General features: G+C 36.9%; 1 protein-coding gene and 2 long non-coding RNA genes across 4 annotated transcripts; 2 read left to right on the top strand and 1 right to left on the bottom strand.

Annotated features, from left to right (window-relative positions):
* Nucleotides 1-18,463: 18,463 nt before the first annotated feature.
* LOC119871618 lies at nt 18,464-26,737 on the top strand. Of its 2 annotated transcripts, XR_005357568.1 has the most exons (4): nt 18,464-18,573; nt 20,647-20,798; nt 22,261-22,373; nt 26,297-26,737. It is a non-coding gene; the product is annotated as an uncharacterized LOC119871618 (long non-coding RNA). The 2 variants fall into 2 exon arrangements; XR_005357567.1 differs by having other exon boundaries at nt 20,647-22,373.
* Nucleotides 26,738-32,816: 6,079 nt separating this feature from the next.
* On the bottom strand, nt 32,817-52,021 carry LOC119876180 (TLC domain-containing protein 3A-like). Its single transcript, XM_038533769.1, is given in 4 exon segments — nt 32,817-32,931; nt 32,933-33,405; nt 48,311-48,453; nt 51,802-52,021. Coding segments are annotated over 4 exon segments (951 nt in total).
* Nucleotides 52,022-54,590: 2,569 nt separating this feature from the next.
* Nucleotides 54,591-64,678, top strand: LOC111095456. The gene is made up of 3 exons (XR_005357858.1): nt 54,591-56,675; nt 59,728-59,777; nt 64,641-64,678. It is a non-coding gene; the product is annotated as an uncharacterized LOC111095456 (long non-coding RNA).
* Nucleotides 64,679-72,089: the final 7,411 nt, after the last annotated feature.

Genomic DNA, 72,089 nt, shown 5'->3' with positions numbered 1-72,089 from the left:
AATTGAATAAAAATAAAGTATATGCACCTAATAAAATATTCCCAAAATACACAGAGAAAAAGTTGACAGAAATACAGTGAGAGGAAAAGTCAACAATTATAGGTGAAAGTTTTAACACAATTGTAACTAATATAATAAGTAGACTAAATAAAAAAACACTAATGTAATAGATACAAACCACATGATTAAAATGCTTGACCTCTCTAGAACTCTGTATTCAAAGACTACATTTTTTCAAAATAACATGTAACATTTACCAAAATTAACAGCACAGTGGGCCATAAAGCAAATCTTAACAAATTTCAAAATATTGATGTCACACAGAATACATTTCCCAACTACAGTGAAATAAAGCTAAAATTAATATCCAAAAGACAATAGAAAAATCCACAAATATGGTAAATAACCAATACACTTGCAAAAACACACAGATCAAACAATAAATGATAATGAAATAAAAACTATTTTGAACAAAATGGTACGAAATTATGGTATGTCAAAACTTGGGTGATGCAGCTATGGCTGCTTAGAGGAAAAACGATAGTCTTAAGAACAAATATTAAGAAAGAAAAGAGGCTGAAAGTCAGATCTGTAATTATTCACCTCAGAACTGACAAAAAGAAGAACAAACTAAAGCCAAATAAGTTTTTAAAAAGAAATAATACAGGGAACACAAGAGAGAACAAATGTAAAATGTAATGTAAAAAGATAAAAGTAAATTTATAGAATTATTCCATAAATAAACTGCGTATCCATAGTAGAGAGAAGTCACAAATTACCAGTACAGAAACAACAGAGGGCTTTTACCTTCAAATCCTACATGCCTTAAAAAGTTAAGAAGATACTATAAACAACATTATTCCAATGAATTTGAAAATTTAGATAAAATGTGCACATTTCTTGAAAAACACAAATTGCCAAATATGACCTAGAAGAGATAAGAAATCTGAATAGTCTTATATCTGTCAAAGAATTTTGTTCTGTAATTAGAAAACTTGCAAGCAAACACTGCACTCAGGTTTCCCTGTTGAATTTTTCCAATCATTTACAGCAGAAACAACACAAATCTTACACAAACCCTTCCAAAAAAAAAAAGAAAGAAAAAGAAAGAAAGAAGAAAGAAAGAAAGAAAGAAAGAAAGAAAGAAAGAAAGAAAGAAAGAAAATGTAAACTTAGAAATTCCTTTTATGAGGCTGTCATAACTTTGACACAAAACCTGACAAGGGCATGACAAGAAAAGAAAATCACTTTCCCTCAAGAATTTAGATGTGTCCTAAAATTATTAGCCACTAAATCAAAACTAAGTCTATGAGTATAAGGTTGGTTCAACATGGACCACTTAATCAATATAATTTACTACATTCAGAGAATAAGAGAAAAATCACATGATTAGCTCAAAAAATGCAGAGTGACTGATAAACAGATCAATATTCATTTATGACAATCTGGGAAGAGAAGGAAATTATCTTAATCTGTTAATAGAATCTCTAAAATACTTGCTGCAAGTACTGCATTAAATAGTCAACTGCTGAAGGATTTCTACCTGGGATGAGTGGATAATGGTACCCACTGTCACTATTTCTTGTAATCCTTATACAGGAGGTGCACTCTCTGATCCCTTTCTCTGCATACACTCTATATCAATCATCCCTATAAATTATGCATTTTACTTACTTATCCTTCTACAATGTAAGCTTTATAGGCAGGGATTTGTAACTTATTTGCTCATTGTTCTATCATGTCTATAACAGTGTCTGGCATGTGGCAAGCCCTTGATAAATATTAGTTGGATGAATTAAACAAATGAGTAAAGTTTAAGTTTAAAGATGATTTTACAGAAAAAACCATTATAATACTTCAATCATTTTTTATTTTATTTTCATATTCTTGTTTGGTATTTTTCTCATTGGAGTCCACATTTCGATTTTCAGGGGCCCACAGAGGCCACATGTCACAGCCTGACTGGAATGTTCCATGACTCGCACAGTGAGAACGAAAGGCACATAATTCTGCTGTGAGAGTAGAGCATTTTAATGCTGGCTTCAATATTTTTTAGTACATTCATAAAATGTTTAATGAAAGTGTGATAAAAAAGAAGAGTGGTTTTATTAAAAGAAAAATAAAAAGTTCTGTGTTGTTCCAAGGGATCATCTTTTGGTTTGATACTCAAAATGAACTGAAGTGAGGGTACAAAAATATGCTTGAAAATAACGGATTCAGTGTGTTATTTATAATATATAATGGAACATGTTCCTGAGAAAGTAGGTTACTTCTTTATGCACATATAAATTTGAAATTAATACAATAAAAAGTTGAACATCTTTGGTTAAGGAGGACAGTAAGGTCAGATGTCAAATTCATAATAAAAACATTGCTGTAGCCAGACCAGAAAGTGACTCTCTGATCTTTTTAGGGTTTTTCAATAAGTTTTTCTGATGATTTTTTTCCTTCCTTCACCATTTTTATAGTCTCACTCTTAAAAGACTCATTTTCTTTCAAGAATAATCACTCCAGCAAGAAAGAAAATCTCTTCATTTCAACAATAGTTGGGTTTGTTAAATTTTCAGCTTTAAAAAGAAGATAAATAAGACAGTACTTTGGAGAAAAATGACTAATTTGGAGCTCTTTAACTATTTCTAGAATATCTATGAGTAATTTTGGCATACCACCTTGCAAAATTTTGTTAGGTCTTGAATTAATATTCACCTAAGAATAGCTATAACCTAAAAAAATTATATAAGACTGGTCAGCTCCTAGCAGCCAATGTTCTTTCACCTCTCTCCACCTGGAAAAGAGAGTCTTTAAATCAAGGAAAAGATACTATCCAGATTCCAACATTCTTTTAAGAATTTCCTTCATGGTGAAGTATCTTGAGAGTTGATATCAGAACATCTAAGGCTCTAAAAGAAAACTACCTCAGAGTGTAAAATGATGTAGGTAAACTTTTGATCCAACTCATACATAAGTAAATAAATTTCTCAGACATACTTTCCCTACTTCTCAGATTTCTCCCTGCCCGCCAACTCCATCCCAACTGCAATGTGACATTTTATTTTAGAAATAAAACAGATTCTGAAGTCAGTCAAATACACATTCAATTCCAAGCTCTACCACTTACTGTGTGAATTTGGGCTAACCATTAACCTCTCTGGACCTCAATTTGCTCCTCTGTAAAATGGGGCTGGTGATACTTCAGGAAGGGCATCTATAAGGACTAGATGAGATAATTTACAAGCATGAGTACTGTGTAGTAGGCACTTTGGGAAACAATAAAAAGTTCTTCATTTGATCAATGCTTCTTCACTTCCATTTTATGTAGAACTGTGCTATGTCCTTTTCATGCCCAATATATCTAAACCATTCTTCTTTAATCTCAGCCTTTGCACTCTGGTCTACCAGTTGTATAATCTTGAAAAAACGGTTCATACATTTAGAGCTCATTCTTTCATACCTTCTCTCTCTCTAGGAAATCCAATAATTAGAAATAATAACTACAAAATAAATAGTGCTTAATAGGTTCTAGCATTGTCCTAAGTAGTAGCTCATTTATTTTTCCCATCAATCCTATGAGAAATGTGCTCCTATTTGCATTCAACAGATATAGGGAATAGGGAAGAGAAAGTTGAAGTGACTGTAAGTGTCAGCAGAGACAAGAGTCAAACCCAGAGCCTCTACTTGAAATCATTATGTGCTAGGAATACCCAGCACTTTATTTTAATTTGACTCCAGAATTTAATCCAAGATGATGTCTCAAAACACTTATTATTTGAATTTATGATTGAAAAAGACAATATAAAAAGAAAGGAAGCTAAATGGTTCTCAGCATGAAGTGTGTCCCCAGGAATTGGGAGTGCCACTATTATATGATGAGATAGACTGTGATAGGATAGACTGTTCTCTTCCTGACTTCCCTTGAATAGAAAAAGGCGGGGTGGACCCAAACAGGAAAGCTGACATGAGAAATAAGATTGCTAGAAACAATGTCTTCTGAATAACTCCCAACATCTATTGTCTTATCATCAAAATGAATCAAAACTGTGTCTCTCGAAAGCCAAATAATAGATGACATTTATTGAATATCTACTTTGTGACATCCATCGTGCTAAGCTGGCCCTAGATAATTTCATCTAATCATTACAGGAACTCCACTCAGAAAAATACTATTATTTTGCCCACTGTAAATATGGAAACTCAAAAAAAAAAAAAAAAAAGGAAACTCATGTTGCAAAAGACTAATGAATTTGAGCATATGGTTGATAAATAGTAGGGATAGAGAAAGAACTAGCTCTATGGCTCTCATGGACTGAGTGAAGGCAGAAAACTTATATCATGGGATGTCATAGTTGAATTCCTTAGTTTAAGATTCTCTGGTTCATTCTACTCTGTATGAATTTTAAAACACACACACACACACACAAAGAAAGAAAGAAAAAAAAGAAAAGAAAAGAAAAAAAGAAAAAAACTGAGGCCAAGTCTAGTAAAGTGACTTGCCCAAGTTTCTCAGATCATTAATGGCAGTGTCAAACTTAGAACTCTATTCTCCTTTTTGCTTGCTCCTGTAATTTGCTGCCACACTCCCCTGCCTCTTGCTTGGGGTAGAAGAGTGACTATAGAATCCATAAACATAAATTTCAAAAAACCCCATGTTTGTTTTCTGCAGTAATTAGAAAGGATTGAAAGTGGGGGAGGAAGGTTAAAGAGGCTTTGGAGGTGGGCGAAAGAGAGTCAAATATGGAGAGAAAGGTCCTAAAAAGTGTCCTTAGCTGGCCCCTAGTGAACACTGGAGTGCTTTGTTCAAAAGAACTCATAACTAAAAATAAGCTGGGAAAAGTGCCCCTATAGGAAAAACAACATTTCGTGCAAAAGTATGATTTCAATAAGTCAACCGAGTCCAAGTTTAGACTGTGATTCATTTTACAAATGAAGTTACACCCCCAGATCATGTATGCATCCAATTTCAGCCTTTGGCCATATTCTTCATCACTCTTGTGGGACATGTGTTTATTAAATTATAGCCCATGCCCTGTTCTGTGGTGTGGACTGTTTATCTTGTAGATCTGAAGTAACATAATTATTTAAAGCAAGTTTGAATGGCATATTATTAAATTCCTTTTTTTCTTTTCTACCAACAGAAAGTGTTCTCATTTTCTAAATTTAAAATATTTATCTCTTTAAATTCTGATACAATATCTTTGATACATACACAATAACATTAAAAGTTGTGTGTGTAATTATACTGTCAAATGGTTCCATCTTCCCTCTTAATCTTCCTCCAGCGTATTCAGTTTCGAAGAACTGGTGCTGCCAGACTATAATAAATCATCCCTGCAGGCCTCGAATATTGTGCCATACAAGAGAAATTTGGGAAGGATAACATTTTTTTAAGTGAATACATATAGGCATTTTTTATTTGTACACATGACTACATATTGTTGGCACTTAAAGTTAATTGCCTGACTTTTGAATTAAAGAATAGATAGTTGATAGCAGGTCTATTCCACACAAGGCTGTCAAGGTGGTGCTCAATATCTATTGGTGGTTTTGACTATTTTATGCTGGATTAAGTCAATGAAAAATTGTGTAGACATAATAGCACCAATTATCAAGTGCTCATTATATGCTAGGCATATTATCATTAAAACTCACAGTGTTACTGCAAGGTAAATCGTACCAACACTTTTTATTAGATGAAAAAACTCTAGGGGCTCAGAGAGTTTAAACAGTTGAAGGAGGTCAAACAGTCAGTGGCAGAGATTGGGACCTAATTAACATGGGTTGGAAAACACTTTGGGAAAAGGTTGACCTAACTGATTTGTACAAAGCCAACCCAGAAATTCATCATCATAAAGAGCATGGGCTATAAAGGCACAACCTCTTTCCTTCATTCCATGCTACCTTCTTCATTTTAATAATATTTTTAAGGAAAAAAAAAACTAACACTTATTGAGCACTTACATTCTACCAGAGTCCATGCTGGCCCTTTGCATATGGTCTTCCATTTCAATTTTTCTAAACACATGGGAGCTCTCTGACTCTGCCCAGCTGCCTCCTATTGTGGCTGGAAGTCAAGACCACTTGGCAGGTAATCAGAAAATTGAATTCTAGTCATGAAAATAGGGTTGGTCACAAATCCTCTTCACACCCTCAGTTTCTTTATCTGTAAAATGGGATGATAATATAGTTCATACCTCACTTCTCAGTTGGAGGCAACATGTCAGATAATAAAATATTAGAGGAGAATACAATTATATCTATGTACAGAGTGGTCACCTATATGACAGAGTCACATTGTATGCTTTTAAAATATGACACATGTGTGGCCAGTAAAGGAGGGACAAAGGGGAAATGAGAGAGCGGGAATAAAAGAATTACAGAAAATAATCTGAACAGGGCCAGTCATTCCTCCTGTTATTCTACTTAATTGGAATAAACTTCCAGTAAAAGGGACTCAGTCCCTCCCAGTTCTTTTGTGCTTCTCCAAGTGTGAGCATCTCCCTGTGCTAGGTTTAGCTTCTAGGGATTAGATGCATAATTTTCTAATAAGATGGCCTATAAATGCAAGCCATCTGGCTCTCCAACAAACAGCCACTTGTTTTAATGCAGAACGAAAAACTGGCTGTGAGAGAAGACATATTCCTCGGAGCATTTTCAAGAATAATCTCGATTGTGCTTCTCAAACCATCTGTGGTGAAGCACTATTTTTTCCCAACACTTTTTAAACTAATACTTTTGTAAAATACAATAAAAATTAATTACTAGAAAATAACCACTTGCTTGGATGTCCAGCCATGCCATCTGGCTCATTCTCAATTTCAATACTTATCTTGTTGCTGACCAGAAACAAAAAATTCATTGATTTGCACTGGCTCAGGAACCATTTTGTGAGTAGCGCTGACCTTAAGGACAAGCACTAATGTCAATGCTAATTCTAAAACCCTAAACCTTCTTTAAAATAGGATTCCATTTCTACTCAAATGAGGACTTTTTATTGTTCTTAGATAATCCTTTTTTCTTCTCTTCTTGTTGCCCAGGAAGCCCAACACCCTTACGCTCTTCTTGTTTTCCTACACAAGCCTCTCCTCTACCTTCTCTATCCTTCATCTTCACTACAAAACTGTTATGTTTGGTAACTTCTGTCCCCAAACATCCCACATTTCTAATCTTTCCTTTCCTTCCTCAATTCCATAGAAATATACCCATTCTGTAGCCCATCCCCTTGGCGTCTTGTCTATAGTAACTGACAGGCTGCTTACATCAATCAATGAGTTTATGCTGAGACCTATAAAGTCATGGCTCACTCCATTCAATGGAATTCTATGTATAAACATCTGTCTATTTGAGCCTGCTGTATTTAAGGTATTCTGCTGGAAAGGATGCCATAAAAGGTACAATATCTGCTCTTAAGCAGTTCATCACCATGTCACTTGGATCATAATCCAAATTGACTCTCAGATCAATACTTTCACACCCTACTCTCATTGTCAGACCTCATTTCCCTCCACTCCGTAGCCTGGCTAGCTACTTCACTGTTACCTGAACACACCATATTTTTTTAGATTTCTGTACTCTTATTCGTGTCATTCAGTTGTATTCCAGAATCTTCCTTTCTGCTACTCATCTTTCCAGGCCTAGCTCAAGGAGGGTTTCATCTTCATCATGTGTCTTCTGGACAAAGGAGCACTACAGGGCCAAAGGATCTGCCCTTCCCATAACATTCAATGTAGCACCATGTCATGTGATTTTGAGTTGTTAGAATAGTACTTAGACTGTAGACCTCTCCTGAGCAGCATCTTCATTGTTTGGTATAATGACAACTGATGTTCATCCAACATCTTTATTCATTGCCTACTAAGAACAAGGCTGCTTCCTCAACTCTCTTGGAAATACAAACACAAAGACCTTTGAGTCCTAAGACTAAGCTCAGCTTTCCACTCCTATGTGTTTTGTGTAATATTTATCTTCCTTGTACTCCATGAAAAAATGTGTCATTGGCCAAACAAACCTCAAAATGTCTCCATATTCTATTTCCCTCTTTGAGAGGCCTATGAAAATTAGTCTTAAAATTTTTATTAAGTCTTACAGGTGAACAATTTAACTTTATTTAAACCAGAAGTTTCCTAAAATAATTTGACCATGAAACTCTTTGTCTAAAAACATCTTTGTGAATAGCTAATGGATGTTATGATTTTAATGTTACTCTTCAAAATTCAATTTGACATTGATGGGGTTATAATTTCAAGGTTAAAATGCTATAAACTAAAGAGTTAGTTTTAATTTTGTTAAGTATCATAAAGGGAAGTGATTTTTCTTTAAATCCTGTTGTTTAGAGACACATACTGAAGTATTTGTGGGTGAAATGATATGAAATCTGAGATTTTCTATAAAATACTCCCAGAGGGCAGCCCAGGGGCCTCAGCGGTTTAGCGCCGCCCTCAGCCCAGGTGTGGTCCTGGAGACCCGGGATCAAGTCCCGCGTCGGGCTCCCTGCATGGACCCTGCTTCTCCCTCTGCCTGTGTCTCTGCCTTTTTCTCTCTCTCTGTATCTCTCATGAATAAATAAATAAAATATTTTAAAAAATACTCCCAGAAAGGCAGAATATAAGACAGATAAAAGATTGGCAGAATGTTGATAATTGGTGAGCCTTCATGATTAATACACGGAAGTCCAGCATATAGTCTACTATTCTATATATGTTTGAAAAGCTCTATTATAAACAGTTTTGTTTTTAAATTCTAGGTTGCTTAAAATACCTAAATTCAGCCAAACTTCATTAATTTGGAATTCACCAATTTAAATTTTGTGATCATTAGAATAGTATATTAATTTGATTAAACTTAAATAAATCCTCAGGGGGCTCTGGAGGGACCTCAGCATCACTGCCAACACAGCAGGTCATCAGGTGGGTTCCCATCCTTTCTCCCAAATCTGAGCTACAAGCTGAAAAACTCCTACTTAAACTCTTTAGTGAAGTGCAGATCTGTATAAGACTTTATTTCCAGAAAGGGTCCCGCTGTTTGAAAATATAAAAGTGTGAAATCCACTGCTGTAGATCATGCTGCCTAACCCGGATGGAAGTGATCTACTAGACCTAATTTGGTGAAGCCCATCCTTGTTCCAAGTTAGCCTCATTTTAAAAATTGGTTCAGGATTCAGTTCAATCCCCAGATCCCCTTTCCGGTGCCTTCCCACAGAGGCCAGGGAAGGCTGCATTTTGGTGCTTTGCTGGGTTTGTGGTTTGTGGGTTGGCAGATTGCTTTCAGTCAGCCTTCTACATAGTCTGGTATGTATCACACCATGATTATTTCCGTTAGCTAGTGGCAGGTCTGCAGCCACCTGCATGTCTCCAGATGTGATTCCCCACCCCAAATAAGCACCTGGGGCAGCTCCACAAGACCCAGGCTTAGTTTCATGGAGGCTCTGTTCAAACAAATGGATTAACTTGTCCATTTCTCCAAAGGATATTTTAGGGATTAACTCTTGTCTTGGTCCCTATTGGTGGTATCTTGAAGAGCAAAAAATCCCATCAAGAGAGGACTTTATAGGGCTATCAAAGAAATCAGAAAATACCTCTAAGTGTTATCACATTACAAATTGGAGGTCAGTAAAGAACTCCTTCTAGTGTACCCATCATCCAGTTTCTTATTATGGGATGGAGTATAAGGCTTCAGAGCACCAGCTGTGGAGTCAGATAGTCTCAGGAGCGTCACAGCCCCTGGACCTTGGCTTTAGTACATCAGTTGCTAGCCTTGGTCTCCTCATTTCTCAGAAGGTTGAAAATAATATAGCCTACACCACAGAGCTGTCCCAAATGCTTTTAAATGCACTGTTTCTTCAGTATCATTGTAAAATAAGAGAAGGTGAGATCAGCACTTTGTATAAAGCTTGTGCTGGTACAAAGTAGAAACTTGACATATTTCTGCTTCTTCTGATGGTGGTAGTAGAGGAGGTTATAATAGTCCTGGTCCCCAATTACTCCCCCAGGGAAGCAGTCTGGACAAGCAGTTCTCCCTTTGTCGTTCTGTTTAGTTTCCTGGAAGATTCACTTAATGACCTTGGCCCTGGGCACACCTGAGAAATGAGAAAAGCAAGTTCCGACTGAGGTGGAGCTCACTCTGAGGGGCTTGCCAGTCTCACTGTGCCCTCTGCACTGTGACATTGTTCCTTCACTGTCAGGGAAGATCAGGAGAACCTATTGGTACCAGACAGGAGATCTGCATTTATTTAGCAATTAGCTTCCATAGTGATTCCATGCTTAGCATGAAAAATAAGATCAATCCAATATAATAGCTCAGGCACAGTTAAGTTAACCTAATTAGTCTGGCACCACTTTCCGAAAGCCATGGCCACTGGGGCAGATTTCCAAACATTGTAGATGGAGTGCCATCCACTGCCAGAAAATGGACAGCAGTCTTCCCAGGAACAAGACCTGATCTGCCAAACTGGTTATTGATTTCAGCTCTTGACTTTTCTGCTCTAGGTATTACTTCCTCCTCCCTCCCCCGCTTGATTTCTGATGCTTTGTAGGATAGGCAAGAGACACAGTCCCAACCAGAGTGATGTGTGTCCTCTGTTGGCAAATGAATTTGCTAAAATGGGTTCTCTCTTCTGCTAGGAGGCTTCAGTTTGGTTTCAGCACATGTGAGCCATGAGGCAACCTCAGGAGGCCACCTTTAAATACTTCAGAACGAAGCTTCTTAACAAAGACTCCAAAAGTACAGGAGAGCAAATCAAAGAAAAATGTCAAACTCCAAATGCCCTCCCAGTCCAGAAAAAATGTCAAAGGAGCTGCTAGGAAGGGAAGAATGGGCCTCCAAATAATGTACAGCCGGGCAGAGAGGAGAAAGAAAAGAGGCTCATATCTGATTTATAAATATTTATAAAACAATCATTAGGCTTGGCTAGAACATGCAGTTCTTCTCTCAGTTCACTGCTGGGAAACAATAATAAAAAGCAGGGAATTATTCAAATAGAGGCTAGAGGAGATTTAATTCTGTATTTTTAGAAATCTACCAGCGGCTCTCCACAAGGCCTAGTGAGGAAGGGGCAAGTGAAGGAGCACGAGGTAATCCTGTACTTGGACTGGGAGCGGGAAACCAGCTCAGCCTCTGATTGCAGAGCCACAAATGAGCCTCCTGTCCCATCCACTCAGACCCTGGCCAGCAGCACCTCATGTGAATTGGTCCTTGGCTGCTGTCCTGAAGCTCCTGTTCGGAGCTGGAACTGCCACTTTCACTCCTACGGCCATCCCAGTTAGGAAGCCTGTAGAGGCTGCACTGATTGGGGCCAAGGTGCTTCCTCTCTAAGAGGCCCAGCCTGGGTCTTCTTTTTTAGAATAGGACCATTTAGTAAAGTGCTTCTGAAAAGGATCTCTATTAGGAAAAATTCCTCTTACTCATATTTGTTCTGGGCCAGGCCTATACAGAAGTGGGGAAGAAATGTGTGGCAGCAGGGCCTCCCAACCACTGGGACATGGAATACTGTTGTACACCAAGTTTTAAGTCGACCAGGAGATATGAGGGGTTATAAATCTTCATCATACCCAAAATGTTCAACCTTTTTTAAAGCAACCATTCAGGGGGCACCTGGGTGCTGCAGTCAATTGAGCGTCTGACTCTTGGTTTTCGCTCAGGTCACAATCTCATGGGTTGTGAGAACCCCAGGTCAGACCTCGTGCTTGACACTTGAGTCTGCCTAAGTTTCTCTCCTTCTTCCTCCGCCCCTCACTTGCATTCATGTTCTCTTTCTCTCTCCCGCAAATATCTTAAATAACATAATAAATAAAGCAACCATTCAAAAGAGTTACAAAAATTAAGATTATCTTTAGACATGATTTGAATGCCTCACTCTATAGACTTTCTGAATTCAGAATTTTCTTTTTAAGATTTTATTTATTTACTTGAGAGAGAGAGTACAAGTGGGAAGAGTGGGAGAAGGAGAAGCAGACTCCTTGTTGGTCCGGGATCAGACGCACGGCTCAAATCCAAGATCCTGAGATCATGACCTGAGTCGAAGGCAGATGTTTAACTGACTGAGCCACCGAAGTGCCCCTGAATACAGAATTGTTATTTTGATACTCAAGGCCCTTAATCATCTCCGCTGGACCATTTGTCACCACCTGTATATGCAAAGATTTCTGTCAATGATGACAAATAAATTCAAGTTTCTTATTACATTTTTTTAAATTATTTCATTTGAAAGTTATATACAATTGTTTAAATTATGGTTTTTTTTGTTTTTTTTCTTGTAGTAACTATATAATACCAAAACTCACTTTTTCTCAACAAGCAAAACATCCCAAAATTGCTCCCCTCAATTTACTCTCATGTGCAGTTCCAGTAATATTTTCTATGTGCACCTTGATATGAAAATAATATCTAACAGTTAATTCCAACTCTGCATCCAGACCTGTTCTAAGTCCTTTATATGCATTTAACTCTTTGTAACATGTAGGCCAAACCCATTTTATACATGAGGGAATTTAAGCACAGAACTGCACAGGTAACATGTTGAGGAAGTAGGGAGCTGGGATTTTTTTTTTAATTCTTAAAATTTATTTATTCATGAGAGACACAGAGAGAGAGAGAGAGAGACAGAGACAGAGACATAGGCAGAGGGAGGAGCAGGCTCCATGCAGGGAGTCAGATGTGGGACTCGATCCTGGAACTCCAGGACCATGCTCTGAGCCAAAGGCAGATGCCACCCAGGTGCCCCAAGCTGGGATTTAACTTAGAGTGTATGTTCTTCACACTGGGCTATCCTGTTTCTCAAAATGTAGGGAGGCATGCATTCTCAACCATAGCCATACCACCCACGATGGAGCAAAAAATCAGTTCTTGGGAGTCTAAAAAAATCTCTTATTCTTCTTTGTATAAAGCACAGATTACATTAGCACATAAACAGATAATAGTATATCATGGGAAGGGGCAATTAAGAAAAAATTGTCCTTAGGGGAGCAATAATAAAAAGGGATAGAAAAACACTAGTCTATGAGGTATGTTAGGAGAATAATCTGGAAGCCTTTTTGGAGCAGCAATTTCCCCTCAGACCTGCAAACACATGCACACTCAAATGCTACCCCTCAGTTATACTAAAGTTATTTCTTGATCAGCCTGTCTTGGTGAGTGAACTTATCCATATCAGAGAATTACTCATTTTGATCATGGTAATACTGTCCATAGATGGCCATATAAATGCATATATTGCTGTGATAAATAGCGTATGAATCTCTTCATATCAGTTAGTGAAAGCAGGTGCAGAGCAAAAACAGAACAAGTCAGAGCTCAAACAGGTGCAGAGCGTCAGAATTCAGGACCAGGGAAAAAGAGATAGGTTAGGTCAGGAGCATGAAGTCTGTGGGGCCTGGGGGGGACCCCAGAGAGCAATATGAGGGGAAGCCTCAATAGAGTATGGATTTAGGAGAGCATCAAGACCCACAGGCCTGAGAAAACTGGGACGAAGAAGAGGAAAGACGAGCATCACCTGATTTACGATTTTTGCATCAGACAGAATTAAATCCACATCTTAGGTCTGCATCCTTTTGCAAGTGACTTTCCCCCCTCTGAGCCTCAAATCTCTTGTCACAGAGACAGTGGACCTTAGAGTATGCGTACATGACAGGTGCCTGGAATGGAGCAGGCGCTGCATATACACTAGCTTGTATATGTTGGTTAGTTCCATTTTTGTATTTTTCTATGGTATTTTTGTAATAATCATATTATCATCTCACGGCTTTATCTAGGGCTAGCTGTGTGCTTTAGAACAACTACACCCATTCCTCTTTGGATCTGGTAAGAAGTCAAGGAAAGAGAAGTACAACTTTTTCTCACTCACCTCCCACAGTAGCCAGTTTCAATGGCAGCTTCTCAGTGGCTTACTAATTGCATTAGTGTACACATACATCAAGGCAGCCACTGGATTTCCAGACAGCAAATTCACCTCTTCACTTGTTGCAAATATTTCCAAATGAAAATTGAACTAAAAGTGTAATTTCTCAGAAGCAGGCAAGTGATTGCCAAGAAGGAGTAAATAAAGGGCCTTTTTCACAGAAAAGAATCAGCAACAAGAGAACTGATAATTAATTCATCCTTTCATCTCCAAATTCACTGGGGTTTCGATTTTGCCAAATTTAGAGGTTTCCCTGATTTTGACCTATGTCTTCAGTTCCAGTTTGGGAAATAGGATGGTGAGTGTTAATCTCCTTAGAGAAACGTTGAAAAGCATAAATTTAGAAGCCGCACAGTCTTGTGTGGACTAGATTATTCCAGTTCTAGTTCTGTATGACAATCTTCAAATTTATTTTGAATTCCAGCATAGCCATATACATTCAAGGCCTGCTCCTAACAGACTAAGCTACATCCAGACCTGGAACCAGGAAGGTCTCATTTTCCCCTAGAAGGTAACATTCTTCCCTCATAATTGAAAGGGTTTGGAAAAATTCCTTCTCTCTCCCACATCTCCAAAAGGAAATATGCCATCCCTGTGACCACATGAGCATAAAAGTTCACTCAGCCTCTGAGCTCTCCCACTATGACCTGTTCTCATGCCTGCACTTGCACTCTTTTCATCTTCTTATATGCCTTTTCATTCCTTATTATAACCCTAATTACAATTTCCTTAAATTGAGTCAGATCTTTTTCACTGTTCTGACACCTACCTATCCCCTCATTGGGCCTGCCACTACCACATGAGAAGCCAAGAGGGAGAGGACAATTTAAGACCTTTTGGCCCCAGGGTGCCTGGATGGCTCAGTGGTTGAGCATCTGCCTTTGGCTCAGGTTGTGACCCCTGAGTCCTGGGATCGAGTCCCACATCGGGCTCCCCGCAGGAGCCTGCTTCTCCCTCTGCCTGTGTCTCTGCTTCTCTCTCTGCGTCTCTCATGAATAAATAAGTAAAATATTTTCTTAAAAGACCCTTTGGCTCCTTTTACCACTCACTTCTTGGGGAGGAGCATTGCCAGAGTAGGGCCAGAGTGGAACTCTGTGAAATTATTCTATCCAATACAATAGCCATTAGATACATATGGCCATTTAAATCTAAATTAGGTAAAATTAAGCAAACTTTAAAAGTCAGTCCTTCAGTCGTAATGAGGATATTTCAAATGTTCAATAGCCACATGTGGCTACTGGCTTCTGAAGTGCTATGCAACATTTCCATCACTGCAGAGAGCTCTGTTAGTGCTGCTCTGAGCAGAGCGCTCAGAACACCAGTTCCTCTTCACCATGACTAAGCAAGGAGGTATTACTCCGGAGAACCACTGTTGGCTGAAGCCTGGACATTCCTCCCAGTGAGACCCTTCTGATAATGACCTCCAAACAGCTCTGGGCTCAGGCCTTGCCTTGTGGAGCACTGTTTCCTATTTAGAAATTTGCCAATTTATTATTATTTTTTTAAAGGTTTATTTATTTGAGAAAGTATGTACTAGTTGGAGGAGGGGCAGAGGGAAAGAAGAGAATCTCAAGCAGACGCCCACAGAGCCTGACATAGGGCTTGATCTGAAAATCCAGAGATTGTGACCTGAGCCTAAATCAAGAGTTGGATGTTTAACCAACTGAACCAACCAGATGGTTGCCAGTTTAAACCTAGTTCTTCTCTGAGCAGAAAGTAAAAGATAATATTTTTGGGTGGATATAACTTTTAAATATTTTATTTGATTTGATGTCTTTTATTCTAGTAAAATATGCATAACATAAAATTTACCATCTTAAACATTTTTAAGGGTATAATTCATTGGCAATAAGTATAACCACAATGTTGTGCAATCTTCACCATTATCTATTTCCAGAACATTTTCATCACCCCAAACAGAACCCCTGTGCTCATTAAGCAATAACTTCCCATTCTCTCCTTTCTTCAGCCCCTGATTATCTTTAATCTCCTCTCTGTCTTTATGAATCTGCCTATTTTAGATATTTCACAAATAGAATCATACAATATTTGTACTTCTATGTCTGGTTTATTTCACTTAGCATAATGATTTTAAGGTTCATCATTACTGTAGTATGTATCAGAACTTCATCCATTTTTATGTCTGGATAATATTCATATATATATATAGGAATGTATATAAATATATATATACACACACACACACACATTTTGTTTAAAGGAAGAGACAATTTTTAAATAACTAAAAAAATGAGACACATTACTTTGACTGATTGAATTCTCAGCCACTCCACTTACCCTTCACTGACAAAGAAAAAGGAATTACTTTCCTACTTCCTACTCCACATCAGGAGTTAAATATCCTTATGAGACTGTAATCTTTGATAGGTGAAGTAAATGCATAGGGCCTGGCACAGAGCAAGCATGCTATATAATTGTTTGTTATTATCATTGTTATTATTATCATCATTATTATATCACTGTCATGAGTCTGCTGGATCAGCAGTACATCATAGATGACCTGAGCATGGATTTCTGAAAAGCATTCAGCATTATTCCTTAAACTGTTACATGGGCAAGATGCCCCAATTAGTGGGACTGGTGGGACAGCTGAGTTGACTGGTCTGATCGTTGAGCTACATTCTAGAGTTGATAGAAATCCCATCAAGTTTTGAAGACCAATCTTCCTGTTGGTGACTTCTGCGAGTTGTTCTAGCTCTGCTCTTAGAGTGATACATAGTCAGTCTTTCCATTCTTCAGATGACACTGATCTAGTATTTGAAAGTTACTCTGGACTCTGCTTTTGTTCTATCTTCACTTCTCCAAGGCAATGGCCTACTTTCTCCAAGGCTGTGCCTACTTTCTTCCACTGTGCATTCTACCGAGTAGTTTCCAGATATTTCTTTAGCCTACATTGCTTCTCTGGGCATTTTTTAATTTGTGTAGGACCCTTATAAAATGGCCTAGGGCTGTATACAATACTTCAGATGTGGCCTGCCCATGGGCCTATACTTAAAGGTCACTGATTACAGACAGATAAATAGATATTTACATCTATACATACTTATGCTTATCTGTGTATCTTTGTATATATAAGGACTTAACAGGTACACATACAGAGACAGACACTTTTTTAACAGTGACACTGCTGTTTTGATACATATGCTCTTAAGTCTTTAACAACTCTGAAGAACACAGTGTTCTATTAGGTCAGCCCCCAGAAAGGTCATAGTGGTGACATGATCTCTTACTCCGGCTGTAGGGCTGGACATGGACACCAGGGGTGGTGATGACCTATTGTATTTGGAGGCCTTCCAGAAGAACTAAGTCTGTTAGCCCAGGGAAGGGACATAAAGAACCTTACAAAGATAACCTTGAAAGGTTTCCCTTTTTTGAACATTTATGTGGCATTGAATACTTTGTTTGATATTCCACAGGTGTTAAGAGCTTTGTTTTCTCTTAGATTTCCAATAATTAAAAAAATAGACATAAATCCTTCAAACATTGTTTTTACCCATTCTTTATTTATAATGACCTCTCTCCTGCCTTCTCTCATTTTTCTCCTTCTAATCCCTCCAAAGCATACTACAGTATGCTTTATTCCAACAAGTGAAAGTCCTAAAAGAGAAATAGTTCACATACATATGTGAGGCCTGACAATGAGGGCTTAGAAGAAGTCTATAATCATTTAGGAGAGAACAGCTTTAGTAGCACAGGTTTGCCATAGCTTGCTCAGAGAAGCTGTTTGTTTATTTTGTAAAGAGGCAATAGAGAGAAGGAAACACTGAGCTTCAATAATAAAATGACCTTTCTTCTGAATAGATGAGCTTCATAAGTTAAAATGATTCAGGGCTCTGTCTAATATCTGGGGAATAGAGTCCTCTGTTTCTGAAGACAGATGTGATTATGACACACAGTCAACAATGTTTTCTTCATGATTGTTTGGCTTGACTTTGGGGTTTTCTGGGAGGGAAAGGGAGAGAAAGGGTTGAGGACTTGGACAATAATAGGAATTAAATGGGAATGTATTTGTGGTTCAATGTCTCTATTACAGAGTTTTATTGTTGGCTTAGGTAAAATATCATTTGGAATTTATCATAAGAAAGTCTCCTAGGCCTTTGGTAGACCATTCTCAAATTAAAGGATACAATCTGAGTCTCGTGAGGTTGTTTTTCATTAACTTAACAGAAAAACCATACTCATAGAATGAGGAACTGAAGCCAGGATGTGGGTTTCTTAAGCTACCATAATAGTACAGTTTAGAATGTGGTACATATAGTACAGTTAGTTTATAGATAGTTCTTTTATGACATTCAAAATATGACTCTGTCTGTTCTAAAACAAGTTTTGGTTTAAGTACTTAGGTGATTCTAACAGCTCTGTGACAACAATACCAAACGTATATAGTCATGAGTAGGGAGGATGTCCCATGCCCATGCCTCTCAGATATAAGAAATAAGAAAGAGAGAAAGAAAGAAAGAAAGAAAGAAAGAAAGAAAGAAAGAAAGAAAGAAAGAAAGAAAGAAGAAAGAAAGACAGGAAGGGATATGGGGAGGGGAGAGAAAGACAAACGAAGAGAAAAGAAAAAGAAAAGAAGGGAAGAAAAGAAAAAAGGAAAAAAATTGGGAAAGAGAAATTAGTTGGGCAAAAGAAAAACTGGATGGCAGGCTGGCCTTCAACATGTACTGGTAAGTCATTCAATTTTTATGTGTCTCAAATGTTAAATATTTAAAATGGGAACAAATGTATCAAATCTACCACCTTACTAGGATTAAACTGAGAAAAATAAAGCATACAATACCGAAGAAATATTCTAGGGAAAGAAAAAACAAATTCACAAGGATATTTAGTCTGTATTAGCTGGAATATGTTGCTGTTCTCATGTGTCAGATGCTGTACTTGCTGTACTTAGTAATTTACTGATATTATCTAATTTAATCCTCATGATAGACTTAGGAGGTAAACATTGTTATAATGCCTACTTCATAGATAAGGAATGGAGGTATCAACAGGATCATAGGAAGTGAAGGAGCTTGGATTTGGATCTAGTTTGTCTAGCACCAGAACTAGCTCTTCAATGTATTATCTAGCCCCTGCTAGATTATAAAACATTCTTGGTTAATATGGGAAAAGGTCCTGATCTGTAATATTACAGAGTGGTTTCAAGGCTTAATACTCAATGGATAAGCCACTAATGTCATGGCTTATAGCTCTGAGGTGGCCTCCAATGATCTCCACTTCTTAATATTCATGCCCTTTTGTAATGTCCTCCCCTTAGGTGTGAGGGATTTCATGAGTCACTTCTAAATGAAATGCAACACAAATGAAAAGATGTCATTTCCAAGATTAGGTTATAAAATAACTATGGCTTCCATCTTTGGGCATTCTCTCTCACTCTCTCTTGGATCACTTCATTCCGGGGGAAAGCCATCTACCATGTTGTGAGGCAAGGCAGCCTCGTGGTGAGATAAGGTCTGCTAATGGTCACATGAATGATACAGATCTTCTGGGGTCTGCCGACAGCCATGTGAATGACTGTAGACGCAGATCTTGCCCTAGCTGAGCACTGGGGTAACAGTAGCCTTGGCCAAAATCCTGACTGCAGCCTTGTGAGAGACCCAAGAAACCTCTCCTGGATTCCTGACCCACAGGAACTGAGAGATAACAAATATGTGTCATTTTCAGCCAGTAAGTTTTGTAGTAATATTTTATGCAGCAATAAACAAAATATTTTATGCAGCAATAAAATAAAAATAAAATAATGGAGTAATATTTTATGCAGCAAAATAAGCAATAAATAAAATAAAATATTTTATGCAGCAATTAAATAAGCAATTTATTTAAATAAATAAATCTATGCAGTAATATTTTATGCAGCAAATGTTAATGAAGTGGCTGATTAAAGAAATGGAACTTTCCCAAGCATCCCTCCTTCAACTCCTTCAATAAATGCTCACTGAGTTCTTACATGCCAGGCATCAGATATGGTCCCTGCCTTCATACTGCTGAGCATCTGATAAGTTGTATACTGGAGGGAGACATTTTTTTAAATCATTAAAAATCAACTTCTTTCTGAAGAAAGGAGTAGAAATAGACAATATAGAGCCAGCCAGAAGGACTTCAATTCCAGTCTCCAGATACAAGATATGGGGCAAATAATTTCTCTGAGCTTTAGTTTCTTCATCTGAACAAGAGATGATACTATCTCTGAAAAGTTTGTGGGATTAAATAAAAGAAGGCATGAAAAACATCTGTCATGAATTAGGAGCTCAGCAAACAACAATTCTATTACTCTTATTGGCCTTTGAAAAGTAGAGAGTAATCATCCATATTTTGCAGGATTGTTCACTTTATAAAATATATGTATGGGTGTCTAGGTGGCTTGTTTGGTTAAGCATCTTTGGCTCAGGTCATGATCTCAGGGTTCTGGGATCAGGCTTAGCAGGGAGCCTCCTTCTCCCTCTCCTCCCTGCTCCTACTCTCTCATTATCTCTCTCGCTGTCTTTGTTTCTGTCTGCCAGATAAATAAATAAAATCTTTAAAAAAATAAAGATATATGTACATAAAATGTTTAGCACAGAGCAAAGTCTATTTTATATGCATCCAGAATAGTAATTACCCTTAGTTTCTATAGACCCTATAAGTCAGATCACGGCTATAGAATATGAAAATAATTTTATTAAAAAAAAACTTTTATGGGTTCTAATTTTAATTTAAAAATAATTTATCCATTTTATTTGTCCATTTTATTTCTTTTGCAGAGGTCCTCACTATGAGCCAATGGAAGAGATGAAAAACAAGAATAGGATGAGATATCTAAATTTACAACAAAGCAGGGTGAAAGCTGGTTAATGGAGATCAGAATTCTGGGGTTCTCTGCTAGCCTCAGTGACCACCAATGTCTACCACCAAAGTGAGCATCAAGTGGATTCAGTCTCATGAGTACTATGTAGCTTATAATTAATGGTCCCTTAATACAATTATTTTATAAGGAACATTTCTATCATATGACAACATAAAGGATTTAATGTTCCACGTGAATTTCCTAGAATTTAACCAATATGCATCAACATGGTAATGACTAGAGTAATATGTAAGAACAGAAAGACAGACACACACACACACGCACATACACACATACCTTGCCCAAATGAGAAGTGAAAAATCACTATTAGAGTATATTGGATTTTATTTCTAGAGGAACTAAATATGGCCACTAGATGGCACTGGAGTCTGATTTCGTCTTTCTAGTTCCAGAACCATCTCTGGGAAAAACAACTGTAAGACTATCATAAATTTTCTGAGTCAGTTACTTGCTTATCTGATATGATGCAAGGTATAAGACATTTTGATATTCTTTTTCAAGTTACTGGCAATCTTCTGTCAATAAATGAACATACTGCCAACTCAACTTGAAGCAAACTGATCTTGTCCAGACAAGTGAGTTTTGTGATTCCTTGAAGAGCTTCCTATAAGTAAATTTAAGTTTCCACAAATGAAATAGATTATAATTTCAAATGAAAAAAGCACGATATGCCTCTCCCAAAGTGCTGACTCTAGCTCTCCATTTCCTCTAGCACATCTAGGGTAATGCCTAGAAATCCATTCAACACACTTGTGCCAAGACAAGTGTTCCAGGGTCCACTTAGGTACTACGAGGCAGTTGGGCACCTCTTTGTGGAATTTACATTCTGGTGGAAAAGCCAGACAATAAGCAAATGAGTAGATACAATTATTATATATGCCATGAAGAAGATCAGTGGCTAACATGGTAAGGACAGTGGGGTCAAGAGGAGGTGCGTTTGATGAGGCGGTTAGAAGTCTTCTCTGAAAAGGTGAAATTTGAGCTAGAACTAGAATAAGATAGAATCTACCACAGAAAGAAGGTCAGCATGGTAGAAGGAGCAAGGGGGGAAGGGGAAAGAGGTAAGAAAGGAGCTGGGAGAGGCAGGTAAACCGAGTCTAAGAGAGACTTAGAGTTTGTCTAAGGGAGACTGCAAGTTTGTATTTCATCTTGTTATGTGAGTCACTGAAAGGTTTTAAGCAAGCAAATAGCACATTTGATTTACATTTTAAAAAGATCATTCTGGCTGCCAGTGGGCAATGGATTATATGACACAGGATAATAACAGCAAGTGCTCACTATATGTCTATTAAAGGAATGAATGAACAACTATGTCCACTGTGGCTAACACCACTAGGTGCTTATTATTCATTGAAATTCATTTTATCACATTGATAGAGTTAATAACACTCTTAAGATAATAGTTCTCAAGCTTTAGCATCCATCAGAATGAACTAGAGCACCTATTAAACACAGATTGCTAGGCTACACCCTTAATCATACTTTTAGACATTACTTCCTCCCTCCACAGCTTCTGATTCAGGAGATTTGGGTGGGGCCCAAGAATCTGAATTTCCAACAAGTTCCCAGATGATGCCGATGTCACTGATCTGAGGACACTTGGAGACCCACTGCCAGAAGATGGTGAGCGTTAAATGCCATCAGCTATTAAAATAAAAACAAACACAACGGGGAGAACTTAGTTCTCTTATGGTTCAGGCTTCTGGATCTTAGAGACCACATTCATCCTTCTCTTGTTTTACTAATGTGGGAAATATTTTTTCTCTGGACAAGGATAAAGTCTTCCTTACTAATAGAGCCTCATTTTTGTTCAGGGTTATTGTGTCCAGCTCCACAGTTTAAGTCAGGATTGGCTTAGAACAAATGTGGCAGCCCCATTCCCCTAAGCCAGATACTCACTATCCCAGCCTCCCTTGAATAGCCGTGGGACACCAGTCTAACCAAGGAAAAATAATAGCAGTGTACTAAAGGTTCTAGGAGACTTTCCTCCCTAATAAAAAGGAGAGTAGGGAGAAAAGAGCCTTTATTAATAGGAGTTCTGGTCAGTAAATACTCTCATGTAGAAAGAGCCGCAATTTCAAAAATGTTAATACTTGTCAGGCAGTGGTGTGCTGGTAAGTGCTTAACAACAGGCTCTTGGCAATAAAAAAAAAAAAAAAAAAAAAAAGAGGGGGGGCAGCCAATTGCTAATTTCCACAGCGTAAATGCTCCTAAATGGGTAATTTTAAGGTACCTAGTGAAGTCACTGAACAAAAATGTGAAGAGATGGTAATGATAGGTTCTCACAAGCTAGTATGAGCTGGCTCCAGCAAACCACTGCCAGGGATTTTAAAACCTAAAGGTACAGTACACCTTATCTTGAAATGTAAAGAAAGCAAGCCTAATCTTTCATGTTCCTGTGCACATAATCTCTCCCAAATCCAAAAGCATAGTGTCTCACACAAAAAGACACCCAGATTTGTGGTTGATGAGGAGCCCCCTTGCCATGACTATTTACGTTTTATTGAAATGTAAGCATAAAAGTAATTCTCTACAGAATTGTATTCATTGTTTATAGAAGTATCTTAGAGGGCTGGAGTCTTTCTAAGGTTCTTCCACAAATTACCTTCTTATTCAGTTGATTCTCCTTAGTGCTAAAAGAAAATAATCCTTAAAACAAAGGAAAGCAAACTTTATTTGAGGGGTACCTCTGAGGAATCAGCATCCAGGTCCTTCTGTAGAGCAGTCACCAATTTCCTCCTCTCCCCCACATCCCAATACTCAAGCTTCTGCTCAGTCCAATACTCAAGCTTCTGCTCAGTCATGTTCGAAGTTTCAATAACTTACAAATTTTTCTAGCAAATCGTTCCTGATCCTCACTGGACATCATACTCTGCCCTCTATCAAAAATAGTTTCTCCTAGGCTCTCTCTACCCTCATTGTGTTGCCTTGGTATGCACAATGCCTCTGCCTAGAGTGCTCATTCAGGATTTCCCAAACTTTGTGGATTACCAGAACAACATGGGAAAGTTACCAATACAGATTCCTAGATATCACTCCTTGATCTACTGAATCAGAATCTCCAATAGAAGGAGCCTGGAAATACATGATTTCAAACAAATACTCTGATAATTTCTATCTGAAGTTTTAAAAAAAACTATGCTTATCTGTCTCCTTTTCACTGCTCAGCTCCCTCTTCCTTCCTGGTCCCCCAAATAGGGTTACATCCTCTTCTTAATTGTTTTAGGCTAACAATATTTAGCATTACTTTTTAGCCTTTGCTCAAATGAACTTTATTGAGTATCCTTCCCATAAGATTATAAATTTTGTAAAAGTAGAAAGTGTCTTGTTTATGACTATATCTTAAGTGTCTAACACCATCCCTTACACACAGTAGATGCTCAGTAAATATAGGCTGGCTGATTGACTCATAGACCCATCTCACATCTGTGAGCCATGAAATATCTAAAGATAATGATCACTTCAATGAGGAATATGCATAAGTGCAAGCATATCTGTCTGGCCCTACAACCTAAATGCGTGTCCTTGTGCCAGTCCTATACTCAGTCTGGATCTCAATTTCCTTAGTTCTAAATGAAGCAGATTAAAAAAGAATGGATTAAAAGGGAATGCTCTTAGTGTACTTAGTTAGAACATGTTAGAGCTAAGTGTGAGCATTAGAAACCTGACATAATTGGAGAATAGATAGTCTTGTCCTAAGGCAGTATACATATTAGGTCACAGTCCATCATGGCTATAGATCCTCATTAGAGACATCTAGCCAGAAGTGCTTGCCTTCCTTTCTAGGGTGACTTTCAGTTCCTGCTGGGACAGGCCCTTGTGGTGTTGACTGGGTTGAAATCTTTCACCCTACTGTCTCCATAGGGCAAATGTTCAGCATTAGATATTTAACGCCATATGTCAACAGGGAGGCAGTGGAGGGTAGCTCCAAAAGGAGCTTTTTCAGAAGAGCACCATGTATCTGTTTTCATTTCCAAACCAAATGAGATGGATTAGGGAATAAACATAGAATTTGCATCAATTTCTTGCTTCTTAAGGATCAGACACCTTAATTTATTTTATTTTTCTATTTCTCAGTTTTTCCTGTACCAAATGCTAGCCCTTGTGGGCATCCATTCTCTTTTTGGCCATGCTCACCAGTTTCTTTGGCTAAAATTGAGAAATATGAATCTTAGGGACCGGACAGGCATTCAATACCTATATATTGCATTCATTCTATGTGCCAGATGCTGTACCAGTGAGCTAACCGAATGATCTGTCACATATGACCAATTAGAATTAGAGGTGACTTCTCTAAGTCCATTCCTGGAATTTGGAAAACAGAATTCTTAATCATAAACCCAACGGACAAAAAGACTAAGATGTTCCCAAACTGACCATAGATTATTAGAGATGCAAGAAACTGCCAGGATGCTCTAGTACCACGATTCTGAACCTTTTTCAACCTTGGTTTGAACAAAATCTTATTGGAAGTTCATTGTATAAAATGGTTACAAGCACAGCTGCTAACATTGGCTCCCGAAGAATGGAGGTCCCAGAGTCCCACCTACTTTATCACACTGATACCTGCTGAGGAGATCCCCTAAATTCAGTTTGAAAATCATGCATCTACTACAACACCTTCCTTTCATAGATGAGAAAACCTGAGTTGCAATTAAAGGCAATCACTTTCTCATCACCGTGGAACTCATCAATGAAGGAGCCAGGCCAGAACCAGGGTTTCCTGACTGCTGGTTCAGGGTATGGTTCCCTTCACCATAACACAGAATTTACTCCTTCCTAATGCATGTGATTCCTAAAATCTGTCCTCTGGTCTGTTTAGATATTTCCAGAAGGACTTGATACTAGCATTCAGGAAGGTCTTAAGGAACAAACAGAAGCCAAACTCAGCCAGTCCATTACTTAATTAAAGCCAACAGATGTATAAAAAAATGATATCCTACTCTGGGTACAGATTCAGAATCTTCATCCCCCAAATCACTTGAAAGAAGTCAGAGTAGAAATTATAAGTCTGGCAACACTATGCCCCCTTGCAGAAACATTTGGTCACTTACTTACTATAAAATAAAACTAACTCTACAAAAAGCATTCAGATATTGCCGAGGCCCTCACAGAATCATTGGAATCACCAGCAGGTTGGAAGTGAAAGGGGATTTCAAGGAGTCCAACATGTGTAAAGCTTTCCTTAGCGTCCTTTAAGAGAACGCTCTTACTTGCTTTGTATATACTATTTGATCTGACTTAAAATTCCAGTACAAGCTAGGGGCAGAGATTATCTGGGCCCAAACCAAATGAATTAGTCTAACATGATACATTAATAGGAGAGACCAAAAAGAAAAGCATTTTGTTTTACATATTGTTACCTGGAAGCATAATTTGTGACTCCCGAAGAGGATAGTTTTACTGGTTACTACTGACAGACAAATTGTATTTGTCCCTTTGTATTTACTTTACCATTAATAGAATTGACATAAAAATATACTATCCTCAGAAACGGAAGTCTGCCTTTACATTTATTTAGCCATCTTTCATGATTTTTCTTCCAGGAACCCGTCTATACATAGCAAATTTTGTTACTTTGACTTGCCGGCTGCTCCCTGCCAACCACCGTATGTATCTTTTAATTAAGTAGAAAAGAGATCTTAAAAGCTCACATAAGCCTAGGAAACTCTATTTCTGGCTGACAGCAATGTCTCCTCATTTGCTAGCAAAAGCACAGATTGACAGAATAGAATAGATCAAGAAAATTGATCGTTACTCATATGCTGGATTGAGTCAATATATGTAAATCCATCCCTATTGCTGGCAGGCACTGAGATGCTTGCCATGCAGAACAGACACAGTTACAGCCTGTTTTCTAGTCCAAATGCCAGCTTTTTGCTTTAATGCAGCAAAACTACAGTTATGTACTCGGAAAGCTCTTTTGTATTCATAACAACTGCAGTTTGAATGTGGTTCAGGACAGAGAAACTGTATTTACGAGCCACCATCTCTTCTGACTCAATACAATTTGCAGTAAATACAGTTTAAGTTAGAGCGATGGTATAGATGCTCTGGGAATTTTCTTTGTGGTTTTACTACATTTTGGGGAAACGTTTTAAATGTTCGCTGCTTTCAAGTTCATTTCTTTAAAGTGAACAGCCTCACATGGTTGTTGTGAAGATCAAGTGAAATAATAGATATGAAAAAGGCTTTGAAAAAAATTAAAAGCATTATGCAAATGGGAGACGATTATTATTTTTTTGTCTCAAGGTCCTTTTACTTAAGGGCAATGCTCTCTAGTTATCCTAAGCCTGTTTTAATCTTGATTTAAAATAGTGGAATATTCAAAGTAGCAGTGCATGAAAAGAAGGCTTCAGAACATAAAATACACATTATGTGTTTAGATATCCCTTAATATCTTTTCAGAGAGGAATAATTATGAATCTCATAGTATCAAAGAAGAGTCGTGTTTCTTTCCTCGGGAGTAGGACTCAATGGTATATGATTTGAGTCTTTCAAGAGCTCTTAGAGTTGCTATCTTCTTTCCCAGGCCTAACTAACCTGTTCAAAAGCTAAAGACCGTCATCTCTTCTATGCTGTAAATCACAAGAGGAACACAGTTCATAAACAAATATAGGTAAACCATCATCCAAGCTGACTTACTGCTCTCATAATATATGGCAGTAATCACAAAGAAAGCCCTCCTGAAAACAGTTGAAGCTGAGTGATTAGGCCTAGGGTCTGCTGTACCTTCAAGAGAGCTACGATGGACATCACCCTTCGATTATCACCACACTTTCCAGTCACTCTCAACAGCATGGGGTCTTTCCCTCTGCTTCTCTCATCTCACAAGTGGTAAATGCCTCAATCACGCTGGCCAAGTGGCCAGAAGAGTTTGCAGGGACAGAATGACACGTGGGAAGGCATTTTAAACATCTTCTAGTTCAAGTCCCTTCTTTACAAATTATTCTCCACCCATCATTTCCATCCCCCTTATATTTCCATTCTAATCAGGTCTCCAAGTTCCTAACTGTTCCTAACTGTGCTTCTCCCACCCATATTTGAGCACTAGGAGCCTCTTCAAGTTAACTACTGAGTCTTTTACTGTTACTGTTGTTTTTTTTTTTAATTGAGTATAGTATGCACGCAATGTTATATTAGTTTCAGGTGCACAACATAGTGATTAGACAGGTTTGTTATGCTGTGCTCACCACAAGTGTAGCCACTCTCTCTATCACCTTACAACACTGTTAAGATATCATTAACTAGAGATGCCTGGGTGGCTCAGTGGTTGGGCATCTACCTTTGGCTCAGGGCAAGATCCCAGGATTGAGTCTTGCATTGAGCTTCCGGCATGGAGCCTGCTCCTCCCTCTGCCTATGTCTCTGCCTCTGTGTCTGTCATGAATTAAATAAACAAAATCTTTAAAAATTAAAAAAAAAGATATCATTGACTATATTCCCTATGCTGTGCCTCTTATTCCCATGATTTATTCATTCCTTAACTGGAAGGCTATGTCTCCCACTCCCCTTCACCCATTTTACCCATCTCTCCAGACCCCTTCCCTCTTGCAACCATCAGTTTGTTCTCTGTATTTATAGATCTGATTCTTTTTGTTTGTTTATTCTTTTATTTTTAGGTTCCAAATATAAGTGAAATCATGTGGTATTTGTCTTTCTCTATATGATTTCTTTCACTTAGCATAATATCATCTGGGTCCATCCATGTTGTTGCAAATGGCAAGATCTCATCCTTCTTTATGGCTCAGTAATAATCCATATCTTCTTTATCCACCCATTTGTCAGTGGATACACTTGGGCAAGGGTATGGAGAAAAAGAAACCCTCATGCACTATTGGTGAGAATGCAAACTGGTATAGTCACTGTGGAAAACAATTGAAAATTGTTAAAGTAAAAACTTTAAAATAGAAATACCATATGATCCAGGAATTCCACTACTGGGTATTCACCCAAAGAAAACAAAAACACTAATTCTGAAAGACATGAGCACCCCTATGTTTATTTCAGCATTATTTACAATAGTCAAAATATGGAAGCAGCCCAAGTTAGCTACTGAGTGTTTTTGACATGATCTTGATCATCTTTGATAGTTTCCTTGCTCTCTAGGACATTCTAACTTCAGAATCACCCAAATCCAAGTAGTAGGAAATAGTATTTCAAGACTATAGTCTGCATATGAGAAATGCTCATTACTAATAATTTGGTCACTATTTCTACGTCTTTTCAGTGGGCAGAACTAGAAGGTAACTTTTATATAATCTCCCTATTTGCAATTCCCCATTTTTAAAACAGTCACATTATCTACACTGTGAGAGCATATAGACATTGCATTACTACACTGTCTCCCTTATAGTGATTTTCAGTCTTAATTTTACAGATAAATTTATACTTAGTGTTCTCTATATCCTTATAGTAAATTTGATTGTATAAAGCCTTTATTTTAGTATGAGGAGTTAAACTTTCCCCCTATCTTATATGGACTAATACTTTTGTAAAGTACAATGAAAATAAATTGCTAGAGAAATGATTCATGTGCTTGGATGTCATGGCAATGTCAAAATGCTATAAAAGCTTGAAAATGCTTACTCTTAAATTCCATTCTTATTTCATTGTGGTCTGGTAGATTCCTTAGGAAAAGCATATGAGAACAATATTCTCTGTGTTCTTGCATGTTTACATCAGTTTACCAGAGGCTTTTTATACTTAAAGGTCATTTTGGCTGAACATCAGAATCTTGGCCCACATTTTCTTTCCTTAGCTTTCTTAAATATGTTACTATACTTCCCTTGGTCATAAAAGTGTTGCTTTTAAAGATACTGGTGGCAATCTAACTTTCTTTCTATTGGTCTTTTTGCTGGGATGTCCAAATGATTTTTCTTTACAGGATAGTGTTGGTTATTATGGGACAATTTTTAGTCCTCTCAATATGTAATTTCAAATTGTCTTGTATCTCAAGAAAGTTTTTGGAATTATAATTTCCCTTCAGAGTTTCCTGATATATAATAGAGATCACAAAATTTATTATACTGTGGAAACTTTTAGCAGTCTGGTAAAACCAATAGACCCATTCTCAGAATAATATTTTTAAATGCATAAAATGGAATACACAGAACAGCAAAGGAAGCTAATTATATTGAAATATAGTTCTCAAAATATTTTTAAATTGTGATACAATGATCTATTTACTTCTTTATTACCATATTAAATAATTAGATCTAGTTATAAGAGCCACTGTAAATTTGAAAAAGTGATGAACATAAGTAATATTTGGAAATATTATTTTAATTATAATTTGATATGATGACATTTATGATTCCTTCTGGTGACAAAGTCACAGGTACTGTTAATACCACTGTATATTGGTGCATGCATATTGATTAAAGGAAAAAATTAAATTCAGCTAGAGGTTAGCAAAAATGTAGACATATTTTTCCCAATGAAGTCCACAAACCACATGAATTTTACCCACAAACCCTGCAGTCTGTCCTTCTCTCTAGGCAATAAACTCCTGTATTGAACATATGTTGACTTTTCTGAATCATCCCTTTCTCTCAGACGCTTTCTTTAAATGTTTTTTTCATACCTTTTTGATTTTTAAAACTTTCTTCCTTTCACACAGTCTATTTCTCTCATTGCATTATTGTTTCTGTTTATTTGTTTTGTCTTTCTCTTGGCTCATTTTCATTACAAAAATGATCTTATTTTATTTCTAGTTTTTTTTAATCGTGTTGAGAAAAAGCTCTCTCTTAAAACCTTCCTTAATCATATCATTTTTGAGTTCTTCCTTTTGCAATTTATTGTCACGGCTTCTACCATTTACTTGGTTTCCTTCAGCCCACTTTGAAATTCTGGGTTTCAGTTTTCATCTGTTTTATGGGCATTTCTTTCCATGTGCCTCCCAGGCCATGGGGAATTTATTCTGTTCCTCATTCTCTTTATTAGACTGCATACTTTTTCCTTTGCTCACATGTAAGTAAATGAGTTTTTCTCTACTTTTAGGAGGAAGGAGAGGCTAAAATAATTTCTAGATTCATGATTCTAAACTCTTTAGTCTGTTTTTTTCTCAAAATAATTTTCAAAAATATGGCTTTGTACTTTGTAAGATCTCCCTTCTCCAGTTCCCAATCCCATTTTAATCTGGATTTTTTTTTTTTTTTGCCCTTTTTGTCCATGTTCTCATTTTAGAATCTTTGTGCTGGAAACGAACACTGGTTTGTTACTATCAGTGGCTTGTAATGATCAGATTGTGCCAGCATCATTAGGTCTTATCAAATTCAGTCCCCTTGCTCCCACAGTGCTTTGTATGTACAAAACCACCTCCCCATTCAGCTACATTTCCCAGTGATTACCTCTTAGGGATATGGGGGTGCTCTGAACTACTGGGGGCAGTTTTCTAATTCTGCCTGAAGCCATTCTCCTTTCCCTCCTATCCATAATGCCAGAGTAATCCTCCCAAATAACAGTTTATGTCATGCCAAACAGCTGCTCAAAGAGATCCAGTGACTCATCAGTATCTTGTAAATAAAGTTCAATCCCATTATCTAGAAATTTGAAATTTTCTGTGCTCTATCCCCAATTTATCTTCCCAACACTTACTGCTTCCACTCCCCTGCACCTAACCTGTGACACAGTCAAGTGGGACTTTTCACCATTTGACAACTATACCAATGTTTTACTCAGTTCTTTGTGAGGAACGCTGCATTAATTTGTGGTGCCTTACCATCCCCCCACCTCCACCCCAGCCTCAAAGCTCCCTTGCACATAAACTCTCAATCCTCTCCACTCCTGTTCTTTTTAACCTACACACTTTAACCAAAAATGCCCTTCTCTCTTTTGGACATCTTAATTTTTTTTTTTTTTTTAACATTTAGATTTTTACTACTACTTGAAAAAAAAACCTTCTTGGTAGCATTTTCTAAAACCCATCCTAGATAAGGAACAATTAGTATTGGCACCAGAGGATCCTGTTTGCAAATGGTAGGTGAGTCAGTCCACAGGATGTATTTTGGCCAAGGCTCTCTCGCACTCTCACTCTCCAGCCTTCTGTGGCAAAGTGGCAGTATGCTCCTTTAAGAACAGGCTTTGGAACACAAGCTCTGGCTTATTGGGAGGCAGTGTGGACGAGACCTCTCATGGTTTGGAATACAGAAGCCCGTTTCCATGTCCTATGAAACGGACAATGTCAAAGAGTGGTGTTACCCAGGAAAGAGCTTGATAGGCACCATGTCACTTTACCCCTACAGTTTTTAACAGCATCCTGTGCGTCTGGATATGGTGAAAGCTGGGATTAAGGGGACATGCTAAGAAAGGAATAGTTTTTGTGGCCTTACAACAAACTCACAAGTTTGATGCTGGTCTTCCCAAGTCAGCCTACAATGGCGCTGAGCTATCGGCCTCCCCACCTACTCATGTGCTTCAGGTCCCCTTCCCTGCCCCTTACCCCTGTGCCAGTGAGACTTCTGAATGGAAGTCAGTGGACATAGGAGTTCAATCTTGGCAAGTGGATGGCAGGATAAGGCATGGGACCAAGGGGTTATCTAGTACACAATAAAAAACTACCTACCTACAATTATTTTCCTGGGCCAACATCACGAGGAGAGAACTTATTTCAAGAACCAAGTCATCACTTGCCATTGGCCTAGTAAGCGTAGATACTGCCCTGAGTGGTTGGAAAGGTGGGTAGCCACCAATATTTAGGGCCAGGTGGGTACCCAGACAGTTATCACCCTAGTCCACTTGTCTCCACAACCCATGCTTCTACCTCCCAGAACCCTTGAGGTAAGACCCAAGGAAGGATCCTTGGGCTTGCATTAAAACCACCTTGCTGCCAATGGAGGTCTGATAGGATCCAATTGTTGTTACTTAGAAAAAAGTGCTTTTGCAAAAGGGGCAGGTTAGAAGAGGGAGGTAATATGAACGTTCTTTAGAAAAACAAACCCATCTATCTGCTTATCAATACCCAAAAGGCTGAGGCCACCCAGGGCACAATATGGTTCATGGAATACTGAGTGGAGAAGGCAGCTGGTGTGAGGAGGTACCCTCACTGCCTGACTCCTGGGAGCGATTAGCCATCCTTTTTGGCTGGGGCGGTGTCAAAGAGCCGGGTTGCTTTCTTGCACAGCAGAGAGAACCAGTAGATCTGGGGAGCAATGAGGAAGGCATTGGCCACATTGCAGTAAAGGGATGCTGAATGGCACTCAGAGTGGGCTGAGTCCCTGCTGTTGGCCATAAGACCTGTACATGAAAGGGAAGAGGAGGATCCGACAGGAAAGGAAGGTGGTCAGCATGAGGATTCCGTTCACTTTGTACAGAAGGGTGTGCTGCTGCTTTAGCTGAATCAGGACTCTGCCCAGTAACACAAACGGAGTGCTCAGTTTTGCCATGAAGATGCAGCCAACAAAGAAGTCTCCAAGGTCTCCCCTAAGCCTCTGTGAAACTGGCACAAGGACAAACAGGATGACTGTGTGGTGCATGACCATGAGGTGGTTTTTACTTAGGAAGTTTCGAAAAGTGGTGAGGGAGTGTCTGTGGTTCTGGTCTCTGGTTCGGTACCACTCACAGAGGTACATGGCATAGAAGTCACAGATCATGTACGGAATCAAGAACCAGACATACTCTCGGGCAAGCCAGTGCCAGCTGGGGTCATTTCTCCCCTGGTGGCAGGGGGACACCTACTGGCCCTGACCAAGGGGACCTTGGGAGCAGTAGGGTCTTAATATTTTGGATACACTTGTCTTATAGCATTTAAATTTTACATATATACATATATATACATACACACACATACTATATTGTAATTTCACTATAAGAAAATATTTGCATAGTTTTCCTCTAGCATTACCTATAACACCTAGCATAGACTTATATAGGGTAAATGTTCAATACTACTTGCTGAATGAATAGACAAATTAGTAGAACTCAGTCCTAAAGGTAATGTGACCATCCAAAATTTATCCCTCCAGTCATGGCTGATACTAGATGATTCTAAAACAAAACTACTTAATAGTTTCCTAAGACCACTTTGTATAAATGATGCTATAATCATCATTATTATTGTTCATAATTACTCATCTGGGACTACTTGCTGAATGAACATCAATGAACAATCTAACTTAGGTGACACAGCTACTAGTACTTAGAAGAATTTCTAGGCAGATATTCATTCAGGTTGAGGCTCAACAAGTGATTAACCAGGTATAAAAGTTAATGCTAAACATTAGTAATATTTTTGATACTCCATCTCTCAAAGCTTCATATCTTTACCACTCTATGTATTTTGTTTTTGTCTTGAGTTATATGTTTAAAATAATAGGATCACATTCCATATAAGAGGTATGCCATAAATCTAGACTATCTTGTCTTGTGCACCCTTTCTTTTTTTTTTTTAGTACTACATATTGAATGCTCTTTATAGACTCAGTGAGGCACTAAATATGTCATGTACACATGTATTTCCATGGGTAGAACATATCTGGTGCCTTCCTGATAGTATATTATACATACTGAAAGAATCTTCATCTTCCAAAATGCTCCCCCACCTGCCTTTCCCAGTCTTTCTGATCATCATAGATTTCTCACTTTGGTGTTTAAAGAAGGAATCCTTAAAAGCCATTTATCCCATGATGGGAATGAGTTTCAGATTCTCTGTCCCCAGTGCCAGAGTAGGGACCATGATGTCACTGAACTGTGACAGTGAGGAAAAGGCCAGGACATTTATGAGAACCAAGTACCATGGACACATTTTACTGGTTTTATAATTTGGCCACAGGGCAGGCACTTCTATGTTTCTTTCTAGTTATTTCTTCATTTTCCATTTTTTTTTCTGCAACACAGCTTGACATGATTCCTTTTCTTTAAAAATTTTTCTGGCCAGAAAACAGAACCTCAAAATATATTTTATTGTTACTCTTTAAAGCAAGAAAGAGACCGTGCCTCCATGTAAGAAGTTGTATCTTATTTACACAATTAGTATGTGGAGATGGCAACTGAAAAAATAATCCCTACCATATGTTTTTTGTGGGTATTAAATGTAGAACATAGCATCAAAGCATTTTTGAATAAAAATATTAAGGACCTAAAAATGCGACAGGTTGTTTGATCCTACAGTTTTAATCCACATTATTTCAAAATATTCAAGATCACTCCTTTTTTTCCCTTGGGGATTGAAATTATTCTCTAAGATCTAGACTTGGTCATGTCTCTGAATACTAACTATCAATTAACGTTGAAAGAGGAAAGCTGTGTGGAATGTGAAAGAAGAACATCTTACTCATCTGGTCACCTCTGCCAGGCACAATGATTTGGGCTAAACTCTCACGATCCTGTTGTAATTTCTTAGCAATATTCTTTTCCCTGATTCCTGGACACGTTGTGCTCTAAGACACTTGTTATAACACCTAGAGAACAAACGAGGTGTGGGTAGCATTTTGGCATCACTCTACTGCCTTTAGGTTTGTGCCATGCTGAAACTACTCTTTCATGGTATCCCTGGCCTCTTTCAGAGATGAAGCCCACGTTGATGACCTCAATATATTCAGAGTTCTACTATCTAGAAAATGGCTGTGTTTTCTTCATTTTGTAAACAGGGCCATAGATGAGATTATTGTTCAGCAGATATTTATTTCCTCCCCCAACTCCCAGTTTCCTGGGAGGAATATGCTTCCTCAGCCTTCTGATGCTAAGCCTGGCCATGTGACTTGCTTTGTCCTCATGGTAAGTAGAATATAAGACCCTGTCTTCTTGATTTGGGTTTGGTCACCCATAGGATTTGCTTTGGCCAATGGGATATGAGCTGACATGACACAAGACTTGAAATAGGCTTGTATTTTGCCATAGGAAGAACATATCTTGGGTAATCTCTTGTTTAAGGACAATGAGAACAGACCCTGATCTAACCTACATTGTGGGACAAGATAAGCCAAATCCCAGCAGACCTAGATATGTGGGAAATAAGTGTTTATTGTGTGTTAAGTACATGATTGTGGTGATGATTGACTAAGGTCATCAGTGATGTACTGAAGCCCTTCTAACACACTCTGTATCTACTGCAATTTGGCTTCTCAGACTCCATTCTTCATCACCTCCAATCTATCTTGCCCAACACTGCCACTTCCAACGTCCAGAATCTCTCTTGTAATGATGTAACTTTCTATATGAGGTTTTAGATATCTTCGTGATTAGGAGCTAGTTTCATTAACTTATTGACCTGGGAACCCTTATATTTCCCAGGAACACAAATTAGCATCTCAAGGGTCACACCTGGAGAAATAGTAGTCCGTAGGATAAAGTTAAAACTTAGCATGACATTAAAGATCCTACACAGGGCTCAAACATACATTTTTATCATATTTCTATACATTTTTATGTTTTAAACTATAAAAATAGTATGAACCCAATGAACATTTTAAAAATACAGGAAAATAAAATAAAAAAATTTAAAATTATATAGAGCCCATCCTCCAAATATTACCAGTATTTGATTTCTATTTTATTTCCTTTCAATCTCTGTGCTATAAATATTTTATCTGCTTATAATCATATGGGACACTAAAATTATAAATACATACTTTATGTTTATATTTATAGAAAGACACATTATAAGCAAAATATATTATTAAAATTTTATTTTTCTTTGTACTATGGCTATATTTCAAGCAAATAAATTACAGTATTTCAATAAATAAAATGTACCTACCTACTGCATCAGCTTTGCCAATATTAACATCTTCATATTCATGTCCCAGATTTTTATGTTTTCTCAAGGAGAAAGTAAAAACAGTGTAGAATGGTTAATGTCTCTTGAGTTTCCCCTCCCCGATTTTACATCCCTTCCCTTCGTCCCCAAAGATAAACACCTTCTTGAATTTATAATTTCCTTTATATTTTTATAATTTGACTACATATGTCATATCCATAAATAAAGAAATGTTTTATTTTTATGTTTTTAAACTTATAAAATTGAGATTGTGCTCTAAATATTCCTTTTTAACTTGCATTTCCTCTCTCAGTATTATATTTTTCAGATTTATTCCACATTGTGTTCTTTGTAATTCATGTTCAATTATTTTAATTACAATATAGAATAAGCCACAAATTTTTCATCCAGTTTTTCCTTTCCACATTTTTGTCCTCATAAGCAATGCTGTGACAATCTAAAAGTGTAATTGGATTGTGAATGTGTACATTGTTCACTTTTCTAGATACCATCATATTAAATCTCTAAAAGCTTGTGCTTGTTTATATTTTTACAGGACATGAGAGGTCCATACATATCCTCACCATCAAAGGTATAGCCAAACTTGTAAATTGATTGACCATTCTGATGGGTATGAAAATATATATTGAGGTTTTATTTTGAATTTCCTTGATTTCTTCTGAGGCAGAATATTTTTTCATGTTTCCTGGTCACTCAGGTATCTGCTTTTGTGAGTTTCCTATTTATATCCTTTAAATATTGTGTTTTTTAAAATTCGATTCCTTACTAGTTATAACTGTAAAATATGTTCAGTTGTGAAATACTACAGCAAACCGCAAGGGGAAAAAAAAAACATGGAATCACCTCAAATCCTACCACTTGCCAGTTAATATTATTAACATTTAGCTGCATTTTTCTCATAGTGTTTTAAAACATTTAAATGTTTTATACAGTTAAAGTGAGGAACAGCTGGGAAGAGGGCCTTGGTGATAGAATTTTCCACTGGGTTGTTTATAATCTTTTCCAGATTAAATCCCAAGAAATAGTCGTACAATATGTGTTTGAAACATACAAAATGCTGTCATTCAAGTTTTCTGGCATTGTAAATAACCAGAATATAGATATTGGCTTTACTTTTGTGTAGAACAAAGGCCAATGATTTGTTTAGTCATTTTTTGGGCTCTCTTACTAAACCTTGCACATAGGTCATCCATTGTCAATAAGCACTTGTAGAGAGGAGTACCATGAATCCTGCAAAGGATTTCACCAGAAAAGGAGCACAGCAGACGAAATGATACAGCTCACAAGTAACATCTGGTGCCAAAAAAGTGGAAAAGGTAAGAGTGCAGAGAGAGAAATGCCATAAAGCTAAGCTAAGCCACGTAACGCCCTCAGGCTTCCAATTACAAAATCCAATTTATTATTGATTTTAGAATGCAAAGTGTGACTTAATCAACACAATGCCTAGAACTCCTCTTCTTGCTCATTTTTTTTTTAAATCTCCAGCATGGTTTCAGTATATTTTTAAATGAATGCTTAAATAGAAGGATCACATCAACGAGCAGTTTCTGAGTCTTTGGAAAATGGTGAAGGTCTTTCTAGAGCTGTCACACGTGAAAGACAATCTGGATGCTTTTAAAATTCTTGGGTTACAAACTTTCCATCCAAAAGCACTAAGATTTTTCTCAAATTCTGACATTTGCTATTATAGAAAGGTTAAGGTCAGGCTTTGTAGGCAACATTTTTCTTTCTGCCTGGACAAATGTAGGATTTATTTTTATTCTTCTAATTCAAACATTTTGGCCAGTCATGTTCAAGTGTGGTTCTCTTTTCTTTGATTCTGTCCAGCATACAGTGAATCCTCCTATTCTTGATACTTGTCTTTGGAGGACTGGGAGAAGCTGCTTTTTACTTAACGTGTGTTTTTGATTATTGCTTCATCTCCAGTTGTGCTTGTTTCCTTCTCTTTAACACTGAAAGTCATTCAGTTTCATCTGAAGTCTGCTTTGTAGAGCCACAATCATCTCCATTATTTTCATCTTTTTATCCTTTTTCCTCTGCATTTTGTAAGAGTTCTGGAGCTTGCTCAATGAGTCACTGATTTCATTTTCTATAGTGTCTGTGCTTTCCTCTTCTTCTTCTTCTCCTTCTTCTTCTTCTTCTTTCTTCTTCTTTTTTCTTTCTTCTTCTTCTTCTTCTTCTTCTTCTTCTTCTTCTTCTTCTTCTTCTTCTTCTTCTTCGTATAGTTCATGCACAACATGACATTAGCTTCAGGTGTACAATATAGTGATTTGAGAAATTTAGACATTGTCCTGTGTTCACTTCAAGTTTAGCTAACATCTGTCCCAAAACATTGCTGTTACAATATCATTGACTGTATTCCTTTATGCTGTACCTTTTCTTCCTGTGACTTATTCATTCTGTAACTGGAAGCCTGTACCTCCCATTCCCCTTCACCCATGTTTCCCATCCCCTCCAGCCCCCCAGAACCGTCAGCTTGTTCTCTGTATTTATAGGTCTGATTCTGGGGTTCTTTTTGGTTGTTTTAGATTCCACTTATGAGTAGAATCATATGGTATTTGTCTTTCTCAGTCTGACTTATTTCACTTAGCATATGCTCTAGTTCATGGATGGAACTCATGTTGTCTCAAATGGCAAGATCTCACGCTTTTCATGGTTGAATAATACTCCGTGTGTGTGTGTGTGTGTGTGTGTGCGTGCATTATTTTGATGTAGTCAACAATAGTTTATTTTTGCTTTTACCTCCCTTGCCTTAAGATACATACCAAGAAAAATGTTGCTATGACCAATGTCATGGAAATTACAGCCTGTGTTCTCTTATAGGATTTCTGTGGTTTTAGGTTTCATATTTTAGGTCTTTCATCCACTTCAACGTGTTAAAAGGTGGTCCAATTTCATTCTTTTACATGTAGCTGTCCAGTGTTCCCAATACCATTTATTGAAGAAAATATCTTTTCTCCTTTGTATATTCTTGCCTTCTTTGTCAAGATTAATTGGCATATAATTATGGGTTTATTTCTGGACTCTCTATTTTGTTCCATTGATCTATGTGTCTATTTTTGTATCAGCTCTGTACTATTCTTTACTGCTATTCAATTTTATCCTGATGTTTAGTTTTTGGCATCCTAAAAATCCTTTCTTCACTCAAATCTTCATTTTATCTCAACCAATGTCTCTCATTATGACTTTCTATTACTGTTTCATGGGGACACAATGTCTTGCATTCTACTGCTTATGCTCCAATTTTCTAAAATTCTCTTCTGTTTAATATAACAAATCATCCTCTGAGGTCTGGTCTTCTTCTAAGTCTTTAGGCTAGTGCTTTCTTCCTTTATGATTCATGGTTGTTGATATTTCCCCATAGTTCATTTTGTTCTTCTGTTTATTTTTCCATCAACAAGGAAAGATCTTTATTGATTTTTTCCCCAATAGAAAAAAATATGTGAATTTTCCTCAACACCTGTCTTTGTGGACTTGGGTGTAGGCTGAATACCCTTGTTATACCTCAGCTGAAATACTCATTGACAGGTAGAGCTTCTAGTCTTAACTGCCAGAGTCCAGCAGTCTTTTACTCCCATTTTATCCATAATGACTCTGCAACCTTCTCCTTTCCCCAACTGCATGGTATTCTGACTCTCTATGATCATTATTTTAAAGACCGACCTCCTTGTTCAGGTCTCCAAGTGGAAGAAGGAGTGCCTAATGTGAACCAATGCCAAAAATTCCATTTTGATTATTTTGATGGTCAAAGCCCTGCAGAACCCCTGCTGAAATGTCTTTTAAGTGTTCGCTTTAATTTTTTTTAATTGAAATTCTGTTTTGCAGGAAATTTTAAGAACATATGTACTGAATTAAAGACTGTGTCATCAAATGATAGGTAGAAAAGTTCTGTTATTCAAACTGATGACCCCTGGCTTCATCTTATGCCCTCCTTTCAAAAATTCATACCTATTTCCTACGAATTAATTTGCTTTTATTTATAAGTAATTTTAATAATTCCTTTTCAGTATTGTGCAGAAGTATCACTTCTATTTCTCAGTCAGATCTTAAATATTTCTGACCTACCCATAAGGGCATAAGGAGTGGATTAAAATACAATTCTGGTGTGGCAATCAGGGTTCTTTGGTTACAGTCAATCAATTGCACTTTAGTTGATTTAAGCCAAAGGAAATACGTTGAAAATATTCTCAGAAATCAGAGAGTTGAGAGGCAAGTTGGAGACCAAGTTTGAAAGAGACAGAAGTGTCAACCTGGAAACCTGGAATCAAGGACTGTAGGAACTAGAGGAATGAACTCACAGAAGAAAGAATCTGGCTAACCTTCAGGTTATTAAACTCTGATCATGCCATATCTACTTGTTACTCTGTTTAAGATTCAGTCTTCAGGGAGAGAGTGTCCAGTAGGCTTTGTTTTTTTTTTTTTCCCAGTAGGCTTTAGATCACAAACCTATTTCTTTTATCAATAGGGGGAGGACTCCTGGTTAGGATCTCACCACATGGAATCCTGAGGGAAAGAGGTAAATCTCCCACAAAAGCTAAGGTGCTTACAAGAAGGAGAAATGGACCTCAAAGAGTTAAACTCCCATGACTGTCCATCAAATAAAATTAACCTGTACCTTCAGATTTCATCCACATGATCTTATATCTCACTCACTTAATTTCTTCTCACATCTTAATTAGCTGTATTTTTGTTGGCTTTGCACCTCAAAATTGGTCATCAGCTTAGTGTTATGGTTTTGGATGACTTGTTGAGAGGTCACATCTTACTGTATGCAAAGAGACCATTTAGAATCAGATGAACCTAAGTTAAATACCAGCTGCTCCACTCACCCAGCTATATGATCTTGGACAAATCACTTAGTTTTTCTAAGCATCAGTTTCCAAATTTATCATATTGTTTTGGAGAATTTAGTGGGGGTAATATATGTAAGACTCATAGAAAATATTCAATAAATAATCTATTGTGTTAATACTATGGTTACAGTTGTGTAAATTATTATTATTATCATTAACAATTGACTAATTCATATTGACCTGTTTTTCTCCACCTCAACCCTAAAGGACTTCTAAATTAATCCTCTGACACCACCAACCCTCAACAATGGGAAGAGATAATCCTAATAATCTTTCTCCAAACATACAAACCTCATCTCCAGTGAATAATAAGCTAAATCAGCACCTGACTGGCCTACTAAAGGCAGGGCATCCTTTAGGGACTTTTAGTCCATTCAAAAAATCAAACTATTGAATATGGTCAAAGTAATTATGGATAAACCACCTAGTGACCTGCTTAAAGGACCTTTAATGAACATTTATTCCTAAGATAGGGACAGTAACTCTGCCTGAGCAGAAAATTAGTATGTTGTACTTGAAATGTCCACTGACACATGATGGTGTAGTTCACATTTGTTTGTCATAACTACAGGGAACATGCATGATGAATTCCAGATATCAATGGAAAAATGCAGTTAAAAATGTCTAATTGAAAAAAAAACAGGTGAATTTTTCTAAAGTGCACATGCAATATTAATTTTCTAGGATAGATCATATATATTGGGCCACAAAATAAATATCAATAGAATCAAAAAGATAGAAATTATATCAAGTATATCTTCTGACCACAATGATATGAATTTAGAAATCAATAACAGAAGGAAATCTGGATAATCAAAAATACGTGGAAATTAAACAACATGATCTTTAATAACAAATAGATCAAGAATAAACTGAAAGAAAAATGAAAAATATCTTGAGATAAAACACAACGGAGGCACAACATACCAAAACGTATGGGATTCAGCAAAAAGCAGTTCCAAGAGGAAAGCTAACACCTATAAACACACACACTAAGAAAAAAGAAAGATCTCTGATAAACAACTACCATTGCACCACAAGGGACTAGAAAAAGAACAAGGTAGCACAAAGTTAGCAGAAGGAAGGAAATAATAAAGATTAGAGGAGAAATAAATAGAGAATAGGAAAACAATAGAAAAGATTAACAAAACTAAGGGTTAATCCTTTAAAAAGATTGTCCAATTGACAAACCTTTAGCTAAACTAAGAAAAAAGAGAAAAACTAAAATGAATAAAATTATAAATGAAAGAGAAGACATCACAAATGACACTACATAAATACAAGGGGTCATAAGAGACTACTATGAACAATTATATACCTACAAATTGGAAAACCCAGAAGAAATGAATAATACTTAGAAACATACAACTACAAAGATGGAAACATAAAGGAATAGAAAATTTGAACAAATCAAAAATTAGTAAAGAGGTGGAATTAATCATAACATATCCTCCAACAAAGAAAAGTTCAGAACTGGTAGTTTCACTGATGAATTCTGCTAAACATTTAGAAGAGAAGTAAAAACAATCTTATTGAATCTTTCTTCAAAACTGAAAAAGAAACCACTCTTAAAGTCATTTTTATGAGAGTGGCATTACCCTGAAAACACAACCAAATAAAGACACTATAAGAAAATTACAGGCCAATATCCTTGATGAATATAGTTGCAAAAGTTCTCAACAAAATACCAGTGAACCAAATTCGACGGCACATTGAAAATATTATACACATTTATCAAGTGGGATTCATCCCTAGCAATGCAAGGTTGCTTTGCCATACATGAATCAATAAATGTGATATATCACATTACTATTATGGAAGAGTAAAATCATATGATCATCTCAATAGATACAGAAAAAAATATTTGACAAAATTCAACATACTTTCATGATTAAAAAAATCTCTGCATAAAATTGGGTATAGAAGACTGTACTTCAATATAATAAAGGCCATATATGATGAGCCCACAGCTAACATCATACTCATTTGGGAAACATTGAAATATCAGGAGCAAAGCAAGGGTGCCCACCCTCAACTCTCCTATTTAACATAGTATTAGAAATCCTATCCAGAGCAATCAGGCAAGAAAAAGAAATAAAAGGCATCCAAATGAGAAAGGAAGAAGTAAAACTATCTGTTTGCAGATGATATGATCTTATATATTGAAAACCCTGCAGGCTCTACCAAAACTTTAGAACTAATTAAAAAACTCAGGTAAGTTATAGAAGACACACCAATATACAAAAAAATATGTTGTATTTCTGTATACTAACAACAAGGTTTCCAAAATAGAAATAAAGAAAACAATCCCATTTACAATAGCATCAAAAACAATAAAATACTTAAGAATAAACTTAACTAAAAAGATGGAAAATCTGTACACTCAAAAACTATTTAAGACATTGGTGAAAGAAATTGAAGAAGACAAAAATAAATGAAAAGATATCCCATATTCAAGTATCAGAAGAATGAGTATTCGTAAATGTCCATACCACTCAAAGCCATCTATAGATTCAATGCAATTCCTAGCAAGATGTCAAGGACTTTTCTTTTTACAGAAGTAAATAAATAATCCTAAAATTCATATGGAACCATGAGAGAACCTAAATAGCCAAAATAATCTTGAGAAAGAAGAATAAAGCTTGAGGCATCACACATTTTGATTTCAACTATGCTACAAAGCTATAATAATTAAAACAGTGTGGTACTGGCATAAAAGCAGACACACAGACCAATGGCATAGAATTGAGAGTCCAGAAATAGACCATGGATATACAGTCAACCAATATTTGAAAAGGGAAACCCATTTTTTCAATAGAGAAAAATAATTTCTTCAATAAATGATACTAAGAAAATAGAATATTCAAATGCAAAAAAATGAAATTGAACCCCATCTTACACTACTCACAAAAATTAACTCAAAATAGATTAAAGACTTAAACATAAGACTTACAATTCCTAGAAGAAAATACAGGGAAAGTTCTTTGACACTGGCCTTGGCAATACTTTTTTGGATATGACACCAAAAGCACGAACAACAAAAACAAAAATAAACAAGTGGAATCACATCAAACTAAAAAACTTCTACACAGCAAAAGAAAGTATTAACAAATTGAGAAGGGAACTTAAGGAATGAAATTAAATATTTACAAACCAAATACCCAGTCAAGGGTTAATATTCAAAATACACAAGGAACTCATGCAACTAAATAGCAAAAAGATCAAATAATCCAATTAATCTGACAAATGGACAAAGAACTTGAATAGATACTTTTCCAATATACAAATGGCCAAGAGGTAGATGAAAAAGGTGCTCAACGTCACTAATCATCAGAGAAAAGCAAATCAAAACTGCAATGCGATAGCACCTCCAAACTGTAGAATGACTGTTATCAAAAAGAAAGACGTAACAAGTGCTGGCAAAGTTGTGGAGAAAAGGGACTCTTTGGGAACTACTGGTGGTAACATAAATTAGTACAACCACTATGGAAAAAGTATGGAGGTTCCTTAGAAAATGAGAGACAAACTACCATATGATTCAGGAATCCCACTTCTGAGTCTATTATATACCCATTGACTTCTAGAATTGTCTGTACCATTTTGGAGGTTGCTCATTGAATTCTCAAGTATTGGTGCCACTTGTATAAATGTGGACCTCATTCAGAGACTTATTTCCAGGGGGATTACAAAGCTCTGTTTTTAAAACCCTTATGCATATGAATCACCTATTGGTATTGTTAAAATGCAGATTCTGATTCAGTAGGTCTGCGCTAAGATTTTGCATTTCTAGAAAGCTCTAATATGATGTTGAAGCTGCTATCCATAGATCAGAGTTTGAAGTAGTAGCAAAGCTAAAAGGATATTAACAATAATTTTTACACAAATTTCTAGGCATAATTGGAAAAATTCTCTTGATTTTACTCTCATGACTTCCTATGTATAATGTTACTTACAAATACCAAAAGGTCAATGCCTGTCTACTTACTGTCTTGGAACATTTTCCATAGGCCCTAAAAATGAAGAAAGCTTATAATCTGGAATCATTGTATCTTTAATTTGTATAGACTTCACTCAAAAGCATGTTTAAAATGCAAATTCCCTGCCTTACTATGTCTCGAGAATTTGGCTTCATGATGTCTGAAATTTGCATTTGAATATGCATCCCAGGTCATTCCAATGAAGATGACACTTCACAAACCTTTGAGAAATACTAAGTGATTATTGGTATTGCTGCCTGATGTCGTATAGTTAGGGTATAGACTAAGCTGATGTAACAAAAATACCCCAAACAACGGCTTAAATAAGATAGATGGCAGTATCTCCCTCATCTGCCAGTCCAAAGAAAAATTCCAAGCTATCACGGCAGCTCTGCACCATAATGCTAGCATGACCCAGATGCCTACTATCTTGTTGCTCTGACATCTCTTGGGTTGTTGTCTCTGACTGCCTTTTCAAATCTGCATCACTATCATATCTATAGCCCAGCTCATAGGAAGGAGAAAGAGAAACACTAAAGGGTGAGCTATTTTGTTTTTTTTTCCCCTAGTTATTTGGTTTATATGTTATTGAAGTGTATGTTATATACATTAAACTGCTCTTATTTAAGGTACGCAATTTGAAAAGTTTTGTCTTAGTTGTAACAACCAAAATGTCCATGTAGGGTAAGTGAATACACCATTTCTTTTAAGCAATGGATGCAGACTGTACATACATTAAGCAGTGATGATAACTAGTCAAAAGAACACACCAAGCTGCAAAGGCAGCTGGGTAACATTGTCTCAAACTGGGCATATGCAAAGGGGTATCTCCAGTTCTACCTAGGAGAAAATAGACTTTGTAGCACAGCCAGCAACCCACAACTCCTGGCAAACCTTCCATATGCCTTAAAACTCAGGGCAGGCATCTCCTTCAGCAGGTTTCTTCTGACCCTCAGAGCTGAATTAAGTTGTCCCTTCTTTGCTCACTGAAACCCACTGTTCATGAATCTTCCTAAATCTAGGATGTTGAGTTATCGAAATGACTCCTTTGTGCCTTCATCTATAGGTTCCCTTCTGGCATGTGTCTATTTGCTCTCTGTCAACAAATGACAAAATTGAACTAACCTGGTATACTTATGAAGGTTGATAATGATTGACATTTCCTTTTTAATATTAATAATACCAATCTCTCATTTCCCAGGTGCCCACTATGTGCCAAACACTATTCAAGGCGCCTTAAATATATTACCTCTTCCCTTCTTCACGAAAATTCTGTGAGGTAGTCATTATTATTCATACCTTATTTATGAGGAAACCAAGGCTTGTCAGGGTTACAAAACTCACCCCAGTTTCAGAGCTAATGGGAACCAGAAGCAGAATTTAACTTATCTGTCTGAGGCAGAATTTAACTTATGTCTGATCCAAAGCCTTTCTACCCGAGCATGCCTCTTCTCCACTGTCATTATTGTGATGATCAATCTCTCTAAAAATGCACACTATCCATATTTTAAGGTGTTTTTTTAGCATGTTTATATATGTTATTACTTGCCCTGGAAGGAAATGTTTCCTAGTCTCCTTTTTCATCTGCATGCCATAAAAAGAAATTATCTGTAAGGTATTGCTCATATAAACTAAGAGCTAACCTGATTTAAAATCAGAATCTCAATGTCCTAAAAGAGCCCAAATTAGAATTCAAGATGTGGCTTATAGCCTATTTCACTGATGGAAAAATGGAGACACAAAGACATGAAATGACTGCGAGAGTCAAATAAGATACTGGTTCCATCAGGTTTAGGCTTCCTGTTCCCAGAGAAGCAACCCGTGTCTGGAAAGAGTATGGATCATGCGGCCAAACAACGCAAATTCAAATACTGACTCTGTCACTTGAGTATGTGACCTCAGGCAAGTTTTCTAACTTCTTTGAAGCTGTTTCCTCATTTGTAGATGAAATAAAGATACCTACTTTGTAGGTGTGTTGTGACTATTGGAGATGAATTATGGAAAGTACCTAATATAGTGCCTAACAGAGTTGAGTGCTAATTAAATGTTAATTTTTTCTCTCCATCATAGGCTTGGCTTTTTCTGGAGCACATATTGCCCTCTACAGGGCGAGATGTTTTTTTGTGGGGTTTTTTACCCTTTCTTGACATCCACATAAATTTCACATTGTAGAAATCTAGAGCTGAGTGCACATGAAGCAGAGTCCATTCTAAAGGGTTTTATTTTTTTTTAATTTAAAGGAAGAAAAAGCAAAAAGTGCTGAGCCAATATTTCTACTTTCAATCATTAAATATTAATCGATGTCAATGCATTTGAGGGAGCCTTTAGCTGTGACAGGTGAGCTGAAAGTAGAAATTCTGATTTAACGAGGCCTCCCAGCCGCTTTGGCAAAATGTCAGGGTGCAGGGTGTGGTGGAGAATAATTAACTGATAAACAATCTTCCAAAAAAGATCAGTAACTATGAAATTGAGGACAAAGACAAAGATTCTCACATTTTCTCCAAAACATTTTTTTCTCATGGGATCTCTCAGTCCTTTTTGAATCAACCCTGATTCAGTACCCCCGAAGTCGGAATGCCCTTAACTGTTTTGTTTAGACGGGGCTATGAAATGATTAGGCTGTTGAAATGATGAATCAGGGAGCACTGCAGGATTTTTCACAGTCTCTCTGAACAATGCCCCATATCACATTTACACTGACAGGCTGTATTTTTATATTTGACATGTGAGAGGAACATGGAAAATAACATACTGACAGCGCCTTAGATACCAGTCATACATCTTCCTAACACAGATTGATGGGTGGGAAAGAATATTATTTAGTGAGCCCTTCTTAAGCTCTCCAAGGAAAATATATAGATCCACCAGTGGGTTGACTTGAAACTCATATTAACATTCCTTACGAGCAAGAAACAGAAAAACAACTACCATCCATTTTTGCACAAGCCAACAGATCAGAAAAATTAGCAGAAACCAATCCAGTACCTGTACATTTCTCACTAATGGGTCATACTTTGCTCCTCCCCCACCTAGCAATCTTAGTAGGTGGAATTTCCCCCATCGAGGCACATTGGTCTTTCTCAATTTCAAACCAAAGGTAAAAGATAAGCTGGTAGGAACATTGAAGCCACAGCTTTAGCTGCTCAGAGACCCAACCTGAAACAGGAAAAAAAAAAAAAAAAAACTGAAAAGGAGCAGCCCAGGCTAACCACATACCTGTAGAGAGACCCAAAGAACCATGTGAGATTGTGACTGCCTTATACCTAGGAAACATAGAATAAGAGAAGGAAAAGGAAAAAGAAAAAGTGCCCTGGGGCATCCAAGTGGCTCAGTTAGCTAAGGTCTGCCTTGGGCTAAGTCATGATCCCAGGGTCCTGGAATCAAGGTCCCGTATCTGGTTCTCTGCCCAACAGAGAGCATGCTTCTCTGTCTCCCTCTCCCTCTGCTACTTCCCCTGCTTGTGATCTCTCTCTCTCTCTCTTTTTAATAAATAAATAAGTAATCTTTTAAAAAATAAAAAAAATAAAAAACATGCCCCTTATAGTGGATACAGAAATCTCCCTCTAGGAGGGCAGGATTTATTTCTGCAGTTGCTAGGAATGAGGCTGGTGAGCACTATCTCAGCCTCCAGCCCTCTTCAGGCAGTGCCTCTGTGAGAGAGAGCTGTCTCACCAAACAGTATGCTGTCTCATGGAGCCACTCACACCCAGTCACTAGTCAATACAGAAGTATAGGGGCCTAGCCTATGATCCCCAAAAGAACAACTATGGAAGGTCATCCCATGAGTTAGCTAAAACCTGCATTGAGACTCCATCACAGTCTAAACCGACCTTATGCCCAATCCTGCTTCTTTCCATTTGCTTATACAGGTGTCAATCCCATAAACATTCCACAATTCCCTGCATACTAATCTCCATCCCAGTGTCTGTTTCCAGGATTATATTCTGGAATATTATATACTGGAAAATTCCAGTATTCCAAACTGCAATACTCCCTTCATCTCCCACTTCCATAATGTACCATGAAACTTAAATGTCTCAATGAATAAAATCCTATGATACTTTCAGAAATGCGTATGTAGGGATGCCTGGGTAGCTCAACAGTTGAGTGTCTGCCTTCTGCTCAGGGTGTGATCCAGGGATTCCGGGATCGAGTCCCTCATCGGCTCCCTGCATGGAGCCTGCTTCTCTCTCTGCCTATGTCTCTGCCTATGTCTCTGCCTCTCTCTCTCTGTGTCTCTCATGAATAAATAAAACCTTTTAAAAAAATGTGTTTGTATAATTGACAAAATCATTTTGAAACACAAGTCAGAGTCATTCTAACTCTCAAAATGGAAAATAAAGACAGAAAGACAAGCACCATCTTTGGAAGGACCTGCCTCTCTAAGTTTCAAGCTCTCTCTTTAGTCTAACATGGGGTTTTTGTTTGTTTGTTTGTTTGCTTGTTTGTTTTTCTTTATATATGCCTAAATGGAGGCAAAAGCAGGTAAAGAAAAACATCCAGGAATTCTAATACCAAAACAGAAATAGGTGAGAAATATTTTTCCTATTGTAGATGATACTAAAAAGTCATAGGGGTGCCTGGGTGTCTCAGCCAGTTGAGCATCCAACCTTTGATTTCCACTCAGGTCATGACCTCAGGGTTGTAAGATGGAGTCCAGGAACCAGGCTCCAGCCAGGCTCAGCATGAAGTCTGCCTGAGATTCTCTCTCTCTCCCCCTCTTTCTACCCTTCTTACCCCTCCTCCTCAAATAAATAAATAAATAAAATTTTTAAAAAGCCAAGAACCTGGGATCTGGATCATTAATTCTTAGGATCACAGAGAACCTGGCACTTCTTATTCCTGATGGCAAAAGATGGAATATGAAGCCTTTCAACTAGTAGTTTACTGATTCTGAAGTGGAGGCAAAGGGAACCAGAGACATGTTTAGAATCTCACAGAACGTTTTTTTAGCATTTGGTTCTAACTAAGAGTACCAACTCATTGCCTACCTATGGCTTCATCTACTTTCCCTAGTTTTTTCCTTCCCCTTCCTGTTTTCCATTTGCTTCCTTTGCTTCTGCTTCCTCCTCTTTGGTTCCTTTTCCTATTTCCTCTCCCTCTCACTTCATTGAACTTTTTTATTGACTGGAGCTTCAGTCGTGGTTGCATCACACAGATTGCTTTTTCCGCAGTAAAGCCCTGATTTGGAAGGGAGAAAGAAGAACTTTTCATCGCTGTGTGCAAATGTGATTCAAATATGGTGAACTAATTTATTCTGTAAAACTTAATTAAAACCAATAAAAAAAAGGAGACAGCTCTGGAGGGAGCAGTAACTCCCTTGGCAGGACCTGGGTGAGATGCATTCAGTTGGGACTTTTTAAATCTTATTTGATTTGGCCTCATGATTTTCGGAGGACTTGGTTTGGTTTTATATGCTACTAAAATGCTTTTAAGTATTTAATGGTTTACTCCAATTGGGGAAAGTTTTGTTAGGTTTTCTCTAAAGTTTCCCACAGGAAAGCCTTGGTTTTTTATTTGTGACTGGAATATTTTGTGGCTTTAGAAATTACCAGGAAAATTTTTAAAAATGCTACTTTTGAAGATTTCCAGATGCACACAAGTATATTTTCATATATCTTACATCACATCCCTCATTTTGAAGTGATTGTATCTGAAAGTATGAATAAACAAGGTCAGAGTGGAACTTGCAAGAATAGTGACTTCATGCTGAGATTGCCATTACATTTGAAGCTTCTTGATTGTAGAATTCTTAAACACTATTGAAATGCTTCATGCCAAACAGAAAAATAGACTACAGACTGATGTATGGATACATGGATGGAGTGAGGCAGGGAGGGAGGAAGGAAGGAAGGGTGGCCCAAATAAATCGATCCATGAATCCCAAAGTGTTGGGATACATTTGCCTATATTCTTCCTGCTGGAACTGGAATTAAAGAGAGAGGTTAGAGCTGCTGCACTTAGCCATACTTAAGAGTAGAGGGAGATTGCTAAGCATGGAATCTTAATGAAATCTCATACCCAGCACCAAACTTTGCCAAGAGAGATACTCAATAAATACTGGATAAATTGAATTGTCCCCCCATTTAGAAAAATTTAATAATTTTTCATGGAACACGCCTCTACCTTTGACCTAGATTCTACTATTAACATCTTGTTCTACTTGATTTATCATATAACTGTCTATCCATCCCTATATACATCCAGCAATTCATATTATTTTTTTGGCTGGGTACTGTATACTTTATTAATGGCACATGATAAGGTAGGATTCCCTAAATTCCTCCCCCTCTTCAGGGGGTCTGGAATGGAAACTATGTGGTGGTTGGGAGATTCTCAGTGTGTTGGGAGATAAGTTGGGACAAGGACTCCCCAGCAGCTAAGGAACTCTCTCTTCCTCTTTATCTTGCTGGGGTTAGTGGTCCACAGAGCTCTTATTTCTGAGAGGCCATGTGGACCATAAGTTCCACCACCCAGTTGCCGTAGTCAAATTCATTGTCATACCAGGAAATAAACTTGACAAGTGGTCATTGAGAGAAAAACAAGCTCGAGCACTGAAAGTGGAAGAGCAGGTGTTATTGTTAAAATTGCAGGAGACAACTTGGTCTTCAGTGTACAATAGGGTGCCTTTGAAGGGGCCCTCTGATGCCTTCTTCAGCTTCTTCCTGATGTTATTATATTTGGCAGCTTTCTCCAGGCAGCAGATCAGATCCAGGACTGACATGTTGGCGGTGGGGACAAAGAAGGCTATGCCAGTGAGCTTCCCATTAAGCTCAGGGATGACCTTGATATAGCCCTGGTGGCTCCAGTAGAAGCAGGAATGGTGTTCTGGGAAGCCCCTTGGCTATGATGCCACAGCTTCCCAAAGAGGCCATCCACATTTTCTGGGTGCCAGTAATGGCATAGATTGTGATCATGGGTCCCTCTATGGCGCCAAAGTTGTCATGGATGACCTTGGCTAGAGGGGCTAAGCAGTTGGTGGTGCAGGAGACATTGCTGACAATCTTGAGGGAGTTGTCATACTTCTCATGGTTCACAACCATCACAAACATGGAGGTGTCAGCAGAAAGGGCAGAGATGATGATCATCTTGGCCCCACCCTTCAAGTGAGCTCTAGCCTTCTCAGTGATAGTGAAGACTCCAGTGGGTTTCACAACATATTTAGCACTAGCATCACCCCATTTGATATTGGCAGAACCTCACTCCTGGAAGATGGAGATAAGTCTTCCACTGATGACAAGTTTCCTGTGCTCAATCTTGACATTGCCATTGAATTTGCTGTGGTTGGAATCATACTGGAGTACGTAGACCATGTAGTTGGGGTCAATGAAGGGGTTACTGATGGTGAAAATAGCCTCTTTGCCAGAGTTAGAAGCAGCCCTAGTGACCAGGTGACCAATACGGCCAAATTTATTTACTCCAACCTTCATCATCATGTCTTGGGGATGTGGCTTGGCATTGCACCAGAAGATGTGGATATCTGTTGAATGGGGAAAGGTAGAGGAATAACTCATATTATTTTTCATGCATTTCAAGTTGAATTGCAGGCATTGGTAACTTTCTCCATAAATACTTTGCAACCATATCATTAGAATTCAATATTTGTTTCAAGTCTTTGCCTTTGAAATAAAGTGATCATTCACTAAATTTTGACCAATGCAAACACCTGTGCAACACAAATCCTTATCAAGATTACCATCACCCCTGGAAAATTTAGCAGTGGATATTTGAGAGTCTTTGAAATAATTTCTTTACCTGTTTACTCAGAAAGAAACTGTTCAAGAATAATTTAAAGAGTTTAAAATTTGATAGGAACTCTCCACCCTCACAAATTGCTTCAGATATCATATCATTAAAGAGTTGCTTTCCTCTATTTGTATTAGCAAAATCCAAACTCTAAATGCATAGTTGATGGCAAGGGAGAGACTTATGAGTATGTACAATATTAGCTGATGGTCCAGTGAGTTGGCAGTCAGGCAGGAGAGAATAAAGCAAAATTAGAATCCTATTTTGTTATGTGGATTTAAAAGATACTGCATACAAATAATTTTTGTCAGAACAACAGATACACTTTTGGTCTTAATACATGTAAGTATGTTTTCTTTGCAATGGATTTTCCTGGGACATCACCTTTATGGGGAAGAGAGAAAAAAACAACCAAGGAGCCCTCTGTGAAGTTGTGCATGTTGCCAAGTTGAATCCAGTGCCAAGCTAAATCCCTACCACATGGTACATATAAGTTGAATCTCTTCCAAATGCAGGGCTCCTTCTTAAGTAGCTGTGTTGACTAATTACTTTCATCAGGATAATTGCACCTAAGAAAAGGGTACAATTATTTCTACTGAGTAGAATGTTGACATCATTTAATGAAGAATTAATGCATGTGGTGACAAACTATGTATTTAGAGAGGAAATAAAGCACTTACCAACAATCTGTTTCCAAGAAAGAATTTTTAAGCATGTCTGGTATGCTCTTAAGTATTCAGAATGAAGCTAATACCCATTTCCACAGCACACAAGACTCAGCCTCTATCTAAGCCCATGCATGCCAATGAATTGACATCCACTAGGCTCGAGTGGGTTCTACATCATGGTTTAAAGTCATAGCTGCAATTCAATTGGGCTAAGGTAGTACCCACTCACATCATCATATCTCAAAGTGACCTTCCCAGTCACTGTTCCACACAAAGAGTAACCCACATCATCCTTCTTTGTGGGGATGACAAATTTTATAAAACCATAATGCAGAGGGATTACAGTTAAAATCTCCAAAGTATTGACTAGGACCTAGAATAGTCAAGAGACCTAAAATTTATTCTTTCATATATTCAATGAACACATAATGACCAATCAACTATTATATGGAAGGTGCTATTCTAATTGCTACATAATAACCCAAAAGGAATCTACATTCCAGAGGTTTGTAACCACAAAAAGACCATTCAATCATTAATTCAACATATCTCTATTGGTAACGATGGTGAACTTTGTGGTCCACTGCCCAAATACTCTTTTAAGACTGACAAACCCATTTCTCCAGCTTCCAGGAGTACAGACTGCTAATAGCTCACAACTGAGTTCCTCCCCAGGAATTACTCTAAGCTGAAAGAATACACATCCCCCTTCCTGGAGGTTTCTGCATCCAGTGACTGGTGGTGCTAGAGTACTAAGGCTCTTGACTCACTTAGAACAACTGTGAAGAACATCACAGTTCCAGATATCAACATAGAATCAACTGAGGCCCTTCTTGAAACTATGTCACAATTCAACTTCTCCCTTTGCCCAGTCCAGCAACTCTCACTCATCACAGCTGTTATTATTAAAAGCACTCTTCAGTTAACTTCCTGATGCAAATTTCAGTCTCAGTCACCTGAGGAAGCCAACCTGGGACAATTGCTGCCAAATATGATTCTAGGATGACAACTATAAAATGGAATTTACAAGCTGGATCATCACCTAGCTCCAAGATGAGAATCCCATTACTAGTGTACAGTTATGGTGCAACTATTTAAAATCCCACTAATGGAGAACTGAGATGGAAATGAAACCCCAAGGGTAAAATACTGCCAACATAAGGTGGTACAAGACGCTAAGGGCCTTGCCAGTAATATAAAAAAGACTCATCTCCTGCAACCAGAGGACAGGAAAACTGCAGATCGAACCCAGACAGAGCTGCAGAGAGAGCTGACTTCTCCATACCAGGTTGTTTTTTAAAATATAGGCAGTGTTCTGGTTGGGAAGGAGTAGGACATGGAGACTTGAGATGGGAACATGTTGGTTGATGCATTAGGAAAACTTGAACCTTTGGAGACGTTCAGACTGCCCTGAATCCTCTAGCTATTCAAAAGTAGTCCACTCCTCTCTCTTTAAAGTCTTGCACTCCTCATTCCACTTTTGCTCATATATGGTACAGATGCTTTTGTACTTCCAAAATAACCTATACCCTTTATGATCTGCTCCACATTTTCTCCTGGCCACCAGTTCATGGAGAAAGTTATAACAATCCATCAGTGATAGTTAACCTGCTAAAGGAACTTAAAAACTATATATCAAAGAAGCTGTACCACCTAGTCAACATTTCTCAGCAGGAGCCAGGATAGTTTACATGCATCCTGGGTATGCTGTATCAAGGAGAACAGAATGTGAAGTTGGAAAGGGATGAGTTTGTCAATATGTGAGCAGTCTCTTGTGATCCAAGATTTACACCCCATCAAGGACCCCAGAAGACAGTGCTAATATGTTGCTAGGATGATTCTTAGAAGCTTGGACAAAGCAATAGCCCACACCTAATGAAGTAGAATTGAGACAGATGGCAAAGACAGTAATCAAAAGATTCAGAGAAGTGAGGCTGCTAGATAACATATAATACATAATCCATAAAACCAACCCATTTATAATGTTCTAAGAAAGGGCCTAGAGAGCAATCCATTTACCAAAGTGTTAAGTGACATTCCAGTAAGATGGGCACTAGCATCAGTAAGCTCAGTGACAGCTGTCTTTGGTCTTCCAGGGCAATGAGAGATTCTGCTAAAGAATTAGGCTCCCCAATAACAATGGACATGAGAGGATCCTCATATAAAAGATATAGGTAACTCAACCCACTGAAAATAACCCACTTAACTGAAAAAAGCAAGGGGAACACAATTATCTTAATAAATAGTAAGGTCAAAGTAGTAATCAAGGAAGCTGACCTCTAAAGAACCATGGAAATGGTTAATAGAACACGGTACTCCAAATGTCATGATAAATGGGCAGCCTTTGAAAGTATTGCTCAAGATGTACAATGAAAAGAAATTAAGGATGGATGATCAAGAGGCTAGAGGTGGACATCTCAATAAAGATTCACAAACTTGTCCGATATCCAGACCTGAGCCTTTCTCAGTCCTGGAATACACTGGCTGATGGAAATGTCATGTCTCCAGGAAAAAGAATTCCATAACACCATGAAAGGTTGCTTGGTAATGATTATTACATAAGGGATCTCTGTCCATTTACTCAAATAACTTCATACTTGAAAAAGAAATATCCAAATATTTGGATGAGAACTGTAGGACAGAGTCCAAATTGACATCTTTATCAAAGCATCTCAATGGACCTCTATTTTAGTGGGGCTAAATGGGTACATGCAATAAGTGGAGTTCTGGTCCATACCTGCCCACTATGGGTCCACTGAGGACCATGGACCTACTCCATCATCATTTCCCTAGTCTCTGGGTGTATAATTGGAATAAATATTCTTGGTAGTTGTTAGGACCTATACACATCTCCTTTAGTCTGTAGGTTAAGAGCTATTATAAGAAAAACCAAGTGGAAGACTAAGAAACAGCCTTCTTACTCTCCTTCCAGCCAAGACTGTATGCTGGGACATCCTCTCCAAAGTGAGTGACAAATCACAGCGTCTCATAACCTCCATCAATATGAAGGAAGCACAATGTGTGGTAGGCCTTTTTAGGTTCTGGATACAACATATTCCACACTTTGGAATACTGCTTCCACCCATTTACTGAGAGACACAGAAGACTTATGGCTTTGAATGAATCCCAGAACAGGAAAGAGATCTGCAACAGGCCCAAATTGTAGTGCAAGCAGTCATTCTATTTGGGGCATGAGACCTAGCAGACCTTATGGTATTAGAGGTATCTGTGTTGACAATAGATGTGTAGAGTTTATGGTGAGCTCTAATATGAGAATGATATTACAGACTTCTAGGTATATTTTGATAGCAAGGCTCATTCTATCTACTGAAGAGATTTCTTGGCCACTTAAAAAAATATGCTATTCATTCCTGGCTGGAATAGAATATCAGATCATGGAACACCAATTGATCAGTGGCCCTAGCTTCCCATCAGGAGCTGGATTTCCAAACCCATCAAGGCATAAGGTTCAGAGGACTCAGCAGCAATTCATCGTTAAAATGGATGTGTTACTTTTGGTATCAGGTATGAGAAAGTACAGAAGGCACCAGTAAGCTATATGGGCAGGTGGCCAGACTCCCATGCCACACTCCACTATTTTATCAGTACCCCTCCCTCCAACTTATACATATGGCCCCATGGTGAGGGTGGGGAGGGAATGGAGGATGGCATATGATTCGGTGATAAAGAAGGAAAAAGGTCAAATAGGTTTATTTGAACCATAAACTGCCCTGTACTTCTCACCTCCTCTCCTAAATGATGGTCTATGAAACTGTCTTGGAACGGTGGTGCTAGATGCCACCTGGTGTTTGAACAAGGTTGCTATCTGATAAAATAATTAGTTGCACCATTACTTTTTACTCATTCATTAAATAGCTACTTGTTGAGCCCATACTTTGCATTACCCTGGGTATGAGAAGGACACAATAAGTAAAACAGACAAAAATGTCTTCCTTCAAAAACTCAGTAGCTACATGCAAAACAATGAATCTGGACTACTTTCTTATACCACACACAAATATAAACTCACAATGGATTGAAGACTTAAATGTAAGGCCTGAAACCATAAAACCTCTAAAAGAAAACATGGGCAGTAAACTCCTGGACACAGGCCTTAGAAGTATTTTTCCAGATCTGTTTCCCAAGACAAAGGGAACAAAATAAAAATAAACAACTGGGACTATATCAAACTAAAAAGTTTTTGCACAGTGAAGGAAACTATCAACAAAATTAAAAGGTAATCTGAATGGGAAAGATATTTGCAAGTGATATATACAATAAGGGGTTAATATCCAAATTATATAAAGAACTTATACAGCTCAACACCAAATTAAAATTTTAAATTAAAAAAAAATTAAAAATGGGCAAAGGACTTGAATAGACATTTTCCTAAAGAAGGCAGATAGCCAATAGACACACCAAAAGGTGCTCAACATCACTCATCATCAGGGAAATCAAAACCATAATGAAATATCACCTCACAACAGTAAGAATAGTGATAAATTAGAATAAATTAGAATAAAAATAAAGAAAAGAAAAGAAAAGAAAAGAAAAGAAATAACAAATGTTGACAAAGATGTAGAATAAAGGGAACACTCATGCATTGTTGGTGGGAATGCAAATTGATGCAACTAGTATGGAAAACAGTATGGGGGTTCCTAAAAATTTTAAAATAGAAATACTATATGATCCATTAATTCCACTATTGCGTACTTACCAAAAGGAAGTGAAAACACTAATTTGAAAAGATATATGCACCCCTATATTTATTGCTGCATTTATAATAGCCAAAATACAGAATCAACCAAAGTGTCCAAATAAATGAATGCATAAAGAAGATATACTGTGTATGTACAATGGAATATTATTCAGCCATAAAAAAGAATGAAGAATTGCCATTCACAACAGCATGGATGGACCTAGAGGGTATTATTCTAAGTGAAATAAGTCTGAGAGAGAAAAACAAATGCCATATGATTTTATTTGTATGTGGAATCTAAATAACAAAACAAAATAACAAGCAAACAAAAAATAGAAAAAGTTCCATAAATACAGAGAACAAATTGGTGGTTGCCAGAGGAAAGGATAAAATAAATTAAGGGGGATTAAGAAGTACAAACTTACAGTTATAAAATAAATAAGTCATGAGACTGAAAAGTATAGCTGAGGAAACATAGCCAAACAAAGATCTATTTACATTTCAGTGTAGGGCTCTTAAAAAGCAAGCAAGTAGAAGTTACAGTATGTATGGTGATAATTTCTACGGAGAAAAATAGAGAAGTTAGAGGGATTGGAGGTGTCTAGCTTCTACATAGAGGTCTGGTTTTGAATAACATGTTTTGGAAAGGTCTCCATGAGAAGTTTTAACTTTTGAGCAAAGGACTGAAGCATGTATCTGTGATATTAACATTCTAAGCAGGAAAAAAAGTAAATGAAAAGGACCACAGTCAGTGGGCATCTCTGAAATGTTCAAATGGGAAAAAGACAAATAGGACTGCAATCTAGAGAGGAAGGCGAAGTTGTTGGAAGTGAGCTCAGAAAGTAATGAGCTACCAGATTTTGTAGGTTTAGAGATCACTGTAAGGACTTGGAATTCTGCTCTTAGTGAAATGGGGAGCCATTAGAGGATTTTGAACAGAGGATGGATATGATCTTATATTTTAAAATAATTTATCTGGTCTCTGTTGAAGATAGACCATTGGTGAGATAAGAATGGGAGCCTTAAGTTGCTATTACCCAAGAGGGAGATAATGATGGCTTATACCAAGATGATAATGATATAAGTGATAAGTTGTATGAATTTGGATTTTTCAGGTCAAAAATTATTTGCAAACAGATTAAATGTAGGGTGAGGGAAATAGACAAGTGAAGGATGATTCTAAATGGTTTTTCCCTGAACCCAAGTGGATGGCCTTTGCATTATTTAAGAAGGAGAAACTGAGGGAGGAGCAACTTGGAGAAGAAAAATGAAGAATTGGCTTTTGTGCATGTTAAAATTGAGATCTCTATTTATTAGATACCAAGTGGAGATATTAAAACTCGACCAATCTGGAATATGTATTTGAGGTATGTATTTGGCTGAGGTATGTATTCAAGGATGATTAGTATGTGGGTGGTATTTAAAGCCATGAGGCAGATGAGACCTCTAAGTTGGTACGAGTAGATAGAAAAGCAAAGGAGCTCGATCATTAAGTGTTGGGATCATTCTACCATTGAGATTGGGGGAATCAGGAGAATCTGTAGAAGTGCAAAGGAGTAGCCAATAAGGTAGGAAAAACCAAGATTGTATGGTGTCCTTCAAGCCAAAGTATTTCTAGAAGGATGGAATGATCACCTGTGTTAAATAGTTCTGATAAATTAAGTAGAACATGAAGACTGACAACTGATCTTTAGAATTCCCAATGTGAAAGACATTGGCTTTGGTAAGAGAAGTGTCTTTATCAGTCTTCATCAATAGTCAGATCAGGATTCCACACACAAGTGCATCTCCTCTCCTCATTAGTTCCAACTCAGCAATCTAGCTTTCACAGCCTTTGTAAAGATGAAAAAATAATCTTTCTCTTTCTTTTCGCTTTCCCTTTTCTATTTCCCTATACACCTGTCTCTTCTCCTTTCACTCTACATTTTGCCTCTTCCTAAATAGAAAAATAATATAATGGTTCAAAACCTAAAAATGTCAAGGGAACAAGTATCATTTACCTCTAAATTTCTAACAGTTTCTCAATGTTTTCCTTCAGAATACTGACAACTGTCAACATCCACTTCTTATTATCTTTGCTTATCCACAGGAAGCAGGTTTTAGAATAAAACATGCAACATGCAACTTTTTTTTACCTAGCAAGTAATTGCAAATTATATTTCCACTATGTTTTCATTTCAAATGCACTATATATTAAACAAATATTAAAGGCCCTTCCTGGACTTTTTGGGAGCAAGAACCATATATTTTGTTCTAATTACCCTCCTTACCACGTGCCTTGTATAGTGATTTGCATTTGATAGGACTTCAATTAATATTTGTAAAATTGAATTAGTATTTTTTCTATGGATAAATGGTTAGTTCCAAAAAGCTTACCTGCAACTGAATTATAGAATACAAACTACTTACAAGATATAGATATGCTGTATGTGCCAAACTTTGCCTCATAGAGCAATAAGAGTGGTGGTAAGGAGACAAGCATACATGATGTCTCCACATAAGGGGTTAAAAATCAAATGGAGGAAGATATAAGTGGACCAGGTGAAGACCTAGGGGAAAAAACCAACATGTCCTGTCTAAAGGGGAGTTGCTACTCAATGTTAAATAAATGTAGCTATGTAAGAAGACGAGTCTAGTGTTGCTAGGTCATCCCATATCTTAAGAGAAGTTGGACATTCAAGTTATCTGAGTTTTTAAATGTTGGCTATGAATCCAATCTTCTTAAATGGGGGTGGAGAGGGGCCAAAAGCAACAGAAATGTTCATTGAAGGCTCTTCTACAGATTTGTCACCTCTGCCCTAAATAGGCATGAAAACTTCTGAGGAAAGGAACTAGTTTTAAAAACTAGCTCAGCTTGCTGCCTGTCACCCATCTAAATATGGCCCTAGGATATTTCATAGATGGTGGGGAGATAGGATTGCTACCATCATTCTAAAAGATTTATATTAAGGAGGCTACATTAAGTTTCATAAATTATATCATTCAGTAGGAACTATATCTCCATCTATATATCTACAGATACCAAGTACTTCTTTTAATGAGATAACCATTCAGACTGCCTGAGATGTCCCCAGTAAGCGATCTACATGCATGTTCTATTATTACCTCATAAATAGCATCATGGAAGGCTTTCCTATTTTTAGTTCTTTCATAGATTATTCATGAAGAGTTGTAGACCGTCTGTGAAATTCACTAACCTTTCTTCAATTCTCCCAAAGTAGTAGATTCCTTTTGGTGTACCTCTGTCTTCTGGAAACTGTTCCCTTCCTGTTCTGTTTCATTGAGCTGGAATCATCTTGGATGAAAAACAGGCTGGCATCCTCAAAATACCAGTGTGTGTGTGTGTGTGTGTGTGTGTGTGTGTGCGCGCGCACACACGCACACACTCATGTTGCAGCACTGTGGGGCTGGAAACTGGCTTTAAAATTTGTCCTAAAAACCAGGGTCATAAACTCAAATGTAATTATTTATCTTCCTCTTAAACAAGAGAAAAGCTTTTTTTTTAAAGCTCCCTAATGCATTTATTGGCTTTGCCCTGATGGAAGTAATTTGAACATATCCCTAAAGCATTCACCTCATTTCAGGGAGAATGTGGTTCTGGGATTGGGCACAAGCCTAAATACAGCATGGTTTTGTGCTAAACTATATTGACAAGTGAGAAGGTCTCTTACTCCCCACTGTTCCAAGGTATAATGTAACATTGAAATACATTCTACTCTCCCCTAGCATTTTCCTTTCACAGGCCCTAACCTGTTTTCTTAAACTAACCCTAATACCCTAATCCTGAGGAAGGGCAGAGGCCAACTTATTATTTATTTACTTATTTATTTATTTGTTTATTTATTTAAATTTCCTAGCACATGCAAGCAAATGAGCCAGAGTGAAGAAAGTTTTAGTAGGGGATCATATGGCCTCTGTGGGGATCAGGCAACTCTCCAGCTCTCAGTGGTTGTTCTAATCCTAACCTCCTGCTGGCTGGAGAATTCCTTTCAGATTTTTGGGTTGCTTTCACATAAGTGATATTATTCAATGTTTCTGGCTATCTTGTATGTTTGGGGAACAGAAGAGACACTGATTATGACCCTTTAACAGGTGAAAAAAAAAATAAAGACGAGAGTTAAATGGTGGTGGAAGGAGAACCAGAAATAGTTCTCTTGGATCACCCATAGAGCCTCTTTGCTATTTGTGGCTACTTTTTCTAGACAGATCCAGCTGCAAACAGACAGCATATTCCAGCTTGGAGACTTGTCCTTTTCTCTAACTGGAAGGTTCTTCACACAGAGGGCTGTCTTCACACCATTTAACATCAACTAAGATGCCACTGTACAAAGAGGCCTTTCCTGACCACTCTGTCTAATGTCATTCTCACTTCTCTGCCAGTCACTCAATCACAACATATTTTCCCCTTGATAGCACTGAAAATATCTTCTCCATTTACTTTTTAACAAGTGTATGTTTCTATCTACCCTCATACTATGTACCATGAAAGCCAAGAGGATGTCTCTCTTTTTCATTCTTGTGTCTCAAAAACTTAAAACAGTGCATGGCACTTTGAAAATATTCAATAAATATTTGCTAAGTAAATGACTTCCCAATGATTTGATTTACTATATACTTTAATCAGTAAAATTCAAAAAATCACAATAAATGGGAAAGGTATTGTATGAGAAATCAGAAGACTGGGGTTCTAGTAGGAGTCCCCACTACTTAAAAGTGGCCAAAATCTAACATATTGGTTCCTGTATGGCAGCATATGGTTGAGACATCCTAGGCCATCTACATCATTACTTATAGCTTCCCCCTTGAACTCTCATGTCTCATCAACCAATTCTCTTCCTGAATTAAGAACATTACCATTTCCTCACAGTGAAAACTTCTAGTAATACCCATTCTTAACCATAGAGAAAAGAGAAAATAGCTTTACCAAAATCATTGGCTCAAATATTCCAAACTTAAATAGCCTATGAGGTAATATATTTCCTTAATTCTTAAATCTCAAAGTCCTGATCCTAACTGACTGTAGAAGGCCCATTTTTTTCCAGGTTTCCTTGCCCACATGTCTCTAGGAAACTCTAGAAAAACTTAGTATGATTCTCATATATATCCTAATTGTGGCTCACTATCACAGCCAACCAGTTGGCCTCATGCTACTGGTCTGTTCCTTCACAGATTTCCTCTTACCATCTTGAAATCATTTTCTGTCCAGCTACTATTGCCTAACACTGAGTCATTTTGCCTCTGCTTTGGTAACAGACCTTTCCGTCAGGTCTCCATGACTGTGGAGACCAAGATGTAGTCTTAGCATGTGCTAGAGACAGACAAGAATAGCAACAATAAAGAACTTAAAGGCAATATAAGTTGTGACTACTCTCAGAATTCACTAAACCTTTCTCTAGGATCTTCATTGATTTTTTTTCTCTTCACCATTTCCTTCTTTTTGCCTACTTTGAGTTTGCTTTATTCTTTTCCTACATTCTTCAAGTGGAAACTTAAACAATTGATTTTAGACCTCTTTTTCAATATAAGCTTTTAAAGACATAAATTTCACTTTCAGCAGTGCTTTAACTGCATCTCACTAATTTTGATATGCTGAGTTTTCATTCAGTTAAAAATATGATCTAATTTCCCTTTGATTTCTTCCTTTATAAGTTAACTAGAAATGTATAGCTTCATTTTCAAGTATTTGGGGATTTCCCAGATAGCTTTTTTGTTATTTATTTCTAGGTTAATTTTAAAATCTTTTGGTTAGTTGAGGTTTATTCTATGGTCCAGAATAGAGCCTACCTTAAAGAATGTTCAATGTGCACTTTAAAGAATATGTATTCTCCTGCAGCTGGGTGAAGTGTTCCATATGTGTTCCATACATTCAATTAGGTAAAGCTAGCTGATAGCATTTGTGTTCTAAATAACTATCATTGTTTCTAATTGTTCTAAAAAGAAGGGAGTTTAGAAATCTCCTACTATTATTATAGATTTGTCAATTTATTCCTTCCGATTCTATCACTTTTTACTCCATGCATTTTGTATATTTATTATTAGGTCCACACATTATTAAGCTTTCACATAAGTGCATTTGTTCATTATTATAAATTCGCCTTTATCTCTTATGATTCTTTGTTCTGAAGTTATCTTTGTCTAATAATATAGCTAATTTATATTTCTTATACTGCTTGCATGCTATATCTTTTTGTGTTCTTTCGCTTTTAACCAATATCTATCTTTTTAAAAAGATTTTATATTTTTATCTGAGAGAGAGAGCATGAGTGGGGCAAAAGGAGAGGGAGAAGCAGACTCCCAGCTGAGCAGGAAGCCCAATGCCAGACTCAATCCCAGGACTCCAAGATCATGACCTGAGCCAAAGGTAGACGTTTAATCCACTGTATTTCCTATAGACGCATATTTTTGGATCTCATCTTTATCCAGTTTGACAATTTCTGCCTTTAAACAGGAACGTTCAGAATATTTAAGTTGAATGTAGCTATTAATAGGTTTGGTGTAAATCTACCATCTTGTTATATATTTTGCATTTATTCCTTCTGTTCCTTATATCTTTTACCCCTTTTCTGCCCTTTTTAAGGTTGGGTATGTTTTATGACTTTATCTCTACTGTTTATTAATTAGCTCTTTGTTTTATTTTTATATTTTAGGCTGGTTGGCTCTATAGTTTACAAATGCATTTTTACTCATCAAAGTTTACTTTCAAATATCATCCCACTTCACATATAATGTAAAAACATTGCAGCAGTGAACTATGAAATGCCCATTGAATACTCTGTGCTAATGTAGTAAATCAATTTACTTCTACAAAAATTATGACCACCCCATTATAGTGTTGTTAATTTTGCTTTAAATACTGCGTTCCATTAAAAGATTTTGAAACAATGGGTTAAAAGTCATATGTATATTCAAGTATTTACCACTTTCAACATTTTCATTCTTTTGTATAGATCCAAATTTTAGGCATATTATTTCAGCCTGAAAAAAACCCATACTTTAACATTTCTTATAGTTAAGGTCTTCTGGCAATAAATATGCTCAGCTTTGGTGTTTCTGGAAAGGTCTTTATTTTACCTTCGTTTGTGAAGAACAGATTTAGTGAATATAAAATCCTACATTGACACTTTAATTTTAGCATTTTAAAGATGTTGTACCACTCCCTTCTGGCTTATGTCGATTCTCACAAAAAGTAGGTGATATTTCTTATCATTAGTCCCTTTATATAATTTGTCTCTTATCTCTAGCTGCTTTTAAGATTTCTCTCTAACTGATGCTCTGCAATTCAATTATGGTGTACTTTGAGGTGTGTGTATGTGTGTGTGTTTCCTGAGTGGTGTCTATTTACCTTCTTAAATCTATGAGTTAATAGTTCGCATCTAATATGGAACATTTTTTGTCATTATTTCTTCAATATATTTTTGTCCTTTTTTTCTCTTCTCTCCTTCTGAGATTCTACTTACAGTTTTGTTAGATCACTTGTTAACCCTGAACAAGGCTCTGTTTACTGCTTTCAACATTGGTTCTGAAGCTCTGTTTACTGCTTTCAACATTCTTTCTCTCTGTGCTTCTCTTTGGCTAATATTTGTTGCTATTTCTTCACATTCATTGATCATTTCCTCTGCAGTAACTAATTTAGTGTTAATACCACCTAGTGAAATTTTCATTTCAGATATTTTTCACCTTAAAAGTCATTTTGATTTCTCTTTTATATCTTCCATTCATCACCTGACCATGCCCTATGTTTCTTCTAAATACTTGAGCATATGGGGCATACTCATAGTGGGCATTTTAACATTGTTGTTTGGCAATTTTATAATTTCTATAATTTTTTAGTCTATTAATTTTTACTAATTTTTTTCTCATTTGAATTTTTTATTTTCTATAAAACTATCTCTTCTCCCCCACAAACATGGAAGAAACATAAGCTCCTGAAAAGAGGGGCAAATATCCCTTGCACAGCAGCTTGTAGAGAATATCCGGTTCTGGGAAGAAAAAAAGGGCAAAGAATTCAGGATACAGAGAGGTCAAAGTCCCTCATTCATTAAAGTAATGATTCAGGCCTCCAACTCATACCTCTTACAGGCCAGGAGACAGAAGGCCATTATTTTATAGTACTTTTGGCCCATCAGTGAGCCCTGCATCTCTTTATATTGCCAACCCATGAATACCACCCACTAGGGGTTGTTGTAGTCAGGAAGTGTAGGGCTATAGTTCTTCTTCATGTCCCACACATTTATCAACTGAGCCTTCATTATTTGTTTTAAAGTGACTCTCTTTACTAAAATTAAGAATGAAAAATTTCTTGACCAGGTTTCCATATTCCATGGGCAAGTAGAATGGAATATGATATATTCTGCTCCGTATCCACTCCTGTAGCTTCTTGAAGTTCTGTCTATCAAAAGGCAGGGATTCCCTGAACAGTATATATAGGACGACTACAGCTCTATACATATACCTTAGATCCTTGGTGTACTTTTGAACCTGGAAGAGTTCTAGGCCAGCATGGGAGGAGGGGCTGTCACAGAAAGTATCTACAAGCAATACATTTTTGGTGGCAGTTCTGTATATCAGACACTGACAAAATTTGCTCAGGCCTCTTTCTCTTATACACTACTGAAGGAGTTCCACTGAGTTTCATCAATGACTTTCTCAGACACCTCTTTTTGAGTCAAGACGTGTTAGACTAATTTCTTCTTTATGTAGTTACCATTACTGATAATCTCAAGGAGTCAGTAGTTGGAATGCAGGTCTCCTTCTCAGTAGATATGAAAGAGAGGCCTGGCAACATTATGAACTTACTGCTAAACTAATCTTGAAGGTACCAAGAAATCAGATTAAAATTGAGGTAAGTTGATGAGAAGCTTTGTCCAATTCACTTTAAAAAAATCACTTCTAAAGCCCATCTAAGGGATCCCTGGGTGGCGCAGCGGTTTGGCGCCTGCCTTTGGCCCAGGGCGCGATCCTGGAGACCCGGGATCGAATCCCATGTCGGGCTCCCTGCATGGAGCCTGCTTCGCCCTCTGCCTGTGTCTCTGCCTCTCTCTCCCTCTCTCTGTGTGACTATCATAAATAAATAAAAATTAAAAAATAAATAAATAAATAAATAAAGCCCATCTGACAAACTGATCTTTTAATGGAATCAAAACAAAATGCCAAAAAAAATAAAAATAGACAAAATAAATACAAACTAAATTTTAAAAGAAAAGACTGAGAAAATATAAGTAGGAAAAAAAAAGAAGAAAAAGAAAATTAAAAAGACAAGAACAAATGGGAAAATGAAGAGTAAATGAAAAAGAAAAATTAACAACAAATAAATACATTTTAAACACCCACAATGACAACAAAGAAAGCTAAATTTGGTCAAAGTCCCTCAAGTCACTGAAAACCATCTTATTGGACTGGAATAATCAAAACCCAGGTCCAAAAAATTAAAATCATATAAAGCATCTTTTCCAGCCACAATGTTATGAAACTAGAAATCAATTACAAGAAAAAAAAATCTGGAAAGAACACAAATATAAGAAGGCTAACTAATATGTTACTAAACAGTGAATGGGTCAACCAAGAAATCAAAGAGGAAATTAAAACATACATGGAAACAAATGAAAATAAAAATATAATGCTCTAAAGTCTTTGGGACACAGCAAAAGGTTTTCTAAGAGGGAAATTTATAGCAATACAGACCTAGCTCAAGAAATGAGAAAAATCTCAAATAAACACCCTAAACTTACATCTAAAAGGGCCAGAAAAAGAATAAAGCCCAAAGCTAGAATAAGGAAGGCAATATTAAAGCATAAATAAATAAAATAGAAAATAAAAACAATTTAAAAGGTCAGTGACAAAAAAAAAAAAAAAAAGGTCAGTGACACCAGGCGATGGTTCTTTGATCAACAAAATTGATAACCTTTTAGCCAGACTCATCAAGGAAAAAAGAGAAAGAACTCAAATATATAATATCAGAAATGGAAAAGGAGAAATAACAACTGATACCACAGAAATAGTAAGTTTTATAGGAGAATATTATAAAAAAATACATGCCAATAAATTAAACAACCTACAAGAAATGGACAAATTCCTAGAAATATATAATCTTCCAAAACTGAAACAAGAAGAAATAGAAAATTTGAACAGACCAATTACTAGTGATGATATTGAATCAGTAAACAAAAAACCCACTGAAGATCAGGATGAGATGGCTTCACAGATTAATTCTACCAAACATTTAAAAAAGAGTTAATACCTATTCTTCTCAAGCTATTCCAAAAAACAGAAGAGGAAGGAAAACTTCCAAATTCATTCTATGAGGTTATCATTACCTCATAGATACTAAAGATACTAAAAAAGACAAAGATACTAAAGACAAGACAAAAACAAAAACAAAAATTCCAGGCTAGTATCTCTGATGAATATACATGCAAAAATCCTCAACAAAATATTATCAAATTAAATTCAACTATACGTTAAAAAGCATTCACCACAATCAATTTAGATTTGTTCCAGGGATGCAAGTGTAGTTCAGTATTTGCAAATCATCCAATGTGATAAATCACATTATCAAAGAAAGATTTTAAAAAGATAGGATTATCTCAATAGATGCATAAAGAGCATTCCACAAAATAAAATATCCATTCATTATAAAAACTCTGGAAAAAGTGGATTTAGAGGGAACATACCTCAACATAATAAAGGCCACATATGAAAAATCCACTGCAAACATCATGGTCATTGCTGAAAAACTGAAAGTTTTTCCTCTAAGATCAGAAACAAATCAAAGATGTGCATTCTCATCACTTTTACTCAACATAGTACTGGAAGTCCCAGCTGCAACAATCAGACAAGAAAAATAAATAAATAAATAAATAAATAAATAAATAAATAAATAAACAAATAATAAATAAATAAATAGATAGATAGCTTCCAAATTGGCAAAGAAGTAGAACTATCATTATTTGCAGATGACATGATACTATATACAGGAAACCCTAAAGAATCCACAAATATTATAATTGATAAATAAATTCAGTAAAGTTGCAAGATACATAATTAATATGCAGAAATCTGCTGCATTTCTATATATTAAAAACAAAGTAGCAGAATGAGAAATTAAGAAAACAATCCCATTTACAATCACATCAAAACTAATAAAATACCTAGGAGTAATTTAATGAAGGAGGTGAAAGATCTATACTCTGAAAACTATAAAACATTGGTGAAAGAAATGCCAGATGACCCAAACAAGTTAAAAATTATTTCATATTTGTGCATTGGAAGATTAATATCATTAAAATGTTCATACAACCCAAAGCAATCTACGTATTCAATGCACTATCAAAATATCAGAAGCATTTTCACAGAACTAGAACAAATAAAATGAAAATTTGTATGGAACTACAAAAGATCACAAATAGCCAAAGCAATCCTAAGAAAGAACAAAGCTGGGATATCACAATCCCAGATTTCAAGATATACTACAATGCTATAGTAATCAAAATAGCATAATATTAGCATAAAAATAAGCACACAGGTCAATGAAGTAAAACAGATCCTAGAAATAAACCCATGCTTATATAATCAATTAATTTTGACAAAGTAAGTAAGAATATACAATGGGGAAAAGACCATTGTATATGTGTTCAATAAATGACACTGGACAGCTACATGCAAAGAATGAAACTAAATTACTTTCTCATGCCATACACAAAAATAAACTCAAAATGGGTTAAAGATCTAAATGTGAAACCTGAAACCGTAAAACTCCTAGAAGAAAACGTAAGATAGTAAATTCTTACATATAGGCTTCAGCAACATTTTTCTATATATAATCTCCTCAGGCAAAAAACTTAAAAGCAATAATAAACTATCAGCACTACACCAAGATAAAAAAGCTTTTGCACAGTGAAGGAAAGGAAACAAAACAAAAAGGTAGCCTACTGAATGGGAGAAGATATTTGTAAATGATATATCCAATAGGAAATTAATGTGCAAAATATGCAAATAACTTATACAACTCGATACCAAAAAAACAAATAATCCAATTAAAAAATGGGCAGATGACCTGAAGACATGTTTTCAAAGACATACAAATGGCCAACAGACACATGAAAAGGTACTCAGCATCACTCACCATCAGAAAAAATGCAAACCAAAACCACAGTCAGATCGCCTTACACCTATTGAAATGGCTAGATTCAAAAAGACAAGAAATAAATATCGGTGAGGATGTGGAGAAAAAGAAACCCTTATGTACTGTTGGTGGGAATGCATATTGGTGTAGCCACTGTGTAGTCACTGTGGAAAACCATACTCAGCCATAAAAACAAGAAGATCTTGCCATCTGTAACAACATGGATGGATCTAGAGCATATTAGGCTAAGTGAAATAAGCCAGACAGAGAAAGAAAAATACCATATGATTTCACTTGTATGCGAAATCTAAAAAAGAAAAAAAAATCAAACACACTCTCTAATATAGAGAATAAACTACTGGTTGTCAGAGGGGAGTTGGAGGGGAGATGGGTGAAATAGATAAAGGAGATTAAGAGTAGAAACCTCCAGTTATAAAATAAATATCATAGAGATAAAAAGTATGATATGGGGAATATAGTCAATAATATTTTAATAATGCTCTATGCTGACAGATAATGACTATACTTATCACAATGAGCACTGAGTAACATAGAATTGTTGAATTAATATGTCGTAGTCCTGAAACTATATAACACTGTATGTTAATTTTACTTCAACAAAATTGGTCACATCTGGAAATAATTCGTAGTATCATATTCAGTTTTTGGCTTTACAAATCCTTCACTCCTTTAAAAACTTATGGAGGAGCTCCCTCAAATTTTGTTTTTTTGTGGAAAATTGCTGTTGATGTTTAACTTATTAGAACTAAAAACCTATAGGATGTTTCTGTAGCCTTTTCATTTCTAATTTGAAAAGCTGCAATAATTTGGATGTTTTAAAGAACTCATGATGTCTACAATTTCAATTACAAATTCAATTCCTTTTTCTTTAAATTCTGAATAATTGGTCTCAAAATGATACCTCAGCTTAATTGACATCAACCCCAGCTTAATTGGCATCATGATGCTATACAAAAATATTCTGTTGCATAAGACACAATAAGGTACAGTATTACTATCTATAAAGCTGAGTGGAAGGTAACTTTGACCATATTTTATTTATTTACAGCTGTGTCCAGCTTTCTTTGGAATAGATTCCTCCCTTCTTAAACTCCTACCTCAGGCCTCTGCACTAGCTCCTAATCCTGCCCAGGTCTGTTTCCTCAGAGATCCACAAAACTCCTTTCCCCACCTTCTTTAACTTTGGTCAAAATGTCATTTTCTTAGTGCTTTCTCTACTTGGTCTTGCAACACTCACTGCACAACCTATCCACTACTCCTATTTATTGCTTTCCATCTATTGTAGGAATTTTTCAAATACATATAAAATTAAATAAAATAGTATAAAGATTCTGCCTCATATATTTATCATCCAACAACAAGAATTATCAAATTTTTGCAACCCAATGTTATCTTACCCACAAATATTTCAGTCTACATCTTTAAATGACAACTACTTTTATTTCTTTGGAATGCAGCCACAACGCCATCATCAAATCTAACAAAATTAACAATACCATATATTATCAGTCCATTTTCTAAATTCCCACTTGTCTTA

The sequence above is a fragment of the Canis lupus genome, chromosome 4, assembly GCF_011100685.1.
Source record: "Canis lupus familiaris isolate Mischka breed German Shepherd chromosome 4, alternate assembly UU_Cfam_GSD_1.0, whole genome shotgun sequence".
NCBI classification, from domain to species: domain Eukaryota; kingdom Metazoa; phylum Chordata; class Mammalia; order Carnivora; family Canidae; genus Canis; species Canis lupus.
Note: the sequence above shows the minus strand (reverse complement) of the source record. Positions and strands in the feature narration are given on the sequence as shown.